Genomic DNA, 72,089 nt, shown 5'->3' with positions numbered 1-72,089 from the left:
TGGGGAACCTTGTCAAAGCCTTACTGAAGTCCACATAGATCACATCTACTGCTCTGTCCTCATCAATCCTCTTTGTTACTTCTTCAAAGAACTTTTGTACACCTGCAACAAGGCATTCCAACTCCTGTACTCCATGCTCTGCAATTTGTTCAATTGTACAATAAACCTGTTTGTTATTAATTATTTCTTATTATTACCTGTCTTCAGTTGTACATAAAGCTATATTCAATTTGTCTTAAACATATGTTTATTACACAAACAACCATATGTTCAAGTGTGTAATTATTCCCAGCGTTAGACTTTAGACAATAGACAATAGGTGCAGGAGTAGGCCATTCAGCCCTTCAACCCTGCACCGCCATTCAATAAGATCATGGCTGATCATTCCTTATCAGTATCCTCTTCCTGCCTTATCTCCATAACCCTTGATTCCACTATCTTTGAGAGCTCTATCCAACTCTTTCTTAAATGAATCCAGAGACTGTGCCTCCACTGCCCTCTGGGGCAGAGCATTCCACACAGCCACCACTCTCTGGGTGAAGTAGTTTCTCCTCATCTCTGTCCTAAATGGTCTAACCCGTATTTTTAAGCTGTGTCCTCTGGTCCTCGTGTTTCCTGCTGCCAGAGTGTCCAATCCTTTCATAATCTTATATGTCTCAATCAGATCCCCTCTCGGTCTTCTAAACTCAAGGGTATACAAGCCCAGTCGCTTCAGTCTTTCCGTGTAAGGCAATCCTGCCATTCCAGGAATTGACCTCGTGAACCTACGCTGCACTCCCTCAATAGCCAGAATGTCTTTCCTCAAATTTGGAGACCAGAACTGCACACAATATTCCAGGTGTGGTCTCACCAGGGCCCTGTACAGCTGCTTCTATACTCAATTCCTCTTGTTATGAAGGCCAGCATGCTATTAGCCTTCTTCACTACCTGCTGTACCTGCATGCTTGTCTTCATTGACTGGTGTACAAGAACACCCAGATCTCTTTGTATTGCCCCTTTACCTAAATTGATTCCATTGAGGTAGTAATCTGCCTTCCTGTTCTTGCCACCAAAGTGGACAGTCTGTGTTTGATACTGGGTCAGAGATTGGTCAGCGCTGTAGCTGTTCCCCTGTGGGAATGATAGGGTCTGCATCAACAGTATGTGTAAAATCAGTCAGGATCAGGTCGTAGTTTGGAACCAGTGACCATCTGCACAATGTGTGCCTGTCCCACTCTCATCAAATACACTGGAGACCCCGACACTTGCAGAGATCCCACTAACAAAACTCTGAAAGAAATCACATTTGTAAGGGAAGATTAATTAAGTAATCTCCCTCCCAGTCGCTAAAAAGGCCATTTTTTGATGCTTCCACTGCATTCACTGTGATTTCACTTTGAACATCTCTGGTCCCTATCTCATGTCGGCTTGCAGGGTTGGGTCAACTTGTCAGAGTCCAAAGGCAATTTTGTTGATTTGTCTGTTAAATATTTGCCTCTAACACAGATCTCCACAAGGCTCCATTCAGTCTTCGACTTCAACAAATGGTGCATTGTCCAATGGTAAAGACTGGAAAGGACCCAGCATCTCATTGTGCACCCATGTGTTCAATGCAGGCTACACTCAGCTAAATATTCAAATTTCACTTCCCACACTGTTGACTATGTATTACTGTAGACAATACAAATGTGCACTCTGCTAACTGTCCACATGTCATTGTCACACACTGTAGACAGCAATCACTGTTGGAAGTTCACACTTTGCACACTGCAGAGTGTCCGTATATTAGTTATCAAGTATTATAGATGTTGCATTCCTGTAGATATTGTATTACTGTAGACAGTACATATGTTGCACACTGTGGACTGTCCGTACATCAGTTATCTCATACTGTAGACGTTGTATTCCACGCCAGCACTGTAGCTGTACTGGCACACCTTTATTAGGCATGTGACAATTTTTAGAGACTGATGTTGTCAGGATGCACAACCTTTGCAGTATACAGTGCGACCAGTCAGGTGATGGCAGCTTAGTGGATCAGGGAGGGTTGAACCTAGACTAAGTGTGGGATATCCAGTGACCAGGACCCAGCCCGTGACATCCCCACATCCACACACAAACCTCTCTCTCTGTCAGACTGACTTGTTAGAACCAGCCGAGATTGCTGCAGATCTGTTCCAGTCCCAGAGTCACAGCTTCTTGATGCTGTTCAGACTGAGCTGGAGGGAAAGGAATTGCTGGACCTTTCCCTACTCCAGCAATTATTTCACACAATTCCCACAGGATCAACGCAAGGTATGAATGAGACTGACATGAACATGAAAAGTCAGCAAGTTTTACTTTTTGATTGAGTTTCTGAGGGTAACCATCAATCCTTTTCACAGACAGCCATCCAGTGATTACACAGATCACTGTTAATTGTACAAATGACCATGAGATTCAGCTCTTCCTTGACAACAAGCTAAGGGACACTGATGTAATGCAAATGGTTCTGCAACATTATACAATATTGGGGTGAAGATATAGCCACAACTACTCCTCTGTTTTCATTGATTTGGTTCCAGTTTCTTCCATCTGTGGGAAAGTTGGCATGGTGGCTCAGTGATTAGCATCACTGGCTGGGGCTCCAAGGTGTACTAGCTAGATGGATGGAGATCTGGCTTGGCAACAGGATGCAGAGAATAGCAATGAAGGGAGTTTCTCAAAATGGAGAACTATGACCAGTGGTGTTCCACAGGGATCCATGTTGAGACCACTATTGTTTGTTATATGCATCAATGATCTGGAGTGATGTACAGGTGGTCTGATTTGCAGATGATTGGTGGGTTAGCAGATGATGAAAGGGACTGTCAGAGAATGCAGCAGAATATAAACAGATTGGAGAGTTGGGCAGAGAAATGGCAGATATAGCTCAATCCGGGCAAATGTGAGATGATGCATTTTGAGAGCGAACTACACGATAAATGGAAATGCCCTTGGAAAAATTGATGTACAGAGTGTTCAGGCCCTGAAGGTGGCAATGCAGATCAACCGAGTGATCAAGAAGGCGTACGGCATGCTTTCCTTCATCGGACGATGTTGAAGAAAATCTCAGATGCAGACTTTGGGAATTGACCAAGCTTATTACATCTCATAATATGTCATGGGTAGCAGCCAGTCCATAAAACAAATGGATTGTGACTGCGTCGAAAAGCTCCAGTTCAGTGGGGATTTATAAATGGCCCAACGACAATTTGCTTAACTAGACTCAGTACCACAATTAGCCACTAGATAGCTGATTTACACTTGCATGCAGCAGAGTTGAGACCTTGCCAAGAGTGGGTATTAATGGTGCATTGTTCTCAGGATTTGTGTCAATACCCTGTATTCAAATGCTGATTAGCGACAGTCTCCAGATAAGGCAGTTCATGAGACATGCGAGAAAGCATACTATCTCATAGGTAAGGCAAGTCTATTTCTAGAGCAAATTATACAATGATGGAAGAGAAAGTTAAAAATCAGAGAACACCAGGTTATAGTCGAACAGGTTTATTTGGAAGCACTAGCTTTTGGAGTGCTGCTCCTTCATCTGGTGGTTGTGGAGTATAAGATTATAAGACACAGGTCTTTTTCAATATATCATTTCAGTTACATTGCACTGTAAACTTTTGCTATAAATTCTGTGTCTTACGATCTTATATTCCATGGTCATCAAAAGCACTGCAAAAGGCTAGTGCTTCTAAATAAACCTGTTGGACTATAACCTGGTGTTGTGTGATTTTTAACTTCAAACCGAATGCAAAATTCTAAGTATGCTTAACCAACATAATATAAAGCTGCAACATGACTTCCTGACTCTTGGACTCAATGTCCTGACCAATACTGGAAGTACGACACACACCTTCTTAACACCCTATCTACATGCGTGGCCACTTTCAGGGAGCTACAAACTTGAACCCTAATATCCCGCTGTACATCGATATGTTCAGGGTTCTGCCCTTAACTATATACTTTTCCATAACATTTGATCTCCTAAAGAGTAGCACCTCACACTGAGACAGATTAAACACCATCTGCCATTTCTACAACTGATCTATATGCCGCTGCATCCTCTCACAACCTTCTACAATATCCACAACTCTACTGATCTTTGCATCATCTACAAACTCACTAACCCACCCATCTACAACTTCATCCAAGTCATTTATATCTGTTACAAAAGCAGAGGTCCCAGTGTGATTCCCTGCGGAACACCAGTAGTCACCATTCTCCAGCCAGAAAAACACCCTTCCACAACTGCTCTCTGCCTTCTATTGGCAAACCAATTCTGAATCCATGTGGCCAAGTTACTGTGGATCCCATGCATTATACTCTTCTGGATGAGCCTACCATGAGGGACCTTGTCAAAAACCTTATTAAAATCCATGGAGACAATATCCACCCGCTCTACCCTCATCGATCACCTCCTCAAACAATTCAACCAAGTTAGTACGACACGACCTGCCCTACACAAAGCCATGCTCACTGCCCCTAATTAGGCAGTGCTTTTCCAAATGTGCTTAAATCCGATCCTGGAGAATTCTGTCAATAGCTTCCCAACGACTGATGAAAGACTCACCAGTTTATTACTTCCTGGATTATCCCTAATTGCAGTCTTGAACAGAGGAACAACATTAGGTTCTTGCCAGTCCTCCAGTACCTCTCCAGTGGCGAGTGAAGATACAAATGTCTTGCTCTACTAATTCCCTGCTTGAATTCTTTCTTGCTTTCTTTATATTCTTTACAGTCCTTGTCCAATTTTAGCTTCCTAAACCCTCCATTTGCTTTTTTTCTTTTTGAGTAAATTCACAACCTCCTTCTTTATCCAAAGTTCCCTTACCTTGCTATCCTTATCCTTTCTCCTTACTGGAACATGACGGTCCCAATATTGACCCATTGGGAACTCCACTCCAAATCTTCCTCCAGCCAGAAAAATATCCACTGACCATTGACTCTCTCTTTCCTATCACTCAGTTAATGTTGTATCCATGTTGCCCGTGCCTCTTGTACCATGACTTATAATCTTCCGCACAATTTGTTGTATGCTATCTTCTGGAAATCCATGTTAATCACATCAGTAACATTGCCCTCATCGATCCTTTCTGTTAAGTCATCAGAAAACTTCAGCAAGATAGTTTTACACAATTTCCCCTTGACATTTTTTAACCAACTCTCCTTTTTTGATGTGAGAGAAACAGAGCTCACAATAAATTTCAGTCCGAGTCAAATTCTGAAGCAGCGAATTTTATTGAAACATTCTTGCAAGAAGAGGTGACTAGCAGATAGCCACCCCGATCCAGAAATTACTCCACAATTTATACAGTTTAATTCTCAGTAGTTCTCCGTTTACCTCATTGGCCTTCAAACCTATCAATATTCCTTACTGTGTTCTGCCCCTGCCCAGCTGCGCTCTGCCCTTGTTTACTTCTCCCCCTACTCCAAGCCGGGCGACCCTCCCCCCTATAAGTGACTTGGCTCGCCTCAGTGCTGGCATGAGGGAAATTTGCTGAGCTTAGAATATCTTGATGTTCTTTTTCAACTTATCTACTTGTCTGTAACCTCTTCCAGTGTTTGCATGCATCTTCCATTCTTGTATGCACATTTTAGCTAACTCAGCTCTTTGCTGAAACCATTATACACTGGTGTAGGTTAGTTCATTCACATTGTATAAGCAATTATGCTTGCAGAAGTAACACTACTCTACCTATATCCCACACATGTGATTATCAGTTTTATCACAATAGTTGCTTCCAGAAGCTCTCCCAACAGCAGTGTTAAACTGACAAGGCTGTCAATTCCAGGATTAACTTACAAATCTTCATAGAACAAGGTCATAATGTTGATAACCCTCCAGTCTCCTGACACCTCCTCTCAGTCCAGAGGAGACTGTAATGTTGTGTCCAGTGCCCCTCTCACTTCAATCAGGATCCTTGGATGGATCTCATCCTGATCTGGTGTCCTGTTAACCCCGAGTGCCAACATCATTTGGACAGGTAATTGGATAGAAAAACTTTCCTCCTCAGTGTATCTGCACATTAACAATTTACTGATTAGTATCATAGATGTTTTCTCACCTTCACTGGAAAGACTTAAAAATAAACTCTTATTTCTCTCCAGCGCGAGGCCCCAGTCCGCGAGCTCGCGCAGAGTCGGTTAAACGGCCGCGCCTCGAGACCCCACGTGAGCCCTCAGGGCGGGCCTTTACTCTCATCCAGCTCTGATTGATCAGAACATCTGTCAATCTCGTGCTTATAGCCAATAGAAGTGCGGTCCCGTGTTGGGAACGTCATCTGGAAGTGAATGTGGATGAAAAGAGAAATCGCTGGAGAAACTCGGCAGGTTTGGCAGCTTCTGTGGATTTAAAACAAAGGTAACGTTTCAGATTCAGTGACCCTTCATCAGTACTGAAAGTAGCTCGGAAAAAAGTGCAGTTAGTGGCTCTCCCTCCTGTAATAGGTGGAGATGGAGCCCAGAAAGAGAGAGAAGAGACGCAGATAAAGGGGATGGATAATTGTGAGACAGGGAGAAATAAAATCTGATACTGGGGAAAATGTAGGAGCAGATTACTGCAGATACTGGAATCTATTGAAAACAAGTCACATTCCTGATGAAGGGCTTACTTCCGAAATGTGGACGGCACAGCATTTCTGCGTTTTTGGGGTTTCGCTTGAGGGAAGGATAGGATTGATAAATCAGTGGCTGAAAAGGTGGTGCAATGTGCAGGGATTCAGTTTCTTGGATCATCGGGGTCTCTTCTGGGACATAAAAGATCTGTTCAAAAAGGATGGGTGTCACCTGAACTGGAAAGGGACCAATATCCGACTGGGGAGATTTGCTAGTTCTAGTTTCGGATCCTGTCAACATTTTTAGAGTGGTGAGTTGGGAGTTTCGAACTAACAGTGAATAGACAGAAATCTGAGGATGGTTCTGAATCAGAAAAGAGCAAGTTAATTCGAAAAGTCAGACATGAGCGGTCAGAGAATGATTTAACTCTCAGGTCAGGCTGATGAGCTCAGCGCATGTATGGGAATGTGGGTTTGGGATGTCAAAGCTACTACAGGAGCTTGGCTGAGGAATTGACACGAGAGGCAGCTCAACATTTCAGGCTTGAGGTGTTATAGGAGGGATAGTAAGAGAGGAGAGGAAATGGCATATTTAATTAAGGAATACATTACTACTGCAATTAGAATAGATATTTCTGAGGGACTGTCGTAGTGTTAAAGTTTTGTTTGGTGAAGAATTTGTTAAATGTGTTCAAGAAAATTTTCTTTATCAATATATAAATGTTCCTGAAGAGAACGAGCAAAACTTGAATATTTTTTGCAAAATAACGCAGAGCAAGTGACTGGAACTAGTGATTGTAATGCTGTTAGTTTTAAAATAGCTATGGAAAAGGATAAATCTTCCAAAAAAGTTAAAGCTCTTAATTGGAATAAGGCAAAATTTAAGGGAATGATGCAATAACTTTCAAAAGTTGATTAGAGCAGACTGTTTACAGGTAAAAGTATGACTGACAAGTGGGAGTCTTTAAAAGTGTGATAATGAGAGTTCAGAAGCGTATGGTCCTGTTGGTTGAAGGGTATAAAGAGGGTATGAACATGCTTAAAAAGGAAATCAGAAAGGCAAAAATGGAAAATTATATAGCCTGGCAAGTAAGATTTAAGATAACCCAAAAAAGATTCTATAAACACTTCAAGAGCAGGAGAGCAATGGAAGACAGAGAGAGAGAGAGAGAGAGTAGGACCCTTTAAAGATCAACAATGTTGTCTTTGTGTTGAACCTCAGGAGGTGGGAGAGATGATAACTGAATATTTCACATCAATTTTTACTGTTGAAAAAGAAATGGGGGCTCGATAACTCCGGGAAATAAATATTGATTTTTTTAAAAACAGTTTATGAGGAAGAACTGGAGGTCTTAGAAAATGTAAAGATAAGTAACCCTCCAGTGCCTGATTATATGTGTCCCAGGATGTTGTGGGAAGTTGGGTAGGAAATTGCGGGGCACCTCGTAGAAATATTTGTATATCTATGAACATGGGTGAAGAACGAAAGGACTGGAGTTTGGCTAATGTTGTGCTATTGTTTAAGAAAGGATGTGAGGAGAAGCTTGGGAACTATAGACCTGTGGGTCTAACTTTAGTGGTGGGTAAGTTGTTGGCGATGATTCTGAAAGATAGGCTTTATATGCTTTTAGAGAGGCAAGGATTGAGTAGAGATAGCATGGATTTTTTGCAAGAAAAATCGAACCTCACAAACTTGCTTGAGTTTTTTGCGGAAGTAATCAATAAGATTGAGGGCAGAGCAGAAGTTGTTGACTTGGATTTTAGTGCAGCCTTTAACAAGGTTCTGCATGGTTGACTGGTTAGTAAAGTTAGATCACACGGGATTCAGGGTGGGTTTGCCAATTCGTTACAAAATTGGCTTTGGAATAGGAGACAGAGGATGGTGGTGGAGGGTTGTTTATCAGACTGGAGGCCTCTGACCAGCGGTGCTCCATAGAATTTGGTGCTAGGTCCACTACTTTTTATCATTTTACATAAATGATTTGGATGTAAATATAGGAGGTATGGTTAGTAAGATTGCAACAAGTTTGCTTCGTCCTAAGATGACAGCACCATGTGGCAGAACAGCTCTTGTGCCAGAACTCATTTGCTCCGACCGCTTTTCTCTTTCTTTCTTTTGCTTCTCTGTTTTATATTTCTCTTCTTGACCTTGTCCTGAGCTTGGACAGTATCATGGCAGCAAGCGTCCAACACAGGGAAGAGTGGGCCCAGGACACACCTCAAGTGAGCAGCTACTTACTTTTCCAGAGCATGCACAGGACCAAAAATCAGTGTCTGTCATATCGGAGACGACATCAGTGAGATCAACCCAGAGGCAAAAGATCGTGCCTGAGGTTTGGCGACTTTATTGTAGGTTGGGTCCAGCACTAGCACCAGTGCAGTGGTGGAAAGGCACGATGGCAACATCGACGAGGTGGGTCTACCGGTGAGTTATACAGCTCTGACGTTGGTAGGTTTGGCGCAGCCATTTGGTTTGGAATGGTCGAGCAGTACATGTCTAAGGATCAGCAACTTCAATGTTGGTTGGGTCCACTGCAGATGATGGTGAAGTGGAGGTGGAAAAAGGATGATGGCGTAGGCATTGATTACCGTGTTTAGCTGGCTCATCTTCAGCCATGTCTTTCCATTTTTTCTTATTCTTAAATTATTCAAAATAGTGCTGTGTCATGGTGACAAATGAAATGTTTTCACTGTATTTTATTGTATTTTTAATGTAAAATGCACATGACAATAAAATAATAATCAAAATCAAATCACACCAAAATTGGTGGTGTAGTGGACAGTACAGATGGTTATGTCAGAGTACAATGGAATCGTCATCATATAGGCCAATGTGCCAAGGAGTGGCAGAAGGAGTTTAATTCAGATAAGTGTGTGGTGTTGCATTTTGGTATGGCAAATCAGGAAAGGACCAATATACTTAATGGGAAGTGTTGTCAAATACAGAGACGTTGGGGTGCAGGTTCGTTGTTTCTTGAATGTGAAGTCGCAGGTAGACAGGGTAGTGAAGTAGGCTTTTGGTGTGCTTGCCTTTATTGTTCAGCGTGTTGAGTATGAGAGTTAGAAAATCATGTTGCGGCTATACAGGACATTGGTTAGACCTTTTGGAATGCTGTGCGCAATTCTGGTCTCCCTGTTGTAGGAAAGATGTTGTTAAACTTGAAAAGTTTCAGGAAAGATTTACGAGGATGTTGCCAGGGTTGGAAGGCGTGAGCTGTAGGGGGATGTTGAATAGGATGAGGCTATTTTTCCTGGAGTATTGGAGGCTGAGGGGTGACCTTATAGAGGTTAATAAAATCATGAGGGGCATGGATTGGGTGAATCACCAAGGTCTTTTTCCCAGGGGAGAGGAGTGCAAACCTAGAGGGTATAGGTTTAGGAGACGGAGTTGGATAATCAGAAGGACTTAGAGAGGAATCGAGAAGTTTGGGCAGCTCAGTGACCCAGGATTGTTCCCAATTGTCAAACTTACTGTTGTTTCTGGCATTCTTACCTGCATTTCATTTCACTTAATTCTATGAAATCGGTCATTTCTTTCACAATCATACCAGCTGGTAACATTTACATCACAACAGAACAGCTAACACTTTCATAGAGATTTTACAAAACGTGATTCACACTTGTCCAAGAAAGCAAATAAATTAATGATGAACTTGGAAGATTTTGAATACAGGTAAACAGGTGAGAATTGGGTGGCACGGTGGCACAGTGGTTAGCACTGCTGCCTCACAGCGCCGGAGACCCGGGTTCAGTTCCCGCCTCAGGCGACTGACTGTGTGGAGTTTGCACGTTCTCCCTGTGTCTGCGTGGGTTTCCTCCCACAGTCCAAAGATGTGCAGGTCAGGTGTAATTGGCCATGCTAAATTGCCTGTAGAGTTAGGTTAGGGGTATGGGTGGGTTGCGCTTCGGCGGGCCAGTGTGGACTTAGAACATAGAACATAGAACATAGAACAATACAGCGCAGTACAGGCCCTTCGGCCCTCGATGTTGCGCCGATCAAAGCCCACCTAACCTACACTAACCCACTATCCTCCATATACCTATCCAATGCCCGCTTAAATACCCATAAAGAGGGAGAGTCCACTACTGCTACTGGCAGGGCATTCCATGATCTTACGACTCGCTGAGTGAAGAACCTACCCCTAACATCAGTCCTATATCTACCCCCCCTTAATTTAAAGCTATGCCCCCTTGTAATAGCTGACTCCATACGCGGAAAAAGGTTCTCACTGTCAACCCTATCTAACCCCCTAATCATCTTGTACACCTCTATCAAATCACCCCTAAACCTTCTTTTCTCCAAAGAAAACAACCCCAAGTGCCTCAGCCTTTCCTCATAGGATCTTCCTACCATACCAGGCAACATCCTGGTAAACCTCCTCTGCACCCGTTCCAGTGCCTCCACATCCTTCCTATAGTATGGCGACCAAAACTGCACACAATATTCCAGAAGCGGCCGCACCAGAGTCTTATACAACTGCAGCATGACCTCAGGACTCCGGAACTCAATTCCTCTACCAATAAAAGCCAGTACGCCATATGCCTTCTTCACTGCACTATTTACCTGGGTGGCAACTTTCAGAGATCTGTGTACATGGACACCAAGATCCCTCTGCTCTTCCACACTACCAAGTAGTCTACCATAAGCCCAGTAATCCATCTTTTTATTACTCTTACCAAAGTGAATCACTTCACACTTAGCTACATTGAACTCCATTTGCCACCTTTCTGCCCAGCTCTGCAGCTTCTCTATATCCCGCTGTAACCTGCCATATCCTTCCTCACTGTCTACAACTCCTCCGACTTTCGTATCATCCGCAAACTTGCTCACCCAACCTTCTAACCCTTCCTCCAGGTCATTTATAAAAATGACAAACAGCAATGGTCCCAAAACAGATCCTTGCGGAACACCACTAGTGACGGCACTCCAAGATGAATCTTTGCCATCAACTACTACCCTCTGTCTTCTTCCAGAGAGCCAATTCCTAATCCAAACCTCCAACTCACCCTCAATGCCATATCTCTGTATTTTCTGCAGTAGCCTACCATGGGGGACCTTATCAAACGCCTTACTAAAATCCATATATACTACATCTACCGCTTTCCCCTCATCTACCTCCTTCGTCACCTTCTCAAAGAATTCAATAAGGTTTGTGAGGCACGACCTGCCCTTCACAAAACCATGCTGACTATCCTTGATCACATCATTCTTATCCAGATGTGCATAAATCCTATCCCTTATAATTCTCTCTAAGACTTTGCCCACAACAGAAGTGAGACTCACTGGCCTATAGTTACTAGGATTATCCCTACTCCCCTTCTTGAACAAGGGAACCACGTTTGCTAGCCTCCAGTCCTCTGGCACTACTCCTGTAGACAAAGAGGTCACAAAAATCAAGGCCAATGGCTCTGCAATCTCCTCCCTTGCTTCCCAGAGAATCCTAGGATAAATGCAATCAGGCCCAGGGGACTTATCTATTTTCACCCTTGCCAGAATTTCCAACACCTCTTCTCTACATATCTCAAAGCCATCCATTCTACTTATTCGTGCCTCAGTATTCATATCGACAACAATGTCCTGTTCCTGAGTGAATACTGACGAAAAGTATTCATTCAGCGCCTCCCCAATCTCTTCAGCCTCCACACGCAACTTCCCATTACTATCCTTGATTGGACCTATTCCTTCCCTAGTCATTCTTTTATTCCTAACATACCTATAGAAAGCCTTAGGGTTTTCCCTAATCCTACCAACTAAGGACCTTTCATGTCCCCTCCTTGCTGCTCTTAGCTCTCTCTTCAGGTCCTTCCGGGCTACCTTATAACTCTCAATCGCCGAAGGGCCTGTTGGGCCGAAGGGCCTGTTTCCACACTAATGTAATCTGACTTTGAGAATTTAGAGGACAACATGCTCCATTATAAAGATTAAATCACATACTTTTTAAAAATCTGTGTCTTTTGATTGCAAATGTATTTTCAGCAATACTTTACTTGGTCTGTTTCCATTCAGTTCATCCTGGCCTGATGCCGATGTCACCCACTTTTATCATGACAAATTAAATGAAGTTAATTTTGACCCATCAAGCATGCAGGTACAGCAGGCAGTGAAGGAAGCTCATAGCTTGCTGGTCTTCATAACAAGAGGAATTGAGTATAGAAGCAAAGAGGTTCTTCTGCAGCTGTACAGGGCCCTGGTGAGACCGCAAATGGAATATTGTGTGCAGTTTTGGTCTCCAAATTTGAGGAAGGACATTCTGGCTATTGAGGGGGTGCAGCTTGGATTCACGAGGTCAATTCCCGGAATGGCGGGACTATCTTACTTGAAAGATTGGAGCGACTGGGCTTGTGTACCCTTGAGTTTAGAAGGCTGAGAGGGGATCTGATTGAGCCGCATAAGATGATTAAAGGATTGGACACTCTGGAGGCAGGAAGCATGTTTCCACTGATGGATGAGTCCCAAACCAGAGGACACAGTTTAAAAATAAGGGGTAGGACATTTAGAAAAGAGTTCAGGAGAAACGTCTTCACCCAGAGAGTGGTGGGTGAGTGGAATGCTGTGCCCCAGAAGGCTGTGGAGGCTAACTCTCTGGATACTTTCAAGAAAGAGTTGGATAGAGCTCTTAAGGATAGTGGAATCAAGGGTTTTGGGGATAAGGCAGGAACAGGATACTGATTGAGGATAATCAGCCATGATCATAATGAATGGTGGCGCTGGCTCGAAGGACAGAATGGCGTACTCCTGCATCTATTGTCTATATTATGTAAGATGACAATAACTCATTCAAGGACATGAATTTTAAGGGGTATCTTAAACAGGGGAAGGACCTGTTCACTCGGAATTATGAGACTGGCCGAAGGAAAGTGCAGCCTCTCAACCTGCACCAGCCATTACCTCATGGCTGTGGTGACAGCAGATCTATTTATTATAATCACAGAGGTTATTCTGTGGCAGATTAAATGTATTAATTTCCCCTGTCTTTCCTGGATCTCACCACTGTGTAGTGTTCACAATGTTCTGATTCATTCAGCCAAAAATTGTTCTGTCTGGTTGACAGTTACCTCCTCCTCTGATCGATGTAATTGTCATCTGTTTCCAGAATGTGGATACACAGTAATGCACCAAGAAAAATGCAGCTGTCGTCCTCTGAATAACATGCATTCTGGTCTATTTTTAAAAACATCCCCTTCTACTATAGATATGAACTGACAGAGGTAATTGCCAATTGTTTCTGTTATACAAAGCAGAATTATTTTTCTGTGCTGGTTGGTGGGATTTGACAGTTTTGATTGTGTTTCAATACCCTTGGTTCCATACATTTTAATTCTGTCGCTCAGTACTGACAGTGAGACATATTTCTGTGACAAGTCGGGCCCATCAGAGACTGAAGGGCCAGAGCAAAGGAGAGAATCCCAGTGACCCAGAGATGGAAAGCAGAAGAAAGTCTGTGATTTTACTTTTGTCGTTATCCGACATTTTCATCATTCTGTGGTCGGTGCAAGAATTATAGAATTCTTTTATTATAACATTCAGGGAACATACCTGAGATATTACAACATTTCAGAATTTATATTTGCAATGGTTTGCGTTTCACTGGTGAATTTAAATTGCTGCATAAAAACTCAGTTCAAGTTCAGGCTGCAAGTCAAAGAAATGATGAAGTATCCTGTCATATTAATTATCCAATTAATAAATAAACAACATATCTGAGAGTAGTCTAGAGAACCCAGTATATACATCGCATGAATGAAAAAAAAACTCACGAAGGCTATTGCGAATAACCGGAACCCAAGCATTGATCTTTATCCTACCCAGTGTCATTACCTTCCACTCCAAACAATACAGGTTCTGTTTGCTATGAATTCTCAATTCAAGTCAGTATATTATCCTGATCCCATTTGCTTTGATGTTGCAAACTAACTTTTTATGTGGGACTTTGTCAAAAGATTTCTGAAAATCCAAATACCCACGTCCACTAGATCTCCCTTATCTGTTCTCTGAGATAATACCAACTTAATAGAATTATTTGAGGAAGTGACAAAGTTGATTGATGAGACAAGGGCTGTAGATGTCATTTACGTGGACTTCAATAAGGCGTTTGATAAGGTTCCCCAAGGCAGGCTGATGGAGAAAGTGAAGTTGCATGGGATCCAGGCTGGACGAGCTAGATGACTAGAGAATTGGCTGGACAACAGGAGACTGTGAGTAATAGTGGAACGGAGTTTCTCAAAATGAAGAACTGTGACCAGTGGTGGAGTAGCAGTTAGTGAAGGGGACTGTCCGAGAATGCAGCAGAGTATGGATAGATTGGAGAGTTGGGCAGAGAAATGGCAGATGGAGTTCAGTCTAGGCAAATGCGAGGTGATGCATTTTGGAAGACCCAGTTCTCAAGCAAACTATACAGTAAATTAGAATCCCAACAGTGTAGAAACAGGCCATTTGGCCCAACAAGTCCACACCAACCCAGTCCCCTACATCAATTAGTCCAGACTTCCCCTATCTAATGCACCTTGCTTACATATCCCCGAACACGATGAATAATCTAGCAAGGTAAATTCACCCAATCTGTACATCTTTGGACTTAAGCCCTGGGGAAATTGACATATGGAGAGATCTGCGTGTTCAGGCTCATATTTCCCTGAAGGTGGCAATGCAGGTCAATAGAGTGGTCAAGAAGGCATATAACATGCTTTCTTACGTCGGACGGGGTATCAAGTACAAGATTTGTCAGGTCATGTTACAGTTGTATAGGACTTTGGTTTGGCCACATTTGGAATACAGCAGACAGTTTTGGTTGCTACATTACCAGAAGGATGTGGATGCTTTGGAGAGGGTGCAGAGGAGATTCACCAGGATGTTGCCTGGTATGGAGGGTGCTAACCATTAAGAGAGGTTGAGTAGAATAAGATTATTTTCATTAAAAAGATGGAGTTTGAGGGGGGGATCCTGACTGAGGTCAACAAAACCATGAGAGGTATAGACAGGGTGGATAGCAACAAGCTTTTTTTTACCAGGGTGGGGGACTTAATTACTAGGCGTCACAAGTTCAAGGTGAGATGGGAAAGGGTTAAGTGAAATATGCGTGGAAAGTTCTTTACACAGGGAGGAGGTAGAGATGGATATGATAGCGTTGCATAAGATGTATCTAGACAGCTACATGAATGGCCAGGGGACAGAGGGATACAGATCATTGGAAAATAGGCGACAGATTTTAATTGAGGATCCGGATCAGCAGAGGCATGGAGGGCTGAAAGGCCTGTTCCTGTGCTGTAATTTTCTTTGTTCTTTTTTGTTAGCGTGGTTTTGTCAGAGGGACAAAATGCATCACAAGTGTGGTGAAAGTTTTTGAGGAAGTGACCAGGTCTTTGAATGAGAGTAGGGCAATTGTTGTAGTTTATATGGATTTTAGCAAAGCCTTTGACAAGATTATATTCAATTCCCTACAGTATAGAAACAGGCCATGCAGGCCAACAAGTCCACACTCACCCTCCAAAGGTTAATCCATCCGAACCCATTCCCCTACCTTTACCCCTGCCTAATGCACCTATCTCTATGGGCGATTTCGCATGGCCAATTCACCTAACCTGCACACCTTCGGACTGTGGGCGTAAAACAAGCACCCAGAGGAAACCCGCACAGACACAGGGAGAATGTGTAAACTCCACACAGACAGTCACCCAAGTCTGGAATCGAACCCAGGGCCCTGGTGCTGTGAGGCTGCAGTACTAAGCACTGTGTCACTGAACTGTCCCAAAGCCACACATAGGAGATTGACAACTAATGTAAAAACATATGGAATTCAGAATAAATTAGCAAATTGACTCAGTCAGAGGAAGCAGAGGCAAAGCTGAAAGAAGGCTGTTAGTGTAATTGGAGACTGGTATCCAGTGGGATCAATTTTGGATCTTTTATTGTTTGTGATATTCGTAAATGATAAGAAAGAGTGTGTATGTGTGTGTGTGTGGTGTATGTGAGTGAGTGTGTGTATGTCTGCATGTGTGTGTTCATGTATGTGGGTGAATGTGTATGTCGTTGGGGGGTGGGAGTGGGGGTGGTTGGGGATACTAAGTAAGTTTGTGATGACACAAATATTGATTGGGTGGTTGGCAGTGAGGAAACTATTCTTAGGCTACAAACAAAAATAGGTAGATTGGTCAAATAGGCAGATCAACGACAGATAAAATTTAATCCTGATAAACCCTGACGTGATACATTTTGCCAGAAGTTGCAAAGCAAGGCAGTACTCAGTGAATGGGAGGACACCCAGGCTGCATAAAGCAACCAAAAGATCTGAAGGTGCTTGTTAGCACATCTCTGAAGGTGGCAGGACTGACTAATAGGGTAGTTAAGAAGGTGTACAGGATATGTGCCTTTACTCGTCAAGACATAGGTTATAAGAGCAGGGAAGTGCTGTTGGACTTTGTTTAAGCCATAGTTGGATCATTGTGTGTAGTTCTACTCACCGCAGCATGGGAAGGATGTGTTTGCATTGGAGGGAGTGCAAAGGAGGTTCAGCAGAATGTTGCTTAGGCTGTAGCAATTTAGCTGTGAAGAGGGAGGCTGGATAAGCTCGGGTTGCTTCACTAACAGAGATCGGAGTATCTATGAAGACCATAGAGAGGGTGAATAGAAAGCAGTTGTTCCCCTTAGTCCAAGGGCCTATAACAGGGTGGTGTAATTTTAAGCTGAAAGGCAGGAGGTTTAAAGGGCACATCAGCAAAATTCTTCCCCCCTAGAGGTTGGTGAGGGACCTGAAATTGAAATCGGAAACCTCAGAAAAGTACTTGGAAGAGCACTTGAAATGTCATAACATTCAAGGCTATGGGCCAAGTACTGGAAAGTGGGACTGTTGTAGATTTAGTGTCATTTTGGTGGGATAAACATGATGGTCCAAAGAGCCTCTTCTGTTCGATGTGATTCTGTCATTTGAGAATTCTGAGGATAAGGATCTGAATTTGTTCCTGTTTTTCTTTGTATGTGTTTTCAGAAAGTATTACCTAATGTGAGTTCGAGCAGTTGTTGTGGTCCGCATCAGCTTTTGGTTCTAAACCAGAGTGCTCATTCACAGATAGAATTTCCTAAATGGGTTGCAAAACTGAATTTAAAAATGTGTTGCTGGAAAAGCGCAGCAGGTCAGGCAGCATCAAAGGAGAAGAAGATTTGACGTTTTGGGCATAAGCCCTTCTTCAGGAATGAGGCTAGTGTGCCAAGCGGGCTGAGATAAAAGGTGGGGGGGAATTTGGTGGAAGGGTGCTGGGAATACGATAGGTGGAAGGAGGTGAGGGTGAGGGTGATAGGCCGGAGAGGGGGTGGGTGCGGAGAGGTCGGGAAGAAGATTGCAGGTCAAGAGGGCGGTGCTGAATCCGGGGGTTGGGACTGAGATAAGGTGCGGGGAGGGAAATGAGGAAGCTGGAGAAATCTACATTCATCCCATGTGGTTGGAGGATTCCTAGGCGGAAGATGAGGCGCTCTTCCTCCCAGGCGTCGTGTGGCCAAGGTCTGGTGATGGAGGAGGCCAAGGACCTGCATGTCCTTCGCGGAGTGGGAGGGGGATTTAAAGTGTTCAGTCACGGGGTGGTTGGGTTGGTTGGTGCGGGTGTCCCAGAGGTGTTCTCTGCAACATTCCGCAAGTAGGCAGCCTATCTCCCCAATGTTGAGGAGACCACATCGGGTGCAGCGGATACAGTAAATGATGTGTGTGGAGGTGCAGGTGAATTTGCAATGGATATGGAAGGATCCATTGAGGTCTTGGAGGGAAGTGAGGGGGCAGATATGGGCGCAAGTTTTGCACTTCTTGCAGTTGCAGGGGAAGGTGCCGGGAGTGGAGGTTGGGTTGGTGGGGGGTGTGGACCTGACGAGGGAGTTGTGGAGGGAGTGATCTCTCCAGAACGCTGATAGAGGTGGGAGGGAAATATATCCCTGGTGGTGGGGTCTGTTTGGAGGTGGCGGAAATGACGATGTATCCGGAGGTTGGTGGGGTGGAAGGTGAGGACCAGTGGGGTTCTGTCTTGGTGGCGATTGGAGGGACAGGGTTCAAGGATGGAGGTGCGGGAAGTGGAGGAGATGCGGTGTAGAGCATCGTCGACCACATCGGAGGGGAAATTGCGGCCTTTGAAGAAGGAGGCCATTTGGGCTGTTCGGTAGTGGAACTGGTCCTCCTGGGAGCAGATGAGGCGGAGGCGAAGGAATTGGTATTCTTTATACAATCCACCCCGAGACCCTCAATTAGATGTGGACATCATTGCAGTGTTCTGATTTCTGTTCATTAAACAGCCAGAATCATTCTCACTCAGTCCCATTTAGTTCCCATTTCTACAAGTAGATTCTATCTCATTTGTTTTCTTTTTTACTGTTTTCCTTTTTTATCTGCATCCAAATGATATCCAGTGTCACTATTTCCAGTGTTAGTGTCTATAGTTAAAACATCTGACATCGCAATGTCCAGCATTACACTGTCCAATGTCACAGTCTGATCTCAAAGTATCTAGTGATAGTGTCCAGAGTGACAGTGTTGTAACCAGAGTGATAGTGTCCAGAGTTATTGTGCCTGGAGGTACGGTGTCTGGAGTGATACAGAAAAATGAAGCTGAACCAAAACCAACCTCCCGATCACTGGATTTGCAACACAGTGACATTCAACCATTCAATGACCTACAAAATCGTTCAATTGTTCCTGACCAGAATTTACAAATAACAGATCTTGGATGTCAAGTTTATAACTTAATAGATTGTTAATTTCTGTTTATGTCACTATGCAGAACACAGATGATCATAAACCCATGCACCCCCCTCCCCCCCCCCCCCCCCCAATTCGCACACCAGCAGACAATTAAGAGATAAACTTGTTTAAAATTTTAAATTGCCAGTTGATAACAGTTTCAATGATAAATAGTAGGCCATCATGAAATCCTTTATGCTGGGTTGTATTACAGGCACAAGAACTGTACACCATGTTTGAATTTAAAGTCACCATTCAATGCGAACAAATTCTGCAGAACTGTGGAGACTAATACTCATTCCCGACGACTCACATTCTCATCTCAGATCTTTTAACAAGTTAACAACTGGGGAAATAACTAGACAAAGTCAAACCAAAAAGAAGATCAGACCAGTCCAGCAACTTCCAAAGAAGCACTTCCTCCAAGCCCAAAATCCAGTCAGAGCAAGGTCACTCATGGTTTTTGCTTTCTTTCTCACCATTCTCTGTGGTTACCTGCCTGACAGCATTCCTCTTACTGATTGACCCATTCAATATCCATCCAGCTGTCAGTCCCTGAGCAGAACTACATCTCGGTGCTGAAGCGTCTGCTGTGTTCAGAGAGCAGTAATTCACCTGCATTATCTTTCCTGGCCAGATTCTAACAGCAAACATCAGTCTTTTGGCTCTCCAGTTTTTTTTTAAAGAAGAACTAGCCACTGTTCAAAGTTCAGTTCTCAATTTGGACTCAGTTCCAAACCAAAATGAGAAAAATAAAAAAATAGTGATGGTCACAACACTGGTCTTGCAGTGTCCAGCTGTGCATGCCCACTCGTGCAGTGTTCCAGGAATGCAGTGTCCACTCGTGCAGTGTTCCAGTAATACAGTGTTTCAGTAATGCAGTGCCCACTTGTGCAGTGCTCCAGTAATGCAATGCCCACTCGTGCAGTGTTCCAGTAATGCAGTGTCCACACGTGCAGTGTTGAGATTATTGGTGGATGTGTCCCTGTGAGACTGGGCACAAGTAACCCCATCGACCTGTGGCCAACCACTTCAACTCCCCCTCCCACGCCACAATGACACTTCCTGCACCACCAAATCTAAGTTATCTGACGACTGGAGGAAGAACACCTCATCTTCTGCCTTGGGACCCTCAACCACATGGCATCAACATTGACATCACTAGTTTCCAAATCTCTCCTCTCCCCCCACCTCATCCCAGATCCAACCCTCCAAGTCGGCTCTCCCCTCTTGACCTGTCCATCTTCCTTCCTAACTATATGTTCGACCTTCACCACCGACCAATCACAATTACCCCCCCAGCTGGATTTACTGAGCACCTTCCCAGCTACCTTCCCCAAAAGCCCCACCCTCACTCTATTTATCTCTCAACCCCCTTACTCCTCCACATTTGTGATGAAGGGCTTATACCTGAAATATCGGTTCTCCTGCTCCTCGGATGCTGCCTAACCTGCCGTGCTTTTCCAGCACCACACATTTTGACTCTTACAGTGACTAATGTTACAGTGCTAAGTTTCACAGTGCCCAGTGTTACAGTGGATAGTATTAAGGTATCCAATCTCCACAGTGCCCAACACTATAGTGCCCAGCCTCACACTGTCTCGTGTTACAGTGGCCATGTTACAGTATGCAGTCTCACTGTGCCTGGCCTCCACAGCAGCCAGTGTTATAGTATACAGTCTCACAGTGCCCAGTTTCACAGTGCCCAGTCTCTCAGTGTTTCCGATGTCTCACCCACCACCCCTACCACCATCACCGAGGTTTACTCTGTCCCAACCTCTAACCCAGCCCCAGTTTTACCAAGTGTCCTGTTTCGGAGATATTCCTCCATGCACTGTACTGCCGTGTTGTCCATGTTGAGGTCAAACCTATTTGCAAAGAAACATCTCTGACGGACCATCCAATGTAGATCTCCTACCCCATATACACAAACCAAGTGGCGATACCTTCCCGTGCAGGGAGGGTATAGGGCACCCCTCGCAATGTCACCAGCCTCAAAGGACCACTTTACTGCCCGGCCAAGTGTCCTGGTGGCTGCTTGGGTGTACGGGATGGAGCCTGGTACATTGGGCATTCTGTGCAGGGTAGCCCACACATGCTCGTCTGGGCTGTAGGTGTCCTCCGACCACTTGAGGAAGGCCTGGATCTCGGCACTGTCAAACACATGGCCGACAAACTCTCTGGAGGCCATGAAGTAGGCGCTGCCCACGAAGATGGAGGGGCTGATGTTCGGCTGGTCTTTGAGTTGCGCCGTCAAGACGACTTGGTCGAGGGTATCGTGGTGGTATTGCCAACGTTTCTAAAAGGCAAGCGCAAGAGGGAGTGAGAGAGATGAGAAAGCAGAAATGATAGCTTTTCAACTTCACCTATGGCTTTTTCCCTCCCCAACTCCTCTGCACTCTCCTCGCCCCCAGCTCCAGCAAGATCCATGCACACTCCTTCTCTCAGTTACTCACCTTACAGTGGAGAACAAGGCCATTCAGCCCCTCAGGCCTTTCTCACTCCTATTGCCTAGTGCCAGTCACCTGCCAATTTCCCCATATCCCTGCCTCCCAAACCATCTCCCAATGCTCATTCGCTGAGCAAACATAAAACTCATCCTCAAACTCTCCCAGTGGATCTGGCTCCAAAAATACACTTCAAACTGTGCCCTCTGGTCATAAAGATTGAGAGCACCCGAAAAATAGATCCTTCAGCCCATCGTGTCTGCGCTGGCAAAACAGGCTCCTTGCTACTCCATTCTCATTTTCCAGCACTGGGAACATTGCCTTTCATGCCTCACCAGTGCAATGGAGACACTTTCCTGTGGTCATCAACTCCTGGAGTGGGACTTGAACACAGAGCTTTTGCCTTAGAGAGAAGGACATGTTGTGCAGGGATATAGATCTTTGAAAGTTGCATTGCAGATAGACAGGGTTGTGAAGTAGGTGTTTGATACCTTTACCTTCATTGGTCAGGGCATTGAGTATAGGAGTTGGGATGTAATGTTGCAGCTGTAACAGAGATGGATAGAGCTCTGAAAGATAGTGGAATCAAGGGTTATGGGGATAAGGCAGGAACAGGATACTGATTGTGGATGATGAGCCATGATCATAATGAATGGTGATACTGGCTCGATGGGCTGAATGGCCTACTCCTGCACCTATTGTCCATAAGTAGGAATATCTTTGACTATCTCTGATATGCCTTTGCCATTACCAAGTGTGATCTATTGTCTGTAGAGGACATTGGTGAGGCCACTTTTAAAATACTGCATACAATTCTGGTCGCCCTTCGAAAGAAAGGATGTTGTTAAACTTGAGAGGGTGCAGAAAAGATTTACCAGGATGTTGCCAAGATTGGAGTGTTTGAGCTACAGTAAGAGGTTGAATAGGCTGGGGCTATTTTCCCTGGAGGGTCAGACGCTGAGGGGTATCCTTACAGACGTTCATAAAATCAGGAGGAGCATGGATCGATGTTGAAATGATCAGCCGGATGATAGTGCACTTCACACAGCTTCCTTTATCACATACATGCAAGAAGACTCAACCAGCCGGGTTAAAGCCCACCCTTGTCTGGAGAGTCTGAAACAGGAAGCTGCAAACACACTTTTACAGACAAATCAGCATTCCCTTTTCACGAATTACATTTTGATTCCAAGCCTTAGCAACACAACTGATCAATCAGATCCTGATCTAGGTACGTGATGTTTAGCATTAGATCATTGACCTTAAACTTCTACAACACCTGTTGAGTGTTGTTTCGGTCTTCCTGCCTTCTCACTTAACGGGAGCCAGTTTCAGTAAGCTAGCTCGCTTACATACGTGCTTGGCTGCACTTTTCTGTTGCTGATCAGAATTGTTTAGCTGACCTCCTTTTCTGTTCTTGCCCCATTTTGATTCCTTCCAGGTCGGCTGTATAGCCAAAGGTCTTTTCCCAAGGGTGGGGGAGTCCAAAACTAGAAGCATAGGTTTAAGTTGAGAGGGGAAAGACCTGAGGGGTTACTTTTTCATGCAGTGGGTGATGTGTACTTGGAATGAGCTACCAAGAGGTGGTGGATGCGGCTGGTACAATGACTATATTTAAAAGGCATCTAGATGTGGACATGAATAGGAATAGGTTAGAGAGATATGTGCCGAAGGCTGGCAAATAGGACTAGGTCAGATTGGGATGACTGGTCAGCGCAGACAGGTTGAACTGAAGGGTCTGTTCCATACTGTATGATGCTGTAACTCCATACTCTCTGGTTATTGAGGTTTAGAGCACCAAAATAATAAGTTGCCCTTCAGCCCATCGTGTCTGCACTGGTCAAAAAGACCAGCTTCGAACTATTCTCATCCCATTTTGTAGCACTTGGCCCATACCCTTGAGTGTCTCACAAAAGCAATGAAGACACCTTCCTATGGCCATCAGCTCCTGGAGTAGGACTTGAATCCAAAGCTCCTCCCTCAGAGTGAAGGACACCACACATTAGATTCTCTACAGTATGGAAACAGGCCATTTGGCCCAACAAGTCCACACCAATCCTCTGAAGAGCAACCCATCCACACCCATTATCCTACCCAATATTTACCCTTGACTAATGTACCCGAACACTACGGGCAATTTAGCACGACAAATCTACCTGGCCTGCACATTTTTGTGGATTGTGGCAGGAAACCAGAGCACCTGGAGGAAACCCAAGCAGACATGGGGAGAATGTGCAAACTCCACACAGACAGTCGCCCAAGGCTGGAATTGAACCCAGGTCTTTGGCGCTGTGAGGCAACAGTGCTAACCACTGAGCCACCGTGCCACCCCTTTCGCAAGACACAAGACACTTTATTCACATTGTGTCAAAAGATATCTTTTATCCTCGGTCCTTGTGGCATCATGCATGGGAGATATGGATCCTTGGTTACCAAGGGGAGGATAGATGGTATGCAGGAATGTGGATGGTGGAACAGGATCAAAAGGGCCAATGGCCTACTCTTGTTCCTTGTATGTATGGGAGCAGATTTTTTTTTTCCAACTTACATCGGAACTTGCCATCATCTCATACAAATGTAGTTTAGGCTTCATTTACGTTTCAATTCCTCAGATCTCCCCACCATGCCTCTAACCCAAAAACTTACATCTGAATTCCATTGCACTTGGACAATCGGTGAACAGTGAAGTATATTTCCTTGTCTTCATTACCGAGTGCTCATCCTGTACCCATTGAATAAACCTCACCCCAATCTCCTTTGTTCCAATGGGAGCATCGTTGACCTTTCCAACTGTGCCATCCAACTTAAACCCTGGCACCATTCTGCGAAATCTCCTCCCTGTCCTGAGGGCCCTCACATCGTTTTATAGTCACCGGAAATGACCACAACAATCCAACTGGGGCTAAACCAATTCGACATGCAGCATAACTCAACCATTTATTGGCATCAATGCCTCTATTTATGAAGCCTTCTGCTTTTCTACCCTCTTATGGCCTCCCCCATCTTCTAATGTTGATGAATGTTTATCGCCAGATCCCTCTAATCCTGTGCACTCTTTACGATTGTGCCATTACATTTCTATTACCTCTCCACATCCTTCTCCCAAAACATAGCACCTTACACTCTTCTGTATTCACCACTGACTGGATGCTGTCTGTTCATTGTGGTGACTCTGGACAATTCACATCATCCTCACCATTTGCCAATCCTCCAGGTTTATCATTGCCCCGAATATGGGCATTCTGCCACATACTCCAAGATTGATATCACTGACATATTGAATAAAAGCAGTCGTCTATTTAAGGCTGAGATACGGAAACATTTAACTTACAGGATAGTGAAGTTATGGAATTCTGTACCACAGAAAGCTGTGGAGTTTGAGTCATTGAATATATCCAAGAATGCGATTAACAAATATTTAGTTTTCAAAAGCATCAAAGGCATGGGGAGAAAGCGGTAGTATGGCATTGAGATAGAGAATTAGCCATGATCATATAGTATGGTGGGCCTCATTGAGGGCCAAATCATCTTCTCCTGCTCCGGGTCTTGATGTTTATATGTCCCAGCTGAGTGGATCATTCCCACCTACCAACCTACCAACCTCTCGTCCAAAACAAGATCCATGAATCAGGGCTTGTGTTGTCAATTTTGTTGTCCAGCCATTTTTATCTAGTGCCTAGTGAAACACTTCATTGAATCCAGTTCAGACAATATTCTCTGCATTCAAATTCTCAGCTACTTCATCAATGCATGATGCGAGGTTGGAGACTTACCTTTTGAAAACCTGCACTGACTTCGCTTCATTAATTTGATCTAAGGCAGGTTGGTGCGAATTGCAGCCATAACTACCAGCATGAATGTCAAATGCATGATACAAAGTAAACTAGGATCCATGCAGTGTGAGCCTCGGAGACCCAGGTTCAAGTCGCTTCTGCTCCAGAGTTGTGCGATAACATCTTTGAACAGTTTCATCAGTAAATGTAAGACCATTAACAAGGCAGGATAGGAGTCGGCCATTTGGTCCCTCAAGCCAGCTTCACTAGGATCATGGCTGATTCAACATTCCTCAAGTCCATGTTCTTGCCGTATCCCAGTAACGCTTAATTCCTCAACTGAGCAAGAATCTGAGCCTTAAATATATACAAGGACAGCTCTCTGTGGCTAGGAATTCCAAAGATTCACAACCTTCTCAGAGAGGAAATTCCACCTCATCTCAATCTTAAACTGGTGCCCCTTTATTCTGAGACAATAACCCCCCCCCCCCGGACCTGGACTCTCCCATGAGGAGAACCATCCTTTCAACATTTACCCAGTCAAGCCCCTTAATCCTGTCCATTTCAATGGGGTCACCTCTCATTCTTCTAAACTCCAGTGAGTAGAATCCTGTTTAGCCTTTTGTTTTTAAGACAATCCCTCCATAATGGGGCCATCCCACTGAACATTCTCTTAACTTCCTCCAATGAAACAACATGTTTTCTTAAATATGGTGACCAGAAGTGCTCACAGTACTCCGGATGTGCTCTCACAAGCACCTTGCACAGTTGCAGTAAGACTTCCTGACTTTTATACTCCAACCCCCCTTCAAATAAGGGCAAACATTCCACTTCAGTTCTAAAGAAAGGTCACCAGACTCGAAACATTGACTCTGTTTTCTCTCCATGAATGCTTCCCGACCTGCTGAGTCTCTCCAGAAATTTCTGTTTTTGTCCAACATTCCATTAGTCTTCCCAATTACCTGCTGCCCTCGTGTGCAAGCTTTCCACGTTTCATTCACTAGTTCCCCTGAGTCCCTTTGTGTTGCAGCTTTCTGAAGCTTTCTCCATTTAAATAATATTCTATTCTTTTGATTTCCCTTCCAAATGAACAACTTCACATTTTCCCACATTGCACTCCATTTGCCAACATTTTTGCCAACTTAACCGATCAATATCTGACTGTAAAGCACATAAGACAACATTTTTTACTGTAACTCGATTATACATGACAGTAATATATCAGCAAGGTTTGAGAAGGTTTGTAGTTCAGGTTGAGGTTCTAGATGTAGGTTTGCTCGCTGAGTTGGAAGGTTCGCTGAAGATATTGCCTAGTATGGTGACAAAACATCTCAAAATGAACCTTCAAGCTTAACGAGCAAACCTACATCCAGAGTAATATTTCAAGTCAACCTCAGAGTACAACGGGATCTTGATCAGCTGGGATAATAGGCCGAGGAGTGCCAGATGGAGTTTAATGTCGATTAAATGTGAGGTGCTCCATTTTGGAAAGGCAAATCAGGGCAGGAATAATACACTTCATGGAAAAGTCTGGGGAGTGATGATGAAACAAGGGATCGTGGAATGCAGATTCATAGTTTCTTGAAAAAGGAGACGCAGATAGACAGGGTAGTGAAGAAGTCGATTGCTACACTTGCCATTATTGGTCAGTGCGTTGTATGTAGGAGTTGGGAGGTCATGCTGTGGCTGAACAGGACATTGGTTTGGCAATTTCTGGAATACAGCATGCAATTCTGGTCTCCCTGCTATAGGAAGGATGTTGTGAAACTTGAAAAGGTTCAGAAAAGATTTACAAGATGTTGCCAGAGCTGAATGTGGAAATGCAGGAGATTGGTACTAGATGTGGAATAATTACAGACACGATGGACTGAATGACATCCTTCCGCAAGAATTCTTTAATTCTGTGACTGGCGCAGAGGAAGATTAACTTCAAGGTTCATGTTATCAGGAGGGACACCAAAGCCCTTAGCTGAGTGGTCAGAAAACTCCTTACTCTTTATTTGAACTAAGGCATAACCTGTCTCCACCAATATCATAGCATAAGTCAGCCATTCGTCCCTTCAAGTCTGCTCCACCATTCAAGAAGATCACTGCTCTTCTGGTTGCAATTTCAATTCCACATTTCTATCGTTTGCCCCGGGTCCTTATCTTTTTTTTAAAAAAAGGTCACCTTGCTCATCCTTTCATAACTTCATCAACTCAGCCTTCACAACTTCGTACAGAAGAGATTTACACAGTGCAACAGCCCTCTCAGGCGAAAATAATTCTGCAAGGCATTGGTGAGGCCACTTTTGGAGTATTGGATAAATTTGTGATCACCCTGCTGTTAGAAGGGTGTTGTTAAACTGCAAAGGATGCAGAATAGATTTACAAAGATGTTGCCAGGACTGCAGTTATAAGGAGAGGCTAGATAGGCTAGGACTTTTCTCACTGGAGTATTGGAGGGTGAAGGGTGACCATATAGAAGTTTATAAAATTGTGGGGGAAATCAATAAAAGTGAATAGCCCCAGGATGGGGGAGTCCAAACCCAGAGGGCATAGGTTTAAGGTGAGACCTGAGGGTGGTGCAAATACGGAGCAAGTTGCCAAAAAGAATTGTTGTAGTGGGTACAACCACAAGATTTAACAGACGACATAAATAGGACAGGTTTAGAGGGATATGGACCAAATACAGGATAAGGGGACTAGTTCCAATTAGGATACCTGGTTGGCATGGATGAGTTGGACGAAAGGGTATGTTTTGGTGCTGTAGGACTCTGACGATATCTTATTCTACAGAACACCTTGTCAAACCTACAAGAGAAAGCAATGTCCCAGCAACCACCTTACCATGTCCCCTCAGAGAAACTTATACATTTCAAAACGATCTCTCAGATTTCCAAACTTAAATGTGTAAAAGCCAATTTGTTCAACCTTCCTTCATAAGATAAACCCTTCATCCCTGGGAAAAAGGCAGGTGAAACTTGCTGTCAATGTAATTATTTTATGTTTTAAATGAGAGAAAAATGTACAGTCTAATTCTGATGTGGTCTCATCAAGGCCTTGTATGGCACTCTCTCCACCCCTCTGGCCTGGAAACGGACTCTACATTTTGAAGAAAAATGTCTGTGCTAATGGACCTGGACGAGAAAGGACTCTGTTTGTTGGTAATTAACTATCATATGGTTTGTTGGGCTTATCACCTGCACTGTCTTGCATGTCCCTGGGTCTGGCAGGTCTTACTGTGAGCTGGGAGGCTCGTGGGCCGTCCTGAAAGCTGTCACCCTGAGAGCCGGAGGGTGGGTAGGCCATCCTGCAAACCTGAAGGTTGGTAGGCTGTCCCGAAAGCCGGAGGGTGGGTAGGCCACCCTGATGACAGTCTCCCCGAGAGCTAGATGGTGGGTAGACCGTTCTGAGCACTATTGTCCCGAAAAGGGGTAATCGGGACGGGCTGTCCTAGAGGTGGTCGAAAGCTGTGTCAGAGCAGCCGAGAGCCAGAAAGCGCGTAGGGGCGGGCTGAGATCCAGAAGGCTTGTGGGCTGCCCTGCACGCTGTCGTCCAAGGGAAGGGGGGGGGCTGTCCTAGAGGTGGCCGAAAGGTGTGCCAGGATAGCCCACTGGCCAGATGGCCCATCGGGGTGGGTGAGAGCCCAATGGTACGTAGGGGCAGACCAAGAGCTAGAAGGTGGGTAGCCGTCCTCAGCGCTGTCACCCCAGGTGGGTACTGGGGCGGGCAGTCCTAGAGGTGGTTGAAAGGTGTGTCAGGGTGGACCGAGAGCCGGAAGGTGTGTAGGGGCAGGCTGCCTGAGAGTGGTCGGAAGTTGGGAGGGATGGGGGCTTGCTGGGTCTGTATTATCTGCACTTTTTAACGTAACAGGATTGTCTTATGCATAAATGTCATTGTTGCTGTCTTTTCATATTTGAAACTGGGATTTGTGGTTTGTCCTCAATTCCATGTAAACTGGTTGAACGGTAAGGTTTGGGGCCTAGCTTTGCTGCTCCTCTCCCTTGTAAATTTGCTGATGTATGCAGCTGTAAATGTTAACTGTTGTGCAGTAACCTCTTTTTTGTACTTGTTTAATAAAATAAATAGGGGAATGCTCCTCTCCCTTGTGAAATTTCTATCTCTTGTATACAGTTGTAAATGTTAACTGTTTTTGTAAATTGTTTTGTAACTGTTTAATAAAATTTATAAACAGGAGATTCAGAGGTCTTCTTGATTTCGGGGACTGACTCTGTGCTGGCTGGGTCACAGTCAGTGTGTTACTGTTGGTTTCTGCTTGGTTTTTGTATGGGGGAAACCTGATTACTGAACTGGCTGAATTATTTAGCCAGTTTGTTAACTGGCATTCCTTTAGGGAGGACTGATTGTTAAACTCCTGATGCACATACTGTGTTTCAGGTGTAACTCAGTTCTCATTACGGGATTGTTGTTTCACTGACTGGTTATAGTCCGTGTGTTACTCTTTTCTTCACTTTTGAGAAAAGGATAATGTTAATTTTGTGGTAGGGCTTAGTCCTTGTACTCCAGTTTTCTTTGTTTTTTGTATGTGTCCTCATTGTTTGGACTGAACCCTTGTGGAAGACATACATTTTACCAGAGGACCTGTTCCTATGGGGAGGCCCAGCCCTGAGCCTGGGCTTCTGAAGATTGAACACATGTGTGCGTGCTGGAAGGTGAGCACTTGCTGTATCCTGGAGTTTGGGAGAAGACCTTCCCTTCAGGAGTGGACCAAAACCCCTGTGAGTTAACCACCTTTACAATGTACTGTGTTCCTGTGAGTGGGCCTGGCTCTCCAAGGATGTGCCAGGACTCCATGGAGACTGAACACCTGTGTGCTGTGGGGTGTGCATTTGCTGCCTTTGGGAGTGGACTCTGCCCTTGGTTGTAGACCTTGTTTTTAGCAGTGGACTCTATTTCTGACAACACATGTTGTAAACTGGAGTGGACTCTGTTCCTGAGAACTCTATTTTTTTGAAGACTCTATATTTAGTCTCTGTGTACCAGAAAGGACTCCATTTTTTCACAATTAACTCTATTGTGTTTCTTGTTGGGCTTATCACCTGCACTGTCTTGTGTGTCCCTGGGTCTGGCAGGCCTTACTGTGAGCTGGGACGTTCATGGGTCGTCCTGAAAGCTGTCACCCCGAGAACCAGAGGGTGGGTAGGCCACCCTGATGCCAGTTGCCCCGAGAGCCAGTAGATGGGGAGGCCATTCTGAGCGCAGTCGTCCTGAGAAGGGGTAATCTGGATGGGCTGTCCTACAGGTGGTCGGAAGATGTCTCAGAGCAGCCAAGAGCCAGAAGGCGCATAGGGACAGGCTGAGATCTGGAAGGCTTGTGGGCTACCCTGCACGCTGTCGTCCCAGGGAAGGGGATGGGCTGTTCTAGAGGTGATGGAAGGTGTGTCGGGGTAGTCCACTGGCCGGACGGTGCATTGGGGTGATGAGAGCCCAATGGTAAGTAGGGGCAGACAGAGAGCCAAAAGCAGTCCTCAGCGCTGCCGCCCCGGGCGGGTAACGGGGCAGGCTGTCCTAGAGGTGGTCGAAAGGTGTGTCATGGCAGATCGAGAGCCGGAAGGTATATGGGGGCGGGCTGCCTTAGAGCGGCCGGAAGGTGGGAGGGATTGGGGTGGGTGGGGTGGGAAGACTTGCTGGTTTTTTGGGGGTCTGTATTGTATGCACTGTTTCTTACACAAGTGGACTGTCTTATATGTATGAATGTCATTGTTACTGTTTGTAATGATTGAAACTGGGGTTTGAGGTTTGTCTTCATTTCCCTGAAAACCGGTTGAATGTCAGGGTTTGGGGCTTGGCTTTGTCATTCCCCTCCCTTGTAAAATTGCTGTTTCTCTGTATACAGCTATAAATGTAATTGTTTGTATAAACTGTGAATTGTTTAATAAAATAGAAATAAACAGGACTGTCTGTTTCCTTTCTTCCTGGTGATGGAATATAAATTGTGAGGAGCAATTATTAATGTTGTCTGCGAAAATCACAAAGCTGAATCATGAAAGAGGAAGGGGAGTGTAGGTTAAGCTGGATATACTTGTACAAACAGTTATAAGCATCTGTTTCCCGCTTCTGCAAAAACAAAAACCACAATCAAGAGGTCATAAGGCTCAGTGTGGATGAAGAATGAGAGGAAATGTTGCTTTAGCAAGCAAGGAAGCAGATGGCACTGAAGGAAGATATACGCTAACAGTAGACTACAGAGGGATGTGGTGAAATGGCCAAGCAAAACCTGTACTGTTACGCACAAGGCCAGATAAGGCAAGAGATAAACAAGAGGAATGGGCACTGGGTTTAGAGTAGTGGGAGGAGGGAAAGGGAAATGAATTGTATCAAGGTTTTGTACTGTGTGCCTACCTTGTAGACATCACTCTTGCAAGAGTATATCAGATGATACTGCTGCTGCAGATCTTGTCTTGGACTGAAATTATTGAAGTGAGTGAGTTCTATTTCCCACATAAATTAAGATTCACACACTTGTCAGATGCAGTGAAAAACACCTACACACTTGACATGGGTACGAGGGAAAAATAAGCATGACTGCTGTCGGGTGGAAGTGGAAGAAAAATAAACAGGCATGTCAAGGGATCTGCTCACTGAGAGCTGGCTCGAGGGGAGCTGGATCAGCATATGAAGGACTCTTCAATCCTCTTGAGGAGACTGACTTCAAAACAGCCTCAGTGTGTCTTATGTGCTGCTGTTGGTGTCTTCCTACTGAGGAGGAGTTTATTTTTAATTTTTTTTCATAGTTTGTTGTGATTTGTTTTCTGGGGTTTCTTTCTGCTTATTTCTGTTAATTTGAAGCTGTGCTCAGCTGCACAGGCAGCTACTACCACCACTGCTGCTACAGTCTGGGCCTGCTCCTCCGACTGAAGCCTGGACCGCGCCTGCACCCCTGCTGCTGCTGCCTGGGCCTACCTACACCTGGGGATGACTTCGACTGCTACTCCTGAGGCTGCTTCTGAAAAAAAATAAACAAGACGATCAGATGTTCTGTTCACTCTGAGCTGGCTCTGAGGAAGCTGCATCCGTGTCAAGGACTCCATGTGTAAACAAAATGGTGAGTTGGTGACTGGACAATGGTCTCTGGGAAGTTATTCTTGATGTCGGGGTTTCCTGCTCCTCGGATGCTGCCTGACCTGCTATGCTCTTCCAACACTGTTCTAACCTTGACTGTAATCTCCAGCATCTGCAGTACCCACTAACAGTCATAGAGATGTACAGCATGGAAACAGATCCTTCGGTCTGACCAGATATCCTGACCCAATCCAGTTCCACCTGCCAGCACCCGGCCCATATCCCTCCAAACCCTTCCTCTTCATATACCCATCCAAATGCCTCTTAAATGTTGCAATTGTACCAGCCTCCACCACATCCTCTGGCAGCTCATTCCAAACGCGTACCACACTCTCCATGAAAATGTTGCCCCTCAGGTCTCTTTTATATCTTTTCCCTCTCACCCGAAACCTATGTCCTCTCGTTCTGTACTCCCCGACCCCAGGGAAAAGACTTTGTCTATTTATCCTATCCATGCCCCTCATAATTTTGTAAACGTCTATAAGGTTACCCCTCAGCCTCCAACATTCCAGGGAAAACCACCTCAGCCTGTTCCACCTCTCCCTATAGCTCAAATCCTCCAACCCTGGCAATATCCTTGTAAATCATTTTGGAATCCTTTCAAGTTTCACAACATCTTTCCAATAGGAAAGAGACCAGAATTGCACGCAATATTACAACAGTGGCCTTACCAATGTCCTGTACAGCCGCAACATGACCTCCCAACTCCTGTACTCCATATTCTGATCAATAAAGGAGCGTATACCAAACATTGCCTTCACTAACCTATCTACCTGTGACTCTGCTTTCAAGGAGCTATGAACCTGCACTCCAAGGTCTCTGTTCAGCAACACTCCCAAGGACCTTACCATTAAGTGTATACGTCCTGCTAAGATTTGCTTTCCCAAAATGCAGCACCTCGCATTTATCTGAATTAAACTCCATCTGCCACTTCTCAGCCCATTGGCCCATCTGGTCCAGATCCTGTTGTAATCTGAGGTAACCCTCTTTGCTGTCCACTACACCTTCAATTTTGGTGTCAACTGCAAACTTACTAACTGTACCTTTTACGCTCGCATCCAAATCATTTATGTAAATGACAAAAAGTAGAGGGCCCAGCACCGATTCTTATGGCACTCCACTGGTCACAGGTCTCCAGTCTGAAAAACAATCCTCCATCACCACCCTCTGTCTTCTACCTTTTGAGCCAGTTCTGTTTCCAAAAGGCTAGTTCTCCCTATATTCCATGAGATCCAACCTTGCTAATCAGTCTCCCATGGGGAACCTTGTTGAATACCTCACTGAAATCCATGTAGATCACATTTACCGCTCTGCCCTCATCAATCCTCTTTATTACTTCAAAAAACTCAATCAAGTTTGTGAGACTATTTCACTATCAACCTAAGAATAATCCTTTACATGCTCTGAACCAAACTTACATTCTTTTTTGTTCACTCTTATCTCTTCAGGGGTTGCCATAAGCACCCACATAGGCCCCAACTATGCCTGCCTCTTCATCCATCAGCACCATTCCCCACCTTTTCCTCCACTACATTGATGACTGGATTGGCACTACCTCGTATTTGCATGAGGTGGTTGAAAAGTTCATTAATTCTAATTCTACCATCACCTTCCAACCTGACCTCAAATTCACCCGGACAATCTCGGACACCTTTAGATTAGATTACCTACAGTGTAGAAACAGGCCCTTCGGCCCAACAAGTCTACACTGACCCTCCGAAGAGTAACCCACCCAGACCTATTTCCCTCTGACTATTGTACCTAACACTATGGGCAATTTAGCATGGCCAATTCACCTGACCTGCACATCTTTGGACTGTGGGAGGAAACCGGAGCACTCGGAGGAAACCCACGCAGACACGGGGAGAATGTGCAAACTCCACACAGACAGTCATCCAAGGCTGGAATCGAACCTGGGACCCTGGTGCTGTGAGGCAGCAGTGCTTACCACTGAGCCACCTCCTTCCCCTTCCTGGACCTCTCCATCTCCATCTCTGGCAACCGACTAACCGCGGACATCTACGACGAACCCACCAACTCCCACAGCTACCTGGAATACACCTCCTCCCACCCTACCCCTGTAAAAACACTATCCATTATTCCCAATTTCTCTGCCTCTGCTGCATCTGTTCCCAGGAGGACCAATTCCACCACAGAACATCCCAGATGGTGTCCTACCTCCAAAAACTACAATTTCCTCTCCCACATGGTTGACAATGCCCTCCAGTGCATCTGCTCCATTTTCTGTACCTTCACCCTTGAACCACACCCCTCCCAACGCAACAGGGACAGAACCCCTTGGTCCTCACCTTCTACCCCACCAACATCCGGATACATTGCATTATCCTCCACCACTTCTGCCACTTACAAACAGACTGCACCATTAGGGACATATTTCCCTCTGCAGTCCATCTGCATTTCAGAGACTATTCCCTCTGCAACTGCCTTGTCAGATCCACACCCCTCAACAACCCACCTTCCCTGGCCTCTGAAAAGTGCAAAACCTGCACCCACACCTCCCCCCCTCACCTCCGTCCAAGGCTCCAAAGGATCCTTCCACATCTGACAAATATACTTGTACCTCCACCAATGTCATCTACTGCATCATTGCACCCAATGTGGTGTCCTCTACATCGGGGAGACAGAACTCTTACATGCGGATTGTTTCAGAGAACATCTCTGGGACACCCACACCAACCAACCCCACCACCCCGTGGCGGAACACTAACTCCCCCTCCCACCAAGGGAATGCAGGTCCTGATGCCTGGATATTCCACCTTGGAACCCTGATCCGTCTGGTTGCAATGTTGATTTCACTAGTTTCATCATTTCCCCACCCCACCTTATCACAGTCCCAAGCCTCCAACTTAGCACCACCCTCCTGACTGGGCCATCTTCCTTCCCACCTGTCCACTTGACCTTCCACAACCCCCCCCCACCCCACCCCCCACCCCACCGATACCTTCATCTATCACATTCCCAGCTACCTTCCACCCCCAGCCCCACACCCATCCCACTTATCTCTCGGCCCCCTGGTCCACAAACCTCATTCCTGATGAAGGGCTTATGTCCGAAACATTGATTCTTCAGATGCTGCCTGACCCGCTGTGCTTTTCCAGTGCCACACTCTTGACTCTGATCTCCAGTATCTGTAGTCCTCACTTTCTCCTACACTCTTAACCTACCTACATTCCTGTATACTCTTGTAATCAGTCTATATCCCTCCTTATCCCAGGCTCAGCCTCCTCTTTCTACCCCATCCCTTTCACCTGACCATGTTCGCTTCCACCCATCTGCTCCACCCTACCCACTGTCCAATCACAGCCACCTTCTCCCTGCATCCACCAATCGCCATCCCACCTACCTTTCCCCAGCCCCACACCCCCATTCTGCAGCCCCTTCCTCGCCCCGGGTTCTGATGCAAGTTTCCGACCTGAAACGTCAATTGCCCTTCTATTCTGTTTGCAGCTCAACTCTCCAACTCCTCCTATATTCCTTTGTACATTCTGAACCTCCCTCCATGCAATTGAACTGTTCTAACAACCCTGTCTCTCTTTGTTACAGAGGGAGAGAGAGGAGTTACTGACTTAGAGGGATAAGTTAGTGGAGGAGAGGGATTTCAAAAGGGAGAGGGGTTATAGAGGGAGAGGGGTTACAAAGGGGTTACCCTTCCGTAACCCCTTTGTAACAGGCAGGAGTGAAGAACTGGAGGGGGGAGAGAGAGGGAGGGAGGATGGAAAACACTTGGATGGAGAGAGGCCCAGCAGACAGGAAGGCGGTTACCTTTTTGAACCCTGGTGCAGGATCTGACTCAATCACGTTGAAGCCGTTCAGAGCTCTGAGGCTGCGGACTATCTCCCGGTTGGTCTTCAGGGGGAAGTCTTGGCCACACACGTCGATGAAGTACCTCCAGGGGACAGGGCTCTCCAGCAGCTCCTTCATGCAGTTGAGATCTGCCTGAACTCTGCTCCAGCCAGCATAGGTGACCCACTCCAGCTTGGCTGCGACAAAGACATTGTGGATACACGACGCGATGGCCCGAACGGCCGCATGAAATTGACTCGGGGATTTGCGGTCCACGTGGATACAGTAGACATTCTGTGGGGTGTAAATGCTCCGTAGAAGCCTCTCAAACATCTCAATGCTCTGGTGGATGACCATGGAGTAAGCCAAGGGGAAGTCTTCCTCCTCAGGGCTCAGGGGGACAGTGATATACTTGCGGGCCCTCACAAACGATCTGCAATTTCGGGTCATGTTCAGATAATCTCCCTCAGTGATGGCTTGGTGCTTGAGGGAGACAGTAATGGAGTTGAGGAGGGCTCTTTCCACCTCCTGCCTGTCCCCCTGGATGATCTGCCAGCAGGTGGAGTTCTCCTCGACCAGGAGGAGGGGTTCCTGCATTGGACTGGCGCCTGGTTTCACCAGCCTGAGGGTCAGCCGGCCCCCTCCTCTCTGGAGCAGCAGCCATTGGCACAACAAGACCACACTGAGCACACACAGCGCTGATCTGAGGCACGACCAGTGGGCACAACGCTGGGTCAGCTTGGGCACAGCGCTTTCCAGAGGGCAGTGTCCCCAGCCTACAGGCGATAGGCAAATGCAGAATGGATGCTCTCTGTGCTGGGCAGCACTGCCTCCACAAGGCTGTGGGGAGGGAGTGACTGCAATTTGCTGGAGAGGTCGCCCCAGCCAGTCCCCTCTCCTTGTTAGACTCTTGTCTTTCCTATTCCCCAAGATTCAACGAATGACTCCGACTTTCACTCCCTCTCTCCCTGGAACTGCTCTCCCTCTGGAATTCCTCTCCCACTTTAACACCTCTCCCTCTCTCCGTTAGCCCTTTGTAATCCCTTTCCCTCTATAAGTCCTCTCCCTTTGTAATCCCTCTCCTCCACTAACTCATCCCTCTCCCTCAGTAACTCCTCTCGCTCCCTCTGTATCTCCTCTCTCCCTCTGTAACTCCTCTATCTCTTTCCTCTCTCTCTGTAACTCCTCTCTCACACACACACACATTAACTCCTCTCTCTCTTTCTCTGTCCCTCAGTAACTCCCCTCCTCCCTCTCTCGGTAACTCCTCTCTCTCACACACACACAGTAACTCCTCCCTCTCTGTCCCTCAGTAACTCCTCTCTCCCTCTCTCGGTAACTCCTCTCCCTCTCTCTGTCTCTCTCAGTAACTCCTCCCACCCTCCTCTGGATGACACCCAGCCAATGTTCCGTTGTTTCTCTCTCGGAGTCCGGGCTCCCCTCGCTCCCGATTGCCTGCCTGGCTACAGGCGTTTCCTTCCCCGGTCTCTGCTTCTCTCCGGCCGTTCCTGGACTGGTGTCGCCCGGATGGAGTAAACGAGAGGATCGCGATGGTGTACAGTCTGGATCGGAGAACCTACAACCAGAGAGAACACAGAGCCAGCCAAGTCCAATAACCCACACCCCAGCCTGGGCTGAGATGCTCTTTCAGGAAGGAACCTGTGGGAGGGGTAACCCTTGGATGAAGAGAGGACCAGGAGACGGGAAGGACCTGTTTGTACTGTGACTCTTAACTGCCCTCTGGGCTATTCGGGATGGTCAATAAACACTGGCCTGGCCAATGGTGCCACCATCCCATGAATTTATTTGAAGAAAAAGTGACAATAGTAAGTCAAATTAAATCAAACTTCACCACCCGTCATCTCTCTCTCTCTCTCTCTCTCTTTCTCTGATGCGAAATTGGAATTATGGTGATTTGACCGTTCATAATAAAGCTGTGAATCTGAGCACAGCAAGTTGATATGGATCCAAAAAAAAATCCCCTGGCCGAGAGTGGCTCAGAGGTTAGCATTGCTGGAGCACAGTGCCAGGAACCAGAGTTTGATTCCAGCCTTGGGTGGCTGTGTGGAGTTTTGCATGTTGTCTGCTTGGGTACCCTTCGGGTGCTCTGATTTCAAAAATGTTCAGGTTAGGTGGATTGGCCATGCTGAATTGCCCATAATGTCCGGGGATGTGCAGGCTCGGTGGGTTACCATAGCCACACACACACACACACACTCCTGCAGGTTAAGCAATGCTCAATCTAATACAACATCCTGGTGGTTCTCCTTTGCACCCCCTCCAGTACAATCACATCCTTCCTATCATGCGGTGACCAGAACTGCACACAGTATTCCAGCTGTGGTCTCACCAAAATCCTGTAAAGCTCCAACATGACACCTCCCTGCTCATGTATTCAGTGGCTTTGATCCTTCTTAATTCCCTTACCTGCCTATCCTGCTGCCTTCACGGATGGCTGGAACACACAAACCAGGATCCGTCTAATCTTCTGTGCTTGCCCGGGTCCTCCTATTTAACATGTACTCCCTTGCCATGTTAGTCCTCCAGAAATGCATGTCACAGAAATTTGGGCATTCAGTAGCACAGAATAGAGAAAAAAAAACGACTGGCATCAAGAGATGGCATCTTTTAAACATTGTAACTGTGCCCACATACATTACTTCATCTGGAAGTTCATTCCATCACAAACCACTCTAGGGAAAAAAGAGTCGCTCCTCAATTTTTAAATCTTTTTCCTCTGACCTTCCAAACATGGCCCTGAGTCTGAACTCCCCCACACTAGGGAAAAGACCCTTGTCATTCACCTTATCAATCACTGTCATGATTTTATAAACCTCAGCAAGGTCACCCCTCAATTTCCTATGCTGCAGTGAAAAACACATACAGTTCTGTGGATCCTTCAGAGAGGGGACAAAAAATGTTTACCAGGACGTTGCCTGGATTGGGGGATCTTACCTGTGAAGAAAGATTGGATAGACTGGGTTTGTGTTCACTGGAATGCAGGAGGTTGAGGGGTGACCTTATAGAAGTTTATAAGATTGTGAATGGCATGGATAGGGTGGAAAGTATGAGGCCTTTGCTCTGGGTGGAAGAGTCAGTTACTTGGGGACACAGGTTCAAGGTGGAGGGGTCAGGGGGGTGTTTAAAAGAGATATGTGAGGCATGTTTATCATGGGGAAAGGGTGGTGAGTTCATGGAACACACTGCCAGAACAGACAATGGAAGCAGACACAATTGGAGTTTTCAAGAAGCATCCAGCAGCAGGCATGAATAGGAAGGGAACAGGGGAATACGGATCCTGTAAGTGAAGACAGTTTTAATATGGAAGGCAAAATGTGTCAGTGCAGGCTTGGAGGGTTGAAGGGCCTGTTCCTGTGCTGTAATGTTCTTTGTAAAATGTCCCCAGCCTCTCCAGTCTATTTTTATATCTCAAACCCTGCACTCCTGGCATCATCCTGGTCAATCTTTTCTGAACCGTCTCCATTTTAATAATATCCTTCCTACAGCAGCGTGAGCAGAACAGGACACAGTCTTCCAGAACTGGTCTTACCAACTTCCTGTCCAACCTCAGCACACCATCCCAACTCCAATACTCAGAGAGCTGAACAATGAAGGTCATCACACTCCAGCAGGTATTGTTTCACCCTGACTCCCCTTGTAACTGTCCACATCTCGCTGGAACACTGATGTGAAACATCTTGGCTCTTTGACTGATTCAACCAAGTCTCATTTCCTACTGTTCTTGTGTATCCCTCAGAACAGGAATGTAATGTGCATTCCCATGGAACATCACAACGACATACTTGTTTGTGGATTCACATGAGGTGGGCATCGCTGGCTGGGACAGCCTTGTTACCCATCCCCCGAATCTCTCCGGCATAAATGATAAGGAACTGTCCTCTTTAACTCCACTGTCCTTGTGTTTTAAGAACCCTGACCACCAATGCAAAGTCACATGGGAGAGAGTTCCAGGATTCTGTCCCAGAAAAACTGAAGGAAGGATGATTATTTTCAAAGTTGGGATTAAGGGTGAAGTGGAGAGTAACTGCAGAAGGAGTAGTGTTGCATCATATTGCTGGCCTTGTCTTCAAGGTGATATTGATGTTGGGTTTACAAGGTGCTGTTGAGGGACCCTTCCTGAATTACTCGAGTAAATCTACAACAGGTATAACATTGTTTCCTGGAAAAAATGGACAGGCTTCATCAGAGAAGGGAAATGCAAATTGCTCAAAGTCTTATGAGATGATAACATGGAGGGCCCAAGCAGCTGAAGGCTGGTGGAGTGATGGAATCAGGGGATGGTCAAGAGGCTGGAATCGCAGGAGGGCTGACATCATGGAGTGATAATGAGCATTGATGTTACAGCTAAGACAGGGTTATTGGGACTGGAGGAGGTTTCAGGATAGGGTGGGGTGTAGGGGGCGGAGGGGGTTCTGGAGATAGGGAAGGTGTCAGGGCTGGATGAGGTTACAGAGATAGGGAGGAGTGAACTGGGTGGAGGGGGTTATAGAGATGTACAACACAGAAACAGACCCATCGATCCAACTTGTCCATGCCGACCAGTTCTCCTAACCTAATCTTGACTCAATTGCCTGCACTTGGCCCATATCCCTCTGCACCTTTCCTCATCAAATACCAATCCTGATGCCCTTTAAATGCTGTAATTGTAACAGCCTCCACCACTTCCTCTGGCAGCTCATTCCATACACACACCACTCCTCAGCCCATTGGCCCATCTCATCAAGGTCCTGTTGTACTCTGAGGTAACCTTCTTTGCCATCCACTACACCTCTAGTTTTGGTGTCATCTGCAAACTTACGAACTGTATCCCCTATGTTCACATCCAAATCATTATATAAATGATGAAAAGCAGTGGACCCAGCACCGATCCTTGTGGCACACCACTGTCGCAGGCCTCGAGTCTGAAAAGCAACTCTCCACCACCGCCCTCTGTCTTTTACCTCAAAGTCAGTTCAGTATCCAAATGGCTAGTTCTGCTTGTACTCCATGAGATCTAACCTTGCTAACCAGTCTACCATGGGGATCCTTGTCGAACACCTTACTGAAGTCCACATAGATTGCGTCTACTGCTCTGCCCTCATCAATCCTCTTTGTTACTTCTCTGAACAAACTCAGTCAAGTTAGTGAGACATGAATTCCCACACACAAAGTCATGTTGACTATTCCTAATCAGTCCTTGCCTTTCCAAATACATGTAAGTCCTGTCCGTCAGGATTCCCTCTAACAACTTGCCCGCCACCAATGTCAGGCTTACCGGTTTATAGCTTCTCTCAGCTTTAAAGCCTCACCTTTTCATTCTGAGGCTATGTCCTCTGGTTCTAGTCTCTCCTACTCGTGGAAACACCTTTCCATATCCAGTCTACCACGGGGTCTCAGTATTCTGTAAGTTTCAATCAGATCTCCCTCAATCTTCTGAACTCCATTGAGTCCAGACCCAGAGTCCTCAGCCACTCCTCATGTGACAAACCTTTCATTCCTGGGATCATTCTTATAAAATGCCTCAGGAATGCTCTTAACTTACTATTGTGAGAGTTGACATTACACTGAATTACATATTTTGACTGCAGGCTATAAAACTACCGAAGTTTAGCAGCAAGCTATGTTAGTGTCCCTTTCTCACTGACTGCTGCTCTCTCCTCAACAGTTTGAAGGGTCTATGATGTGTAGATACTAAACAGTACAAACTGAGTATACACATCTCTCTGTCATGAGAACAACCCATGGTCTACTCAGACTATGTGGACTTTACCTTCACCAAGCATACATTAATATGATTAAGAAAACATTTACTCAACAACAGGAATGGGTTGGATGATTGCAAAAATAACTTGGTCCACATATATTTTGCCCGAACCATGGTTGCTACCATATAACCAAAAACAATTATACATGAGGAAGTCTAAACCCAGTTTATTCATCCTAGACGTGTGTTGCAATTCGATTCTTTCTGTTTGCTTGTCTTTGACAGTGCATTACTCTATAATGTAGGTATGCCTGCGCTCATGTATGTTCACCCTGTTCAATGTCCTTGTGTTTATCTTCATCTTCACTCTCAGAAGATTACTGCTGATCCCCTATTTCCTCCGCCTACAGTCCACACCCTGTTTGTCGACTGCACTTGAGAAAGGCATAGTGCCCCATTTCTGATCGATACTGCAATGCCCCACTGGAGCTTCCAACTCATCTTGAAGTGGTTGAGTTATGATTGTTCAACTATGGCCCTGGTGGAAGCATGGGCAGTGTTGTATTTTAATTTTGCCGTTGCCTCAGGGACGCACTAGCAGCTTGATAACATTCATAGACCCTCATTTCAAGGAGATTGGAGTGTAAGAGTAGGGAATACTTACTGGTGAGACCACAGAGCCATACAACACGGAAACAGACTCTCCGGTCCAACAAAGCTTTGCCAAACATTATCCGAAATTAAACTAGTTCCACCTGCCTGCTCCTGGCCCATAGCCCTCCAACCCTTTCCCACTCATGTACTTATCCAAATGTCTTTTAAACCTTATAATTGTACCCACATCCTCCCTTTTCTCAGGAAGTTCATTCCACATGCATAAAGAAAGTTCCTCATCTTTTAAAATCTCTTTCCTCTCACTTTAAAAATGTGCCCCCTAGTCTTGAAATGCCCACCCTTGGGAAAAGACAACTAGCATTAACTCTATCCATACCCATCATTCTTTTATAAACTTCTATCAGTCTCGAGTAATGTGGGCAGTTTTGGTCCCTTTGTTTGGGGAAATTTCATTGGAGGCAGTTGAGAGAAGGTCTGCTAGGCTAATCCCAAGAGAGCAGGGATTGTCTAAATAGCAAATGCTAAACAGGTTGGGACTCTACTCACTGGAACTTAGAAGAATGATCTAACTGAAAAATATGGGATTCTTAACGGGTTTTAGAGGGAAAATGCTGGGAGGAGATTTCTCGTCATGGGGGAGGCTAGGACCAGAAAGCATGGTCTCAGAATCAAGGGGTGTCAGTTTAAGACTGAAACAAGGAAGAATTTCTTCTCTTTGTGTCTTTGGAAGTCCTTGTCACAGTGGCCCCTTGTGGGGGCAGAGTCCTTGTGTATATTTAAGGCTGAGATGGATAGATTCTTGATCAGTCAGGGAATCAAGGCTTCCAGGGAAAGCACAGGAAGGTGAAAGTGAGGAATGTTGGATCAGTCACGATCCTATTGAATGGTGGAGCAGGATCAAGAGCTTAAGGGCCTACTCCTGTTCCTGTTTCTTATGGCATTATTGTCATGTGGTCATCCTGAGCACTAACCCACTGTTTTGGAAATCATGGTGTCGAATACTACCACAGTTGATGGTGAAATATGAATTCAATAAAATCTGGATTTAAAAACTAGTCTATGATGACCATATAATCACTGTTGATTCTCAGATTACAGGTTTATTAGTGAAATTCCAGATCCATGGCAATTACGTTGGCTCTTAACTGACATCTGAAATAGTCAAGTAAGACACTCAGTTCAAAGGTAATAATGGATGGAAAACAAATGGCAGCCTTACCAAAAAAGCCACATCCCAGGAAAGAATAACAAGAAAAGAAAAACATGTTATGAACCAAATTTAGAGAATTTTTCATTTAATTCCCTGCAACTCTTCTTCTGTGGCCCAAGGCCTTTGGAAGGAGGCAGGATCTCGGGACTTGTCTTCTACATCAACATCACGGCAGCTCCAAGACGGTCTGAAACAATCCTCCAAACTCTGGCATCGATGGTTCCATATAAGTTAAACATTGTTGAAGTGACAAAACCTTTCCACTCTCCAGCTCTGCAGGTTGGTGATAGAGCAGTCTAAAAGCAACATGGGTACAGGCTATGGCACCCTACAGCTGGGGGAAGGTAGTGATGGCAGAGAATCCCACTGCCCAGGTTGCTTGGCTCTCCTTGTTATGGGTGAATGATATAAACAAGTCTAATCTGGAGAAAGAGGCATCAGTGACAGCTTGGATGTATTTGCAGGTCGCCTCAATTGGGAGATGCTGCAAAAGACCCGATGTAAAATATATGTGTGTGTGTAAAATGTATGGGATTTTGAACTAATGACAAATGTGTTTTGTCCTAATTATTTGAAAGCACTCAATAATTATCTAGGTATGTCTTTCTGGAACCTTGACTTAATGGTGGAATGTGCCTCCTGGAATATTAATGGTTATTTGTTATATTGTGCTTGTTTGTAAGAAAAATCATTGACAGATTTTGTTCTGAGCAAGGATCACTGGATCCAAAACATTAACTCCTGATTTCTCTCCACAGATGCTGCCAGACCTGCTGAGTCTTTTTTGTTTTTGGAATGACTGCAGTTTTTGCATAGGAAATGGGGCTTTATTTTGTGTTTTGAAATATTTTATAATATATTGCAAATAGAAAGGAAAACAAAGAACTGCAGATGGAACTGGAGATCTGAAAGAACCAAATTCAAAACATGCCTGAGAAATTCAGAGGCTCTAGTAACATCTGTGGCAAGAGAAACACCGTTAACACTGAGTCTAGTGTGACTGTTCCTCAGAACTCTGTTTCTCATTCCACAGATGCTGTCAGACCTGCTGAGTTTCTCCAGCATTTTCGATGTTTGTTTTGATTTCCAACATGCACAGTTTTTGCCTTTAGTCAGATCTGAAGGTAAAGCCGTTCATATCTGTGTCTTAGGGCACACTGTTCACAAGTAATCCATGGCTGATACATTAAACAATAAAGACATTTGAGAGTGCAGGTGGGAGACAATTTAAAACAAGGAAAAAGAGTAAGTGCTGAGGGAATGCAGCAAGTTTGCAGCGTCTGTGGAAAGAGAGACAGACAGACAGACAGAGTTAACATTTTGAGTTCAATGTTCAGTTTTCATGACAATTTAAGGTCTCCTCTGAATGACAGAACCTCCCCCTAGTTCTATTCTGGAAGCTCAGGACTGATGTTCATGTTCAAGTTTTGTACAAGGGCCAGATCCTACTCAAATGGCTACAGTTTAAGCAGTTAAAGCCTTGTAAATTTTGGGAATTAAGATGAGGGTTTTGCAATTAAAGCCCAGCTACCAAGCCAAATCAAGCAACAATTGAAAAGAATACATTTCCATAGGCTCAGAACAAGGCAAACAAACAAAATAAATTGATTGCAAGAATGTTTCATCATTGAGTTTAGTCTGCCCTTCCCTCTGAACATAATAAAACTGCAATGAACAATGCACCTGTTTCTAGAATTTGTTTTATTTCAACAATAAATACTTTGTACAGTGAGCAATAAAATCTTGCTGAGGACACAGGACAGTGAATATTTTCTCTGTGCTGATATTTGAAACACAGATGGAAGTGATATGGGATATTTTGGAACTATCATGGTCCCTGGATCACTAAAGATTAGATATGTAAGTAAGATACATATAGAAATCCTGATGATATGACTTGCACGTTTCAAATTCCCATGACCCTCTGTCGACCCTTCTCCCTGACCATCAAGAACACCTAAGGCTTAACTCCCAGCCTACCTATGTACCAGCTCCCCAAAATGTGATATCTTACCTTGGTTTATTTAGACATTTCAAAGCAATCCACTGCCTTCTGCACTGAGTTTCAGTCACAGACATTGCAAAGTCCTCGTTAGTTTCCTGGTAGCTGTTTGCTAAATCTAGGCTTCAACCACCTCTTGGGTAACTAAACTCCTGATAGCATCATCACACACACTGAGTCCCCTTTCCCATCTATCATTCTGTTTCTTTGTCCATGTGATTACTATCCAAACCCACACATTACCTTCTGAATACTCAGTGACCGAGTGAGTAAGCTAACCTCCAGATCCAGCCGCACAAACCTCAAGACCCTCCGAACCCTGTCAGCTGAAATTACAAACATACATCATGGATCATCCGATTTCAGCCCCACCCCCTACCCTCCCCTCATCTGACCTGTCAAACACCTTGACTGTTAGAACCATCCTCCAAACCAGAACTGACCAGAAAACATCACCACCCACACATTCTAATTACTCCCACCAACTGGACTCTGCAATTCAACCTCAACCATCCAGCTTTTGCCCCCAAACAGACACAATTACCCCCATTGAAATGCATTGACACAATAGAGTCAGGCCTGATTATACTGCCCCTTTTCCCAACGATCCGGATACACTCAAGGCAGAATGACCAGCTCATCCTTGTACCAGCTCAGCAATCTGCATTATCCAATCTTCATTTATTTATCAAAGCCATCCTCTGAAATGTGAAGGAAGGATGTGACTCAGGAAACACATAGATTTGGCAAAGATCTTCTGTGAAGATTGCAGCTCTGTACCAGCTGAGCGACAGAATTCCATGATTATGTGCGATGAATCTGTCACAGTCACATTCCATCAAGTTGCTCTGGAGAGTTTCAGAGATCGGAACTCTGGGTCGGAGACAGAATTGTCACATTCGATGGATTTCCAACCAGAATTCTTGAGACCAAAGTTTGGTTTCAGGTCACTGGATTCAAAACGTTAACTCTGATTTCTCTGCACAAATGCTGCCATTCCTGCTGAGCTTTTCCAACAATTTCTGTTTTTGTTTCTGATTTACAGTATCTGCAGTTCCTTCCATTTTATTTGATTATCAAGGACCTGAATGCTCAGCATTTGTCCAATATAAAATGTTCAAATAGCTAATTACTACGAGACAGAGACAAACAGTTAATAAGTCTGTTGTCCACCTGTAAACTTGTGAAATACTGACTCTCTTTGTCCCTGTGCTGCGTAACTGACTTACTCAAGGGCTAATGCAACAGGCCAAACAGACAGTAAGTCAGGTGGCATGTGAGACAGTATTGAATGCCCATTGAATGCTCATTGGTATTTGGTGCTAAAAGTTTGGATTAAGACGCAGTCTGGATAAATTAGATATTGTAAACAGGAGATAATCAAATGGACAGTCACTATTTTCAATAATATAAAAGAAAGAACTGTGGATGTTGGAAATCTGAAACACAAATAGAAATTGCTGGATATTTCTCTCTGCAATCTCTCTACCGATGCTGCCAGACCTGTGGAGTTAACATTTTGACCCTTTTGCAGAATTGGACTTGAAATGTTAACTCTACTTTCTCTCCACTGGCTTCAATAAGCAGCTCTGCTACCCCCATTTTGGAGCAGATATTTTAATCTTCATTTGCTGAGTAACATCAACTCAGACAGCTCAGTTTCCAGACATGAAAGTTTGTGTTTTGGAAATGGGCATGCAATTTAAATCCCTCTCATTTGCCCTGTTAAAAAGGCTTTGGCTTCTTTTGATGGGCAACATAAAGACAGACCGTTTTCCCAAGATACAAATATAAATGGTTTCTGTTCGTATGAACCTGTCCAATATGTTTGTATTTAAACAAATCAAAATAATAGCTCTGTATCTGAACGTGGGCAGCTTTTGTGTCAACTTAAACAAATCCATAGCACACATTGATGTAAATAAATACAGCATGAGGACAGTTAGGGGATAGCAGCCACTCAAGGGGCTGATCGATAGGCCCCCTGATGTTAAAAACAATAACTGCAGATGCTGGAAACCAAATTCTGGATTAGTGGTGCTGGAAGAGCACAGCAGTTCAGGCAGCATCCAACAAGCAGCGAAATCGATGTTTCGGGCAAGAGCCCTTCATCAGAAATAAAGGCAGTGAGCCTGAAGTGTGGAGAGATAAGCTAGAGGAGGGGGGGGGTGGGGAGAGAGTAGCATAGAGTACAATGGGTGAGTGGGGGAGGAGATGAAGGTGATAGGTCAGGGAGGGGAGGGTGGAGTGGATAGGTGGAAACGGAGCTAGGCAGTTCGGACAAGTCCGGACAAGTCAAGGGGACAGGGCTGAACTGGAAGTTTGAAACTAGGATGAGGTGGGGGAAGGGGAAATGAGGAAGCTGTTGAAGTCCACATTGATGCCCTGGGGTTGAAGTGTTCCGAGGAGGAAGATGAGGCGTTCTTCCTCCAGGCGTCTGGTGGTGAGGGATCGGCGGTGAAGGAGGCGCAGGACCTCCATGTCCTCAGCAGAGTGGGAGGGAGAGTTGAAATGTTGGGCCACAGGGCAGTTTGGTTGATTGGTGTGGGTGTCTTGGAGATGTTCCCTAAAGCGCTCTGCTAGGAGGCGCCCAGTCTCCCCAATATAGAGGAGACCACATCGGGAGCAACGGATACAATAAATGATATTGGTGGATGTGCAGGTGAAACTTTGATGGATGTGGAAGGCTCCTTTAGGGCCTTGGATAGAGGTGAGGGAGGAGGTGTGGGCACAGGTTTTACAGTTCCTGCGGTGGCAGGGGAAAGGGTCAGAATGGGAGGGTGGGTCATAGGGGGGTGTTGACCTGACCAGGTAGACACGGAGGGAACGGTCTTTGCGGAAGGCGGAAAGGGGTGGGGAGGGAAACATATCCCTGGTGATGGGGTCTTTTTGGAGGTGGCGGAAATGTCGGCAGATGATTTGGTTTATGCGAAGGTTTGTAGGGTGGAAGGTGAGCACCAGGGGCGTTCTGTCCTTCTTACGGTTGGTGGGGTGGGGTCTGAGGGCGGAGGTGCGGGATGTGGACAAGATGCGTTGGAGGGCATCTTTAACCATGTGGTAAGGGAAATTGCGGTCTCTAAAGAAGGAGGCCATCTGGTGTGTTCTATGGTGGAACCGGTCCTCCTGGGAGCAGATACGGAGGAGGCGGAAAAAATTTGGGAATACGGGATGGCATTTTTGCAAGAGATCGGGTGGGAAGAGGTGTAATCCCGGTAGCTGTGGGGGTCGGTGTGTTTGTAAAAAATGTCAGTGTCAAGTCGGTCGTCACTAATGGAGATGAAGAGGACCAGGAAGGGGAGGGAGGTGTAAGAGATGGTCCAGGCCCCTGACGTTAGACATGAAGAGATATTGGCTGCTTGTGATAGTGAGATGGCAATCATCACTGCTGACTTGAATCTACACAAAGACTGTGTAAATCAGGTTGGCAGCAGTAACGTGGATGAGAGGTTATTGATGACCTTCGAGAAAGTATCTTAGAGCTGCGTGTTCTGGAGCAACCAGACAGAAGGTTATGTTATTATCATCTTATTGATACTGTGTAATGTGACAGGATTTATGAAACAATCTCAGTGTAAAGGCACTCCTACGTAGCAGCCATCACAATATGATTCAATTTTCCATCCAATTTGAATGGAAGAAGATTGACTCTGAGGTAAGTATTTCAAACTTAAACAAGGTCCACTCTGCGGGCATGTAAACTAAGCCAGCTGAAGTGAATGGCATAACTGGCTCAGAGAGAGGTCAGTAGAGACAGTGATGGCAGAGATTTAAGAGGATACCTCAGAATATTCAGAAGAAGTAGATTCTGACTGAAACAAGAGACTTTAAAGGGAGGACTCGCTTTCTGTGGTTGACTGAAAAGTTGAAGAAACCGTCCAACTTGAGGATATTGCAAAGATGGGTGGCAGGTCAGATGATTGATTAGAAAATAAATTATGGCAGAGAAAAAGGTTAATTAGAAGGACGAAATTGGAATCTCAGAACCCAACTCAAAATCTTAAAAACAACAAAGCAAGAGTTTCCATGGGTATTTAAAAACAAAACATGAACGCAATGTGAGTGTCACTCCTCTAGGGAGTGAGAATATTGAGTTATTGGGAGATGATAGGGGGCAAAAAGTGCAGAGCTGGAAAAGCACATCAGGTCAGACAGCATCCAAGGAGCAGGAGAATCGATGTTTCTGGCATAAATCCTTCATCCATAGATGTTAAGGAAATGGCGAATTAAATGAATTAGTACTTTGCTTCTATCTTCACTATAGAAGATACAAAAAGCATTTCAGTAATAGTGGTAAGACACTGTTTTGCTGACATTGAAACTTCAGGCCAACTGTTTCTGCATGCTGACTCAGAACTGAGCACATGTACAGTCCCAGATTGTCTGCATCATCATCCCAATCTCCCTCACCCTCTCCCCTCCTCTCTGAATCTGAACATCACCACCATTCTCCGCACCACCTCCACCAGCCCCAACCACCATCAGACTGGACATCAATCTCTCTCTTCTCCAGGTCACAATCTCTCTCTCACCCTCAGACTTTCCCTCCCACCCCCACTCTATCCCTCCAAATCTCAACATCCAGTGAAACTGAGTAGACATGGAAAGAAGATGCATGATTGAAACACTTCAACCAATCGCATTCACCCATGCGTGAGCAAGTATCTCCCAGGGGAATACTGCATGTGCTCCTCCGTGTCAACCCAACTGTAAGTCAGGAAGTAGGAGGGAGGGATGAACACAATGTAATTACAGTCACTAAGGAGGCTGGACTCAGCAAACTGATAATAGGTCTCATCACCTTCTGTCTTCATCCCAGAGTCTTAAAAGAGGTTGTTAATTCGGTTGTAGATGCATTAATGCAAATTCTTTGAATTTCCCAAGATTCATTAGACTTCACTTAGTCAGAGATCATTTAGTCTGTCAATGTTTTGCCCCATCCCTTGTCAGTGACCATCACCTCCCTGCCTCTAAACCTCTCTTGGCCCCAAGGCCTATTTGGAATGACTTGATGGCACTAACTGCTGTTTTCAGATTCTTACTGACACTAACCTCTAGGATGCATAAGGTTCACTTGGTACAAGGTTCATTAATTGAAACCCGCTGTTTTTCTATTACTACGGTATAATAATTCTATTTAACTCTGAACGTATAATTCATTTCAACAGTCCCTTATTTTGAAAGAGGATGTAAATGCTTTAAGGACAGTTCAGAGGAGGTTTACTCGATGAGTACTTTGAATGAGTGGCTTGTGCAATCGGGATAGGTGCTCAGACTGGGTTTGTTTCTGCTGGAGTTTAGACGAGTTAAGAGTGATCTGATCAAACTGTATAGATCCTCTTAGTGATCTTGACACAGTGAATGTGGAATGGATGTTTCTTCTTGTGGGTGAGTTCAGAATTAGGGACCATGTTTATAAAATTAGTGAGGGGTCACACTTTTTGGACGGAGATGAAGAGAATTCTTTGTTCGGGTGTGTAACTTTGGAATTGTCTGTCCGAGAAAGTGGGAGAGGTGAGGACAATGGATATTTTTAAGTCACAGGTAGATTTATTCCCTTGCATAACAAGAATCTAAAGTTACACTGGGAAGATGGGAACTCAAAACATAGACTTATCAGCCATAAACTTATGAAAGAGTGGAATAGGTTCAAGCGAGCAAATGAATTTGTTAAAAGCATTCATAAAAGTTTCTTCAAGCAATATATAGAGGATCATACTCAGGAAGGGACAAAACCCGACCTACTCATGGGAAATAGGGTGATGGAGGTGATAGTGGGGGTGCACTTTGGGACCAGTCCTATTAATTTTAAAGTAGTTATGGAGAGGAACTGGTCCACAGGTTCAAGTTCTAAATTGGAGCAAGGTGAATTTTGATGGAATTAGACAGGAGCTTGCAGGGGTTGATTGGAGTAGTTTGTTTGCAGGTAAAGGGACCTCCAGCAAGTGGGAGGCCTTTAAAAGTGAGCTCACTGGAGTTCAAGGTCTATATGTTCCTATAAAGGTGAAAGGCAAGGTTGACAGGAATAGGGAACCCTGAATGACAAAAGATATAGAGGCTTTGACCAGAAAACGAATGAGGTATGGCTGAGGTACCGGCAACTGGGACCAAGGGAATCCCTGGATATATACAGGGAATGCAGGGTTTTACTGAAGAAGAAATCAGGAAAGCCAAAAGGGGGCATGGGATGGCCTTGGCTGAGAAGGTTAGCATGCGTCCAAAGAGGTTCTTTAAGTAAAAAGGAGAAGAATAACTCGCGAAAGAATAGTTATTTCGTATTTTCTAAAGGCAAGTGTAAGTCATTGTGTTCCAGAGGCAATTCATTTGGACACATTGATAGGCTTGAAGCAAAACGCACTTTATTCTTACACTGCAGTTAAAACAGTGATTTTAAAATAGCGGCAATTCCAAGATGGAGGTGGAGTAGGACACCTGAGATTGAGCTTGTCCACTCCGTCCATTTAGAGTCATCGGGTCATAGAGATGTACAGCACAGAAACAGACCCTTCGGTCCAACTCATCCAGATATCCCAACCCAATCTAGCCGCACCGGCCAGCACCCGGCCCATCTTCCTCCAAACCTTTCCTATTGATATACCCATTCAGATGCTTTTTCAATGTTGCAATTGTACCAGCCTCCACCACATCCTCTGGCAGCTCATTCCATACATGCACCACCTTCTGTGTGAAAAAGTTGCCCCTCACGTCTCTTTTATACCTTTGCCTTCTTACCCTAAACCTATGCCCTCTAATTCTGGACTTCCCCACCCCATTTGTCTATTTATCCTATCCATGCCCCTCATGACTCTATAAACCTCTATACAGTCACCCCACAGCCTCCGACGCTCCAGGGAGAACAGCCCCAGCCTGTTCAACCCCTCCCTACAGCTCAAATCCTCCAACCCTGGCAACATTCTTTTGAATCTTTTCTGAACTCTTTCAAGTCTCACAACATCCTTTTAAAAGGAATGAGAGCAGAATTGCACACAATATTCCAAAAGTGGCCTAACCAATGTCCTGTACAGCTGTAACTAACTCCTGTGTTCAATACTATGATGAATAAAGGAACGCATACCAAACGCCTTCTTCACTATCATATTCTACCTGCAACTCTACGTTTAAGGTATAAGACCCTGCACTCCAAGGTCTCTTTGTTCAGCAACACTCCCTTGGACCTTACCATTAAGTGTATAATTCCTGCTAATATTTGCTTTCCCAAAATGACTCCTACATCACTACTTTACACTTGATAAACTTTTGCACAACCTCCCTGAAAATTTATTTTTATGTAGCTTTCCCATGAATTCTTGGCCTATAGAATACAGGCCTAATGCACTTTATGGTCTCTTAAGAATGTCAACCCCTGTGTTACAACTTCCCAACTGCAGCATTGCAATGTGCCGTTGCAGACTAGAGGGATAATTAGTGGGATGAGTTCAGCCTTGTTCAAAAGAGGAGAATTACTTAAATATCGAAGTAGTACATACTATTCAAGCTCAATGAAGGAGGAACAGAATATTGGTTTGCTTCAGCATTGTCTCATATCCTGCAGATGGGAGTCCTGTGAATATTCCTTCATTTGAAAAGGGGATTTTCAAACTAAATGAGAGAATAATTGTATTAGATGAAATCAATCAAGTCCCATTCACCAGCATCTGGCCCACACCCCTCCAAGCCTCTCCCACTCAAATACCCATCCAGATGCCCCTGAAATGTTGCAATTGTACCAGCCTCCACCACCTTCCCCGGCAGCCCGGTCCACACGCACATACCTTTCCTTTTCATTTTTCTCTTTTCCTTCTTCGCTTTTCCATTTTTGATCTTTCTTCTCTCTTCTTTCTTCTTCCTGGCCATGGGACTCCTGGCCTCAGACTGTGCACAAACCCAGCCTGACAGTCTCTCGGCCCAGCTGAGCAATCTCTCAGTAGCCCAAGGTGCCGCTCTCTCAATGGCTGAGCATGTGCAGTCTCTTGGCCAGGTGTGTTGATCTCTTGGCCTGGTGTGATGATCTCTCAGCCGGTTGTGGTGATCTCTTGGCCGGGTGTGGGGATCTCTCGGCCGGGTGTGGGGATCTCGCAGCACACCATGGTAATCTCTCAGCCCAGCGTGATGATCTCTCAGCCCGGCACGGTCAACTATCAGCTGGGGGTATGGTGATCTCTCAGCTGGGGGGATGGTGATCTCTCAGCCTGGTATGGTGATCTCCCAGCCTAGTGTGGCGGTCTCTCACCCCAGCGTGGTGATCTCTCAGCCCGGCATGGGGATCTCTCAGCCTGGTGTGATCTCTCGGCTCAGCGTGATAATCTCTCAGCCCAGTGTGGTGATCTCTTGGCTCAGCATGATGATCTCTCAGCCCGGTGTGGTGATCTCTCAGCCCGGTGTGGTGATCTCTCAGCCCGGTGTGGTGATCTCTTGGCTCAACGTGATGATCTCTCAGCCCGGTGTGGTGATCTCTCAGCCCGGTGTGGTGATCTCTTGGCTCAGCGTGATGATCTCTCAGCCAGGCATGGGGATCTCTCAGCCCGGTGTGGTGATCTCTTGGCTCAGCGTGATGATCTCTCAGCCCGGCATGTGGATCTCTCAGGCCGGTGTGGTGATCTCTCGGCTCAGCGTGATGATCTCTCAGCCCGGCATGGGGATCTCTCACACCAGTGTGGTGATCTCTCAGCCCGGTGTGGTGATCTCTTGGCTCAGCGTGATGATCTCTCAGCCCGGCATGTGGATCTCTCAGGCCGGTGTGGTGATCTCTCGGCTCAGCGTGATGATCTCTCAGCCCGGCATGGGGATCTCTCACGCCAGTGTGATGATCTCTCAGCCCGGTGTGGTGATCTCTCGGCTCAGTGTGATGATCTCTCAGCCCGGTGTGGTGATCTCTCAGCTCGGTGTGGTGATCTCTTGGCTCAGCGTGATGATCTCCCAGCCCGGTGTGGTGATCTCTCAGCCCGGCGTGGGGATCTCTCGGCCTGGTGTGGTGATCTCTCAGCCCGGCGTGGGGATCTCTCAGCTCGGTGTGGTGATCTCTTGGCTCAGCGTGATGATCTCTCAGCCCGGCATGGGGATCTCTCAGCCCGGTGTGGTGATCTCTCAGCTCAGCGTGATGATAGAACATAGATAGAACATAGAACAATACAGCACAGAACAGGCCCTTCGGCCCACGATGTTGTGCCGAACTTCTATCCTAGATTAAGCACCCATCCATGTACCTATCCAAATGCCGCTTAAAGGTCGCCAATGAATCTGACTCTACCACTCCCACGGGCAGCACATTCCATGCCCCCACCACTCTCTGGGTAAAGAACCCACCCCTGACATCTCCCCTATACCTTCCACCCTTCACCTTAAATTTATGTCCCCTTGTAATACTCTGTTGTACCCGGGGAAAAAGTTTCTGACTGTCTACTCTATCTATTCCTCTGATCATCTTATAAACCTCTATCAAGTCACCCCTCATCCTTCGCCGTTCCAACGAGAAAAGGCCGAGAACTCTCAACCTATCCTCGTACGACCTACTCTCCATTCCAGGCAACATCCTGGTAAATCCTCTCTGCACCCTCTCCAAAGCTTCCACATCTTTCCTAAAGTGAGGCAACCAGAACTGCACACAGTACTCCAAATGTGGCCTAACCAAAGTCCTGTACAGCTGCAACATCACTTCACGACTCTTGAATTCAATCCCTCTGCTAATGAACGATAATACTCCATAGGCCTTCTTACAAACTCTATCCACCTGAGTGGCAACCTTCAAAGATCTATGTACATAGACCCCAAGATCCCTCTGTTCCTCCACCTGACCAAGAACCCTACCATTAACCCTGTATTCCGCATTCTTATTTGTTCTTCCAAAATGGACAACCTCACACTTGGCAGGGTTGAACTCCATCTGCCACTCCTCGGCCCAGCTCTGCATCATATCTAAGTCCCTCTGCAGCCGACAACAGCCCTCCTTACTGTCCATGACTCCACCTATCTTTGTATCATCTGCAAATTTACTGACCCACCCTTCGACTCCCTCATCTAAGTCATTAATAAAAATTACAAACAGCAGAGGACCCAGAACTGATCCCTGCGGAACTCCACTTGTAACTGGACTCCATGCTGAATATTTACCGTCTACCACCACTCTCTGACTTCGACCGGTTAGCCAGTTTTCTATCCAATTGGCCAAATTTCCCTCTATCCCATGCCTCCTGACTTTCCGCATAAGCCTACCATGGGGAACCTTATCAAATGCCTTACTAAAATCCATGTACACTACATCCACTGCTCTACCCTCATCCACATGCTTGGTCACCTCCTCGAAGAAGATCTCTCAGCCCGGTGTGGCGATCACTCAGCTCGGTGTGGTGATCTCTTGGCTCTGCGTGATGATCTCTCAGCCCGGCATGGGGATCTCTCAGCCCGGTGTGGGGATCTCTCAGCCCGGTGTGGTGATCTCTCAGCCCGGTGTGGTGATCTCTTGGCTCAGCGTGATGATCTCTCAGCCCGGCATGGGAATGTCTCACACCAGTGTGATGATATCTCAGCCCGGTGTGGGGATCTCTTGGCTCAGTGTGATGATCTCTCAGCCCGGCATGTGGATCTCTCAGGCCGGTGTGGTGATCTCTCGGCACAGCGTGATGATCTCTCAGCCCGGCATGGGGATCTCTCACGCCAGTGTGATGATCTCTCAGCCCGGTGTGGTGATCTCTTGGCTCAGTGTGATGATCTCTCAGCCCGGTGTGGTGATCTCTCAGCCCGGTGTGGTGATCTCTTGGCTCAGCGTGATGATCTCTCAGCCCGGTGTGGTGATCTCTCAGCTCGGTGTGGTGATCTCTTGGCTCAGCGTGATGATCTCTCAGTCCGGCATGGGGATCTCTCAGCTCGGTGTGGTGATCTCTCGGCTCAGCGTGATGATCTCTCAGCCCGGTATGGCGATCTCTCACGCCAGCGTGATGATCTCTCAGCCCGGTGTGGGGATCTCTCAGCTCGGTTTGGTGATCTCTCGGCTCAGCGTGATGATCTCTCAGCCGGTGTGGTGATCTCTCAGCCCGGTGTGGTGATCTCTCGGCTCAGCGTGATGATCTCTCAGCCCGGTGTGGTGATCTCAGCTCGGTGTGGTGATCTCTCGGCTCAGCGTGATGATCTCTCTGCCGGTGTGGTGATCTCTCAGCTCGGTGTGGTGATCTCTCAGCTCGGTGTGGTGATCTCTTGGCTCAGCGTGATGGTCTCTCAGCTCGGTGTGGCGATCTCTCAACTCACCGTGATGATCTCTCAGCCCGGCATGGGCATCTCTCAGCTCGGTGTGGTGATCTCTCGGCTCAGCGTGATGATCTCTCAGCCCGGAGTGGCGATCTCTCAGCTCGGTGTTGTGATCTCTTGGCTCAGCGTGATGATCTCTCAGCCCGGCGTGGTGATCTCTTGGCTCAGCGTGATGATTTCTCAGCCCGGCATGGGGATCTCTCAGCCCGGTGTGATGTCTCGGCTCAGCGTGATGATCTGTTGGCCCGGCATGGGGATCTCTCACGCCAGCGTGATGATCTCTCAGCCCGGCGTGGGGATCTCTTAGCCCGGTGTGGTGATCTCTCAGTTCGGTGTGGTGGTCTCTTGGCTCAGCGTGATGATCTCTCAGCCCGGTGTGGCGATCTCTCAGCCCGATGTGGTGATGTCTCGGCTCAGCGTGATGATCTCTCGGCCCGGCATGGGGATCTCTCACGCCAGCGTGATGATCTCTCAGCCCGGTGAAGGGATCTCTCAGCCCGGTGTGGTGATCTCTCAGTTCGGTGTGGTGATCTCTTGGCTCAGCGTGATGATCTCTCAGCCCGGTGTGGCGATCTCTCAGCCCGATGTGGTGATGTCTCGGCTCAGCGTGATGATCTCTCGGGCCGGCATGGGGATCTCTCACGCCAGCGTGATGATCTCTCAGCCCGGTGAAGGGATCTCTCAGCCCGGCATGGGGATCTCTCAGCTCGGTGTGGTGATCTCTCGGCTCAGCGTGATGATCTCTCAGCCCGGTGTGGCGATCTCTCACGCCAGCGTGATGATCTCTCAGCCCGGTGTGGGGATCTCTCAGCCTGGTGTGGTGATCTCTCAGCTCGGTGTGGTGATCTCTTGGCTCAGCGTGATGATCTCTCAGCTCGGCATGTGGATCTCTCAGCCCAGTGTGGTGATCTCTTGGCTCAGTGTGATGATCTCTCCGCCCGGTGTGGGGATCTCTCAGCCAGGTGTGGTGATCTCTCAGCTCGGTGTGGTGATCTCTCGGCTCAGTGTGATGATCTCTCAGCCCGGTGTGGGGATCTCTCAGCTCGGTGTGGTGATCTCTCGGCTCAGTGTGATGATCTCTCAGCCCGGTGTGGTGATCTCTCAGCTTGGTGTGGAGATCTCTTGGCTCAGCGTGATGATCTCTCAGCCCTGCGTGGTGATCTCTCAGCTCGGTGTGGTGATCTCTTGGCTCAGCGTGATGATTTCTCAGCCCGGCATGGGGATCTCTCAGCCCGGTGTGGTGATGTCTCGGCTCAGCGTGATGATCTGTCGGCCCGGCATGGGGATCTCTCACGCCAGCGTGATGATCTCTCAGCCCGGCGTGGGGATCTCTTAGCCCGGTGTGGTGATCTCTCAGTTCGGTGTGGTGATCTCTTGGCTCAGCGTGATGATCTCTCAGCCCGGTATGGCGATCTCTCAGCCCGATGTGGTGATGTCTCGGCTCAGCGTGATGATCTCTCGGCCCGGCATGGGGATCTCTCACGCCAGCGTGATGATCTCTCAGCACGGTGAAGGGATCTCTCAGCCCGGTGTGGTGATCTCTCAGTTCGGTGTGGTGATCTCTTGGCTCAGCGTGATGATCTCTCATCCCGGCGTGGTGATCTCTCAGCTCAGTGTGGTGATCTCTCGGCTCAGCGTGATGATCTCTCAGCCCGGTGTGGCGATCTCTCACGCCAGCGTGATGATCTCTCAGCCTGGTGTGGTGATCTCTCAGCTCGGTGTGGTGATCTCTCGACTCAGCGTGATGATCTCTCAGCCGGAGTGATGTTCTCTCAGCTCGGTGTGGTGATCTCTCAGCCTGGTGTGGTGATCTCTCAGCCCGGCGTGGTGATCTCTCAGTTCGGTGTGGTGATCTGTTGGCTCAGCGTGATGATCTCTCAGCTCGGCATGTGGATCTCTCAGCCCAGTGTGGTGATCTCTCGTCTCAGCGTGATGATCTCTCAGCCCGGCATGCGGATCTCTCAGCTCGGTGTGGCGATCTCTCAACCCACCGTGATGATCTCTCAGCCCGGCATGGGCATCTCTCAGCCCGGTGTGGTGATCTCTCGGCTTAGCGTGATGATCTCTCAGCCCGTTGTGGCGATCTCTCAGCTCGGTGTTGTGATCTCTTGGCTCAGCGTGATGATCTCTCAGCCCGGTGTGGTGATCTCTCAGCTCGATGTGGTGATCTCTCGGCTCAGTGAGATGATCTCTCAGCCCGGTGTGGGGATCTCTCAGCTCGGTGTGGTGATCTCTCGGCTCAGTGTGATGATCTCTCAGCCCGGTGTGGTGATCTCTCAGCTCGGTGTGGTGATCTCTCGGCTCAGCGTGATGATCTCTCAGCCCGGTGTGGCGATCTCTCAGGTTGGTGTAGTGATCTCTCGGCTCAGCGTGATGATCTCTCTGCCGGTGTGGTGATCTCTCAGCTCGGTGTGGTGATCTCTTGGCTCGGCGTGATGATCTCTTAGCCCAGCATGGGGATCTTTCAGTCCAGTGTGGTGATCTCTCGGCTCAGCGTGATGATCTCTCAGCCCGGTGTGGTGATCTCTCAGCTCGGTGTGGTGATCTCTCGGCTCAGCGTGATGATCTCTCAGCCCGGCATGGGGATCTCTCAGCTCGGTGTGGTGATCTCTCGGCTCAGCGTGATGATCTCTCAGCCCGGTGTGGCGATCTCTCAGGTTGGTGTAGTGATCTCTCGGCTCAGCGTGATGATCTCTCTGCCGGTGTGGTGATCTCTCAGCTCGGTGTGGTGATCTCTTGGCTCGGCGTGATGATCTCTTAGCCCAGCATGGGGATCTTTCAGTCCAGTGTGGTGATCTCTCGGCTCAGCGTGATGATCTCTCAGCCCGGTGTGGTGATCTCTCAGCTCGGTGTGGTGATCTCTCGGCTCAGCGTGATGATCTCTCAGCCGGTGTGGTGATCTCTCAGCTCGGTGTGGTGATCTCTCAGCTCGGTGTGGTGATCTCTTGGCTCAGCGTGATGATCACTCAGCTCGGTGTGGCAATCTCTCAACCCACCGTGATGATCTCTCAGCCCGGCATGGGCATCTCTCAGCTCGGTGTGGCGATCTCTTGGCACAGCGTGATGATCTCTCAGCCCGGTGTGGCGATCTCTCAGCTCGGTGTTGTGATCTCTTGGCTCAGCGTGATGATCTCTCAGCCCGGCGTGGTGATCTCTCAGCTCGGTGTGGTGATCTCTTGGCCTAGCGTGATGATTTCTCCTGCCCGGCATGGGGATCTCTCAGCCCGGTGTGGTGATGTCTCGGCTCAGCGTGATGATCTGTCGGCCCGGCATGGGGATCTCTCACGCCAGCGTGATGATCTCTCAGCCCGGCGTGGGGATCTTTCAGCCCGGTGTGGTGAACTCTCAGTTCGGTGTGGTGATCTCTTGGCTCAGCGTGATGATCTCATAGCCCGGTGTGGTGATCTCTCAGCTCAGTGTGGTGATCTCTTGGCTCAGCGTAATGATCTCTCAGCCCGGCATGGGGATCTCTCAGCTCGGTGTGGTGATCTCTCGGCTCAGCGTGATGATCTCTCAGCCCGGGTGGCGATCTCTCAGCCTGGTGTGGTGATCTCTCAGCTCGGTGTGGTGATCTCTCGGCTCAGTGTGATGATCTCTCAGCCGGAGTGGTGATCTCTCAGCTCGGTGTGGTGATCTCTCAGCCTGGTGTGGTGATCTCTCAGCCCGGCGTGGTGATCTCTCAGCTCGGTGTGGTGATCTCTTGGCTCAGCGTGATGATTTCTCAGCCCGGCATGGTGATCTCTCAGCTCGGTGTGGCGATCTCTCAACCCACCGTGATGATCTCTCAGCCCGGCATGGGGATCTCTCAGCCCGGTGTGGTGATCTCTCGGCTTAGCGTGATGATCTCTCAGCCCGGTGTGGTGATCTCTCAGCTCGGTGTTGTGATCTCTTGGCTCAGCGTGATGATCTCTCAGCCTGGCATGGGGATCTCTCAGCTCGGTGTGGTGATCTGTTGGCTCAGCGTGATGATCTATCAGCCCGGCGTGGTGATCTCTCAGATCGGTGTGGTGATCTCTTGGCTCAGCGTGATGATCTCTCAGCCCGGCATGGGGATCTCTCAGCCCGGTGTGGTGATCTCTCGGCTCAGTGTGATGATCTCTCAGCCGGTGTGGTGATCTCTCAGCTCGGTGTGGTGATCTCTTGGCTCAGCGTGATGATCTCTCAGCCCGGCGTGGGGATCTCTCAGCCCGGTGTGGTGATCTCTCAGCTCGGTGTCGTGATCTCTTGGCTCAGCATGATGATCTCTCAGCCCGGCGTGGGGATCTCTCAGCCCGGTGTGGTGATCTCTCAGCTCGGTGTGGTGATCTCTTGGCTCAGCGTGATGATCTCTCAGCCCGGCGTGGGGATCTCTCAGCCCGGTGTGGTGATCTCTCGGCTCAGCGTGATGATCACCCAGCCCGGTGTGGTGATCTCTCAGTTCGTTATGGTGATCTCTCGGCTCAGTGTGTTGATTTCTCAGCCCGGTGTGACGATCTCTCAGCTCGGTGTGGCGATCTCTTGGCTCAGCGTGATGATCTCTCAGCCCGGCATGGTGAACTCTCAGCTCGGTGTGGTGATCTCTTGGCTCAGCGTGATGATCTCTCAGCCCGGCATGGGGATCTCTCAGCCCGGTGTGGTGATCTCTCGGTCCAGTGTGATGATCTCCCAGCCTGGTGTGGTGATCTCTCGGTCCAGTATGATGATCTCCCAGCCCGGTGTGGTGATCTCCCAGCCCGGTGTGATGATCTCCCAGCCCGGTGTGGTGATCTCCCAGCCCGGTCTGGTGATCTCTTGGCCCAGCCTGATGATCTCTCAGCCCAGGCTGATGATCTCTCAGTCCGGTGTGGTGATCTCTCGGTCCAGTGTGGTGATCTCTTGGTCCAGTGTGGTGATCTCTCAGCCCAGCATGTGCAATCTCTTGGCCAGCTGTTGCCTGAGCACGGACCTCTGATCTCAAGGTGATTCTTTGAAGTGCGGTCCAACTGAGATTAAGCACTTAAGAAAGACTGTAATGTTTGAACCTGCATCTTTATTCCTTTATTTTCCACTTAAAAGTAAGAATGTCTGCAACGTGTAACTTTTAAACTTACTTCGTGTGTTTTATGTTAAAGTGTATTTACTTTAAAAATGAAAAGTGTTGAATTTTTAACATTGTTCTTTCTTCATACTTGTGGGCGGCACGGTGGCACAGTGGTTAGCACTGCTGCCTCACAGCGCCAGAGACCTGGGTTCAATTCCCTCCTAAGGCGAGTCTCTGTGTGGAGTTTGCACATTCTCCCCGTGTCTGCGTGGGTTTCCTCCGGGTGCTCCGGTTTCCTCCCACAATCCAAAAATGTGCAGGTTAGGTGAATTGGCCATGCTAAATTGCCCGTAGTGTTAGGTGAAGGGGTAAATGTAGGAGTATGGGTCTGGGTGGTATACGCTTCTGCGGGTCGGTGTGGACTTGTTGGGCCGAAGGGCCTGTTTCCATATGGTAAGTAATCTAATCTAATCTAATCTAATAGCTTCTTCTTAAGATTCTGTGCCAAAGTATTTGTCCCTAAGATGGTGCATTGTGTGGTGACATTATACACTTCTCACTGTATTCCTGCACCTTTGTACTGAGTACACATGACAATAAAATCAAAATCAAATTACAGACAAAAGAAAGAAGAGTTGGAATAACTATTGGAAAACTTAACAGAATAGTGGGTTATTTATCTCATAAACAGCAACTGCTCCAATAGTGTAACATCCCATAAACACATCCTTGGCACTGGCAAACTCAGTAAAATAGATTGTCATACATGCAATTCTGGACAAGGACTGAAATGGAGTTGTTCAAGATTACATTTACTTTCAGTGTTCTGGAAACAGTTCAATATTTATTTATCCCTTTAAATCGGTGTGGTGATCTCCCCAAATGTCATCGAAATGTTGTAATTGTACCTGCCTGGACCACTTTCTCTGACAACCCATTCCATACACACACCCCCCCCTCTGCATGAAAATGTTACCCCTCAGGGAGGGAGTAGTGTATAAAAGGAGGGAGGTCTTGTTACAACTGCACAGTCACTGTTTAGACCACACATCAAGTATTGCGCTCAGTTTTGGTTTCCTTTATGAAAATGATACACTTGCATTGGAAGCAGTTCAGAGAAGTCTCAGTTCCTGGGAGGAAGGGATCCTTGTTTCAAAACTCCAATTAACCTGGATTAGAAACATTAACTCTCCTATCCCTCCACACATGCTGCCAGACCTGCTGCGGTTCTCCAGTGATTTCTTTTTGGTGTGTTCCAAGAGGTTTATATCTAGAATAATAAATACCTCGGAGTGAGTTACAGACTGGAATCTAATCGAGGGATTCGAAGTAGTGATCTGACTGGAAAGCCACTGGAATTCTGAAAATGTGATTGCACTGATATTTCTGTCTCAATAGTATCCAGCGGAGGTGTCTTTTTAAAAGTAAAACTCAATTTTCAAACTTTCATGTGCACTAGTCTGGGAAAGCCACATCTGGGACTGTATCCTCCAAGGTGGGTCTGTATCTCAGTGACCTGGAGTTGTTTCATAGCATCCCTGTTACAGTGTTTTAAACGAAGGAAGAGCTCACTGAACAGAGAAGAACAAAGAACAATGCAGCACAAGAATAGGCCCTTCGGCCCTCCAAGCCTGCGCTGACACATGTTACCCTTCCATACTAAAACCGTCTTCATTTCCAGGATCCGTATCCCTCTATTCCCTTCCTATTTGTGTATTTGTCCAGGTATTCCTTGAATGCTACTAATGTGTCTCCTTCCACCGCCTCCTCTGGCTGTACATTCCAGGCACTCACCACCCTTTGTGTGAAAAACGGGCCTTGCACATCTCTTTTAAACTTCCCTCCTTGTGGTTTGAGCCTGTGCCCCTTATAATTGACCCCCCCAACCTGTGAAAAAGCCTCATATTTCCACTTCATCCAATGCCATTCACAATCTTAGAAACTTCTACATTCCAATGTAAACAAATCCAGTCTATCCAAACTTTCTTCATCGCTAAAACCACTCATACTAAGGCAACACCCTGGCAAACCTTTTCTGTACCCTGCCTAAAGCATCAACGTCCTTCTAGTAGTGTGGTGATCAGAACTAGACACAATATTCCAAGTGCAGCCAAACGAAAGTTCTACAAAGCTGAAGCATAACTTGCCTATCATAAAAATCATAGAATCCCTACAGTGTGGAAACAGGCCATTTGGCCCAACAAGTCCACACCGACCCTCTGAAGATATCCCACGCAGACCCATTCCTCTCCCCTATTATTCCACATTTCCCCTGAATAATGCGCCTACCTTACACATCCCTGAACGCTATGGGCAATCTACCTTGGCCAATTCACCTAACCCACACATCTTTGGACTACTCAATGCCCATTCCAATGAAGGCAAGCATGCCATAGGCCTTTTTACTCCCTTATCCACCAGAAAAAGGGGAAGCACATGTCAGGTATAGACAGGATAGATCGAGTGAATCCTTAAAAGAGTATACGTAAGAGATAAATCAGGAGGGCAAAAAGGGGACATGAGATAGCTTTGACAAATATAGTTAAGGAGAATCCAAAGGGTTTTTACAAATACATGAAGGACAAAAGGGTAACTGGGGAGAGAATAGGGCCCCTCAATGATCAGCAAGATGGCCATTGTGCGGAGCTGCAGGAGATGGGGCAGATACTAAACGAGTATTTTGCATCGGTATTTACCATGGAAAAGGACATGGAAGATATAGAATGTAGGGAAATAAATGGTGACATCTTGAAAAATTACAGAGGAGGAAGTGCTGGATGTCTTGAAATGCATAAAAGTTGATAAATCCCCGGGACCTGATCAGGTATACCCGAGAAATCTGTGGGAAGTGATTGCTGGGCCTCTTACTGAGATATTTGTATCAGCGATAGTCACAGGTGAGGTGCTGGAAGACTGGAGGTTGGCTAACGTGATGCCACTGTTTAAGAAGGGTAGTGAGGACAAGCCAGGGAACTATAGACCAGTGAGCCTGATGTCGGTGGTGGGCAAGTCGTTGGAGGGAATCCTGAGGGACAGGATGTACATGTATTTGGAAAGGCAAGGACTGATTAAGGATAGTCAATATGTCTTTGTGCATGGGAAATCATGTCTTACAAACTTGATTGACATTTTTGAAGAAGTAACAGAGGATTGATGAGGGCAGAGCGATAGATGTGATCTATACGGACTTCAGTAAGGTGTTCGACAAGGTTCCCCATGAGAGATTGGTGAGCAAGGTTAGATCTCATGGAACGCAGGGAGAACTAGCCATTTGGATATAGAACTGGCTCACAGGTAGAAGATAGAGGATGGTGGAGGAGGGTTGTTTTTCAGACTGGAGGCCTGTGACCAGTGGAGTGCCACAAGGATCGGTGCTGGGTTCACTACTTTTCAACATTTATATAAATGATTTGGATGTGAGCATAAGAGGTATAGTTAGTAAGTTTGCTGAAGACACCAAAATTGGAGGTGTAGTGGACAGTGAAGATTCCAATGGGATTTTGATCAGTTAGGCTAATGGCCTGAGGAATGGCAGATGGAGTTTAATTTAAATAAATGTGAAGTGCTGCATTTTGGGAAAACAAATCTTAGCCGGACATACAGATTCATGGTAAGGTCTTAGGGAGTGTGGCTGAACAAAGAGACCTTGGAGTGCAGGTTCATAGTTCTATGAAAGCATAATCTCAAGTAGATAGGATAGTGAAGAAGGCATTTGTTATGCTTTCCTTTATTGGTCAGAGTATTAAGTATAGGAGTTGGGAGGTCATGTTGTGGCAGTACAGGACATTGGTTAAGGCACTGCTGGAATTTTGTGTGCAATTCCAGTCTCCTTCCTATTGGAAAGATGTTGTGAAACTTGAAAGGGTTAAGTAAAGATTTGAAGGGATTTTGCCAGGGTTGGAGAATTTGAGCTATATGGAGAGGTTGAATAGGCTGGGACTTCTTTCCCTGGAGCGTCGAAGGCTGAGGGGTGATCTTATGAAGGTTTATAAAATCATGAGGGGCATGGATAGGATAAATAAACAAAGTCTTTTCCCTGGGTGTGGGAGTACAGAACTAGAGGGCATAGGTTTAGGGTGAGAGGGGAAAGATATAAAAGAGACCTAGGGGCAACTTTTTCATTCAGAGGATTTTACATAAATGGAATGAGCTGCCAGGGGAAGTGGTGGTGGCCAGTACAATTGCAACATTGAAAAGGCATCTGGATGGGTATATGAATAGGAAGGGTTTGGAGGGATATGGGCCAGGTGCTGGCAGGTGGGACTAGATTGTTTTGGGATGGCATGGACGAGTTGGATGAAAGGGTCTGTTTCCATGCTGCATATCTCTACGACTCTATGACACTGTGACACTGCCACCTTTAGTGATCTGTTGATGTGTACACCCAGATCCCTCTGCATGTTAATGCTCTGAAGGGTTCTGCCATTCACTATATAATTGCCAGCTGTATTTGACCTTTCAAAATGCATCACCTCTTATTTGTTGAGATTAAACTCCATCTGCCATTTTTCTGCCCATGCCTCCAACTGATCTATGTTCTGTTGTATCGTCTGACAATCCTCCTCATTATCCACAACTCCACCAATCTTTGTATCGTCCCAATCTTTGTATCATCCATAAACGTACTGATTAGACTCATCACGTTTTCCTCCAAATTATTTATAAAGACCATGAACAGTAGAGGTCCCAGCTCTGATCCCTATGAACACCACTAGTCACAGCCCTCCATTCTGAAAAGCTTCATCCATCACACCCCTCTGTCTCCTATGATTGAGTCAGTTCTAAATAGGAAAATCCATCTTACCAGCTCACCCCCGATACCATGTGACTTCACCTTTTGTACCAGTCTGCCATGAGGGACCTTGTCAAAGGTTTTACTGAAGTCCATGTAGACAACATCAACTGGTTTTCCCTCATCAATCTTCTTCATCATCTCCTTAAAAAAACGTGGTCAAGTTAGGAAGGCACGACCTCTCCCGGACAAAACCATGCTGTCTGTCACTAATAAATCCATTTTCTTCTTAATGCAAATAGATCTTGTCCGTGTGAATCTTTTCCAATCATTTCCCTAACACTGACATAAGGCTCACAGGTCTGCAATTCCCAGGGTTATCCCTGCTACCCTTCTTAAATAATGGGACAACATCAGCTAGTCTCCAGTCCTCTGGGACCTCACCTGTAGCCAGAGAGAATACAGAGATGTCTGTCAATGCTGCAGCAATTTGTTCTCTTGTCTGCCTCAATATTCTGGGATTGATCCCATCAGGACCCAGGGACTTATTTACCTCTATACTTTTTAAGGCACACAGAATGTTTCCGTGTCCATGTTTAACCTGATGTCATGAGGCTTCATGGGGTCTGGCATCAATGCTGAGCACTTCCAGAGCACAGCCCTCTTGACTGTATACCACGGAGCTGTTCCCTCTGCTAGCTCTGTCCTGCCAGTGGGACAGGACCTGCCCTGAGATGGTCACTGTGTTGTCTGGGACATTGTCTGTAAAGTGGGATTCTGTGAGTATGGCTATGTTCGATTGTTGCTCGATTAGTCTGTGAGGAATATACTGCAGGGCAGTTTTAAGTATTATACAAGAAAGAGTTAACACCTCTTGATTTCTTTCAATTTTAAAATCAAACGGAACTAAATTGTTTTTCACAGTTGAAGATAATTTAGTTTTCGTTTGCTTCAATAACCAGAGCACACGTCCAACCAGCTGATTGTTGCTCAATTCAATAACTGCAGGAACCAGCTGGGTCACCTTCCCAACACACTGCCCGACCAAATACATTGAAAACGGCTTTGGAAAGGCCTGAATTCAAATATAGTGCTGCTGCACCTCACTGTCCCTCCAATAAAGAGTGAGTCAATGATGGGATCTGAAATCTGTCCAGAGAGCTTCCAAACTGGGTCCAGGATAATTATTCAAATATCCCCTCACTCCAGACAATTCAGAACTATCTCAGAGAGGGTGCAGAATATTCCCAAAGGGGAAAGGGACCAGCAGGATGTTGCTGTACACATTGGAACCCATGATACAGGATGGGAAAAGGACGAGGTTCTGGGGAGAGAAAATAGGAATTTAGGCAGGAACTTAAAAAGTCAATCCCCGAGGGTTGGAGTAGGAGGGGGATGAGGGTGTGAGTCCTTTTAGGGTAGAGAGTATGAGAAAGAATATCAGGCTTATATGATTTAACCAAATCAGAAATTATCGATGTACTTATTAAAAGCAGAGGGGTGAGTAAACGGATTCCGTAACCCTAGGCCAGTGACCCTAATCCTATTAGATTTAAAACAGTGATGGAAAAAGACAGACCGGATCTAAAAGTTAAAGTTCTAAATTTAGAAGAAGGCCAATTTTGATGATATTAGGCAAGAACTTTCAAAAATTGATTGGAGGTGGGTATTCACAGGTAAAGGACGGCTGGAAAATTGGAAGCCTTCAAAAATGAGATAATGAGAGTCCAGAGACAGTACGTTCCTGTTGGAGTGAAGGGCAAGGCTGGTAGGTGTAGGGAATGATAGATGACTAGAGAAAATGAGGTTTTGTTCAAGAATAAGAAGGAAGCATATGTCAGGTATAGACAGCAGGGATTGGGAGAATCTCAAGAAGAGTATAAAGGCAGGAGAAGTATACATAAGAGGGAAATCAGGAAGGTGAAAATGGGACATGAGATAGCTTTGGCAAATAGGGCGAAGGAGAATCCAAAAGTATTTTAAAAAGACATTAAATACAAAAGGATAATTATACAGAGAATAGGGCCCCCTGAAAGATCAACAAGCCCACCTGTGGATCCACAAACCCACCTGTGGATCAACAAGCCCACCTGTGAATCAACAAACCCACCTGTGGATCAACAAACCCACCTGTGGATCCACAAACCAACCTGTGGATCAACAAACCCACCTGTGGATCAACAAACCCACCTGTGGATCAACAAGCCCACCTGTGGATCAACAAACCCACCTGTGGATCAACAAACCCACCTGTGGATCAACAAACCCACCTGTGGATCAACAAGCCCACCTGTGGATCAACAAGCCCACCTGTGGATCAACAAACCCACCTGTGGATCAACAAACCCACCTGTGGATCAACAAACCCACCTGTGGATCAACAAACCCACCTGTGGATCAACAAACCCACCTGTGGATCAACAAGCCCACCTGTGGATCAACAAACCCACCTGTGGATCCACAAACCCACCTGTGGATCAACAAACCCACCTGTGGATCAACAAACCCACCTGTGGATCAACAAACCCACCTGTGGATCCACAAACCCACCTGTGGATCAACAAACCCACCTGTGGAACTGCAGCAGATGTGGGAGACACTAAATGAGCATCTTGCATCAGTGTTTATTGTGAAGAAGGATATGGAAGCTAGAGAACTTGGGGAAGTAAATATCTGTAATAAGGACATCTTCAAAATGCCCATATAACAGAAGAAGAGGTGCTGGACATCTTTAAACACATAAAAGTTTATATATATACCAGGACCTGTCCATGTGTACCCAAGAGCTCTGTGAGAAGCTCGGGAAAGGATTGTTGGGCCCCTTGCTGAGATATTTATATCATCAATAGTCACTGATAAGATGCCAGAAGACTGGAGGTTGGTGAACGTGGTGTCATTGTTTAAGAAATGTAGGAAGGAGAAGCCAGGGAACTACAGATCGGTGAGCCTGACATCGGTGGGCAATATGTTGAGGGGAGATCCTGAGGGATCCTGGGGATTTACATAAATTTGGAAAGTCAAGGACAGATTAGAGTTTGTCAACATGGTGGGAAATCATGTCTCATTAACTGCATTGAGATTTTTAAGGATGTAATGAAGAGGATTGATGAAGGCAGGGTGGTGAATGTGATTTATATATACTTCAGTAAGGCATAAAACAAAGTTCTCATTCCTGAAAAAGGGCTTATGCCTGAAACGCCGATTCTCCTGCTTCTTTGATGCTGCCTGACCTGCTGCGCTTTTCCAGCAAGACATTTTTCAGCCCTGATCTCCAGCATCTGCAGTCCTCACTTTCTCCGAGTAAAACAAAGTTCTGCATGGTCAATTGTTTAGAAACATGAGGTCACGTGGAATGCAGGTAGAATACTAGCCATTTGGATACAGAAGGTAGGAGACAGAGGGTGGTGATGGAAACCTGTGAGACCTGTGACCAGTGGTGTGACACGTTGATTGGTGCTGGGTCCACCTCTTTTCATCATTTATGTATCTCCCTCATTGCTACTTCGGGCTTGCTCTGACCATGTTAGTCTCGGGCCCACAGCCACATCCACGACTCGATGGGCCGAATGGCCTTACTTCCACTCCTAGGTTCTATGTCTTATGGTCACACCCCAGATGGCCATCCGACAGCACTCAGGACCCACGGCCGCTGGCACACTTCCCACAATGCATCACCACTGCTGCCTCCCGACAGAACTCCAGAAATGAAGGAAAATACATACTACAAGGAGAGAGAGGGAAAGGAATATGGCCAGCCTGGAGCAGACAGGCCGAATGTGCCTGTTCCACAATCTTGGATAACTTGCTCAATCTCCCCCTCACACTGCCAGCTCCCACTCTCTCTCCCTCACACTGTCCGCTCCCACTCTCTTTCCCTCACACTACCGGCTCCCACTCTCTCTCTCCTTCACACTGCCAGCTCACATTCTCTCTCTCCCTCACACTGTCCGCTCCCACTCTCTCTCTCCTTCACACTGCCCCCCCCCAACTCTCTCTCTCCCTCACACTGCCCGCTCCGACTCTCTCTCTCCCTCACACTGCCCGATCCCACTCTCTCTCTCCCTCACACTGCCCGATCCCACTCTCTCTCCCTCAAGCTGGCCATTCCCGCTCTCTCTCTCCCACACACTGCTCGCTCCCACTCTCTCTCCATCACACTGCCTGCTCCCACACTCTCTCTCTCACACACTGCCAACTCCCACTCTCTCTCCCTCACACTGCCGGCTCCCACTCTCTCTCTCCATCACACTGCCTTCTCCCACTCTATCTCTCCCTCACACTGCCTGCTCCCACTCTCTCTCCCTCACACTGCCCGCTCCCACTCTCTCTCCCCCTCACACTGCCCGCTCCCACTCTCTCTCCCTCACACTGCCGGCTCCCACTCTCTCTCCTTCACACTGCCCCCCCAACTCTCTCTCTCCCTCACACTGCCCGCTCCGACTCTCTCTCTCCCTCACACTGCCCGCTCCGACTCTCTCTCTCCCTCACACTGCCGGCTCCCACTCTCTCTCTCCCTCACACTGCCCACTCCCACTCTCTCTCCCTCACACTGCCAGCTCCCACTCTCTCTCTCTCTCTCACACACACTGCCCGCTCCCACTCTCTCTACCTCAAGCTGCCCACTCCCACTCTCTCTCTCCCACTCACTGCTCGCTCCCATTCTCTCTCCATCACACTGCCCGCTCCCACTCTGTCTCTCCCTCACACTGCCAGCTCGCACTCTGCCTCTCCCTCACACTGCCTGCTCCCACTCTCTCTCCCTCCCAATGCCCGCACCCAATCTCTCTCCCTCACAATGCCCGCTCCCACTCTCTCTACCTCACACTGCCTGCTCCCACTCTCTCTCTCCCTCACACTACCTGCTCCCACTCTCTTTCCCTCACACTGCCTGCTCCCCTCTCTCTCTCTCCCTCACACTGCCTGCTCCCACTCTCTCTCTCCCTCACACTGCCTGCTCCCACTCTCTCTCTCCCTCACACTGCCTGCTCCCACTCTCTCTACTTTGCAATGCCGGGGTTGCTTGTTTTTTTAATCAGTGCATTGAATATAGGAGTTGGGAGATCATGTTGTCGCTGTCAAGGACATTGGTTAGGTCATTAGTGAAATCCTGCATTCAATTCCTGCTGTAGGATGTAGGTTATAAAACTTGAAAGGGTTCAGAAAAGCTTTACAATGATGTTGTTGGATTGAAGGTTTTGAGCTATAGGAGGAGGCTGAATAGGCTGGGGCT

General features: G+C 46.5%; 1 protein-coding gene across 1 annotated transcript; it reads right to left on the bottom strand.

The window, feature by feature from the left end:
• Positions 1-21,035: 21,035 nt before the first annotated feature.
• Positions 21,036-36,850, bottom strand: LOC140454669 (beta-1,3-galactosyl-O-glycosyl-glycoprotein beta-1,6-N-acetylglucosaminyltransferase 3-like). The gene is made up of 2 exons (XM_072549602.1): positions 36,342-36,850; positions 21,036-21,572 (listed from the first exon to the last, which is right to left on the bottom strand). Exons 1-2 carry the CDS (start codon positions 36,810-36,812, stop codon positions 21,036-21,038), a joined length of 1,008 nt encoding a protein of 335 aa, XP_072405703.1. The 5' UTR covers positions 36,813-36,850.
• Positions 36,851-72,089: the final 35,239 nt, after the last annotated feature.

Source organism: Chiloscyllium punctatum, chromosome 29 (genome assembly GCF_047496795.1).
Source record: "Chiloscyllium punctatum isolate Juve2018m chromosome 29, sChiPun1.3, whole genome shotgun sequence".
Taxonomy (NCBI): Eukaryota; Metazoa; Chordata; class Chondrichthyes; order Orectolobiformes; family Hemiscylliidae; genus Chiloscyllium; species Chiloscyllium punctatum.
This window is presented reverse-complemented; position numbering and strand designations above follow the sequence as displayed.

What these genes read in the sequence shown, in the direction of transcription:
- LOC140454669 (XM_072549602.1), bottom strand. Translation starts at nt 36,812, where the DNA reads ATGACCCGAAATTGCAGATCGTTTGTGAGGGCCCGCAAGTATATCACT. An exon ending in CTGCACCAGGGTTCAAAAAG is followed by an intron (nt 21,573 to 36,341) that starts GTAACCGCCTTC and finishes CTTGCCTTTTAG; the next exon opens with AAACGTTGGCAATACCACCA.